The sequence below is a fragment of the Misgurnus anguillicaudatus genome, chromosome 21 (assembly GCF_027580225.2).
Source record: "Misgurnus anguillicaudatus chromosome 21, ASM2758022v2, whole genome shotgun sequence".
Classification (NCBI taxonomy): Eukaryota; Metazoa; Chordata; class Actinopteri; order Cypriniformes; family Cobitidae; genus Misgurnus; species Misgurnus anguillicaudatus.
This window is the reverse complement of record NC_073357.2, coordinates 42,586,215-42,658,303: the sequence shown is the minus strand read 5'-3', so window position 1 is coordinate 42,658,303 and position 72,089 is coordinate 42,586,215. Positions and strand designations below refer to the sequence as shown.

Below are 72,089 nucleotides of genomic sequence, written 5' to 3'. Positions count from 1 at the left end.
TGGAATAAATAACTCTTTGTAAACATAAATGGATCCAGCAGGTAAATCCAAGCATCTACCGAGCCACCACAACATTAGCATTTTTCTTTTTTAAATCAAATGAGCCAGGTGGCTTTTACAATGCTTGGTGAAGGCCTCTACTCCCCATCAAATTAATGAGTGCTTGACAAGACCATTTATATGTGTTGCACAGCATCCGACAAGGCCCCGAGTGCTCTCCACACCGCTGTAAATCATTTCCTATTCAGGTAAACCAACTCTCTTCATCTCCTGCCTCCTCCATTCTTAAGGAAACATGAGGTGTGGGCAGCAACATTGAACTGTGGATGGTGCATTAGATGCAGATGGATTCTCGTGCAACATGTACAGAGTGATAGTGATAGCTTTGTCTCTAAATAATTCTTCTGCTTTCAATATGGTCATTAAAGGTACAGAAAGAATGAGGGTGCCTGTGCCTAGTACATTTGTACTGTGGTTGTGCTTTAATAGCTCAGATGACTTTTAATCAACTTTGTTCATTTAGATTAATTCAAGCTAGAAAACTAAAAGATGTTTGTAAAATTACTGGTGTATAAAAATATGGGAAGCAAGAAATATAAGCCAAAGCAGCCTGATCTCACAAATTGCATGAAATAGTAATTTTTCCGTGTCATTGTCACGTATTTCAGCCATTTTACGTGTCCGTGCCACGACTTTAAGGCAGTTTCACGTATTGGGTACTTAACTGTTTTTCCTATTTTCTTACCATTATCACTTCGGTTTGGAGTTAGAACGACTTTTTGTTACATAAAATGACATCCTTTCCCAAACCTAACTCTAACCCCAACATCAGGCGACAATGGTTTAAAAAGCATACGAAAAAATGGTATAAACCAACCAATACTTAAAGTGACATCCTAATGACAATGGTTTAAAAATAGGAAAAACAGTAACCAATACGTGAAACTGACACGGAAAAGAAAGTTGTGGCACGGACGCGTAAAATGGCGGAAATATGTGACAATGACATGGAAAAAATAGCTAAATATTTTGTGACTATTTCACGCAAATTTGTGAGATCAGATTGGCCAAAGAGTCCATGTGCACATTCTTCTTGGGAATTTGAAGACTAATGGTTTTATTGATATTTATCAATAAATACGAGCTAGTGAATACGTAATACGAACTTTATGATAACTTAAAGGAATATTCCATTTTCTTAAAAGAAAAATCCAGATAATTTACTCACCACCATGTCATCCAAAATGTTGATGTCTTTCTTTGTTCAGTCGAGAAGAAATTATGTTTTTGAGGAAAACATTGCAGGATTTTTCTCATTTTAATTGACTTTAATAGACACCAATAATTAACACTTAACTCAACAATCCCAAACGATGCATAAGGGTATTATCTAGCGAAACGATTGTCATTTTTGACAAGAAAAATAAAAAATATGCCCTTTTAAACCACAACTTTTCGTCTAGGTCCGGTCCAGTGCGACCTAACGTAAATATGTAGTGACGTAGAGAGGTCACGTGTTACATATATAAAACGCACATTTGCGGACCATTTTAAACAATAAACTGACACAAAGACATTAATTAGTATCATTCCACATACAACAACGCAGGAACGGTCCTCTTTCTCAACACTTGTAAACACTGGGGCAGAGTTTCGCGTTCGTCTTCTGTGACCTCTTGACGTCATGACGTATTGCATGGGGTCACGCTGGCGCATCACGACCGGATCTAGACGAGAAGTTGTGCTTTAAAAGTGTATATTTGTTATTTTTCTTGTCAAAAATGACAATCGTTTTGCTAGATAAGACAGTTATGCCTCGTTTGGGATTGTTTATAGTCCTTTGAAACTCCGTTGAAAAAAACTGTTACGTGTTGAGTTAAGTGTTAATTGTTGGTGTCTATTAAAGTCCATTAAAATGAGAAAAATCCTGCAATGTTTTCCTCAAAAAACATAATTTCTTCTCAACTGAACAAAGAAAGACATCAACATTTTGGATGACATGGTGGTGAGTAAATTATCTGGATTTTTCTTTTTAGAAAATGGAATATTCCTTTAATATGTGAAATAAGAGTTGATCTTTACAGTAAGACTACAGTAGGTCAAGGTCTGCTGTAGATTTGGGACATTTTTTATTCTTCAGCACATTTAGACAGGACAGTGTTTAGTTTGTTTTTGGTTTGTTTTATTTGTTTGTTTTAAGTGATGAATTGTGTGAGTGTCTCTTGCCCTCCTTGATAAAGCAAACCACAGAGATAAGTGAATCAAAATGAGCACCACCATGGCAACAGCAAAGAAGAGAAAGTGCCAATTTGATCAGGTTGCTAAAACTGGCATCTGTCTGTAGGAAATGATCTCCGACTGATGCACAGAATGCGGGCTGCATTTGATCGCGAGACAATTTCCACAGGAACAAGCAGAAATTATCCATGCGTTTATCTGTATCCTTGCAGGACATCAGTCGAGCTTGTCGACAGGGTGAGTACACATACAGTATGCATCATCAATCCACTTGTTAAGTCTGACAACATTGTGACAAAACCGCAACATTTTCACATCTAAATGCAAATGCAAACAGTCATTACAGTGGAACCTTTGAATCTTATGATCATTTACCTGACCTCATTGGAGAAGTGCATTATATACTTCATCAGATCGAATTAATTATCAAAAAAGCATAAATGAACCACAACCCTAATCCCAATGTCACCTGAGTGAAATCACATCGTAGTTAAACATATGAATGAGATTGCGCAAATGCATTTGAATGAGCCAATGTCACTTGTGTCTAGGGTTGCCAACTGTCCCGGATTAGCCGATATGTCCCGTATTTTAAGCCTTATTCATTTGTTTATTCGTCACACGTCCCGTTTTTTGACTGCTACGCTTGATCTAACCAGTGACTGATACAACAGGCTTCGACTTCATGTGGCGCCACAACGACAGGCAGATAACATCAAAATCCCAGGAGAGGGATTCGAGAAATCCTACAGAAGCCCCTATTGAAATGCTCTCGCGGTACTATGATGTCTGTCAGTCCTTGCGGTGCCACAAGCAGCAGCAGTGCTGATCACGACACCTTTTATCCAATCACAGATCCCCAGCATATTCAGTACACGTTAAAGAGGGTCAAATAATACGGTTTTATGTTAGCTTTTTTATTAGTCGGTTGCTTAGCTGTTTGTATAAGATCGGCATAGTTACAAAGTTTGCTCTCAATTCTGAAGAGATTGCTGATCCAGACCTGCCTAAAACGCATCAATCTGAAGGATTTAATCATTTTCAACTTTACTAGGACATTTTGGCGCTTCTGATTCACATACTGTAAGTGTGTTTTAATTTATGTTTTTGTTGTTGACCCTGTAAGACGACCACATTTTATAGAATCTATGTTAGTCTAGTTTGTCACAAGATTAAAATGATGGGGATAACGTTTTATTTACCTTTAGTGCGGGAGTCACAAGCAAGGCTTGACATTAACTTTTTTGCTCACCAGCCAAAGTGGCTAGTTGTTTTCCAAAGTCACTAGTCACAATTTCGTTGCTGGTAAAATAAATTTTATATGATTAAACTTGACTTTGGCATCCTAAAATGACTTTAATTCGAGCAAATTAGCTTGGTTTAGCTAAATTAGATGCAGATTGAATTTCAAATGCAGTCTGACCACCCAAATTAAGACAACATTTATTAGCTGGTATAAAAATTTCCCAGTGTCGAATTGTGCATTGTTTATCATTTCACATAACTTTTAAGAAAACTACAATAAAAAATGATATTCAACCTGCCAAAGTGGCTAGTGGGATTGGCTGTCTTACCCGCCACAGCCGAAATTTACCCGCATTTGGTGTTAATGTCAAGCCCTGGTCACAAGTGTTTTGTTTTAGACAGGTGTACAATTTGTAAGATATTTGCAATAAAATATCCAAAAACCACTAGTCCGGTGTTATATATTTTGTCCAGCTGATTACTAACAATATCTATAATGTTTTCAACTGCTTGTAAATTATGAGAAAATTGCTGCCCTAAACAGTGACACGGGGCAGTGCAGTCGCTTGTAAATGACGTTAATATCTACGTTACCCTTTGTTACCGCCTTTAACTGACGTAAAAACCACATGACAACAGTGTCGTGGACAAATGCGGAAGTAATAGCGTCTGTTGGGCCACTTGCTTTTTTATGGTAAGTTTGTTCATCTGAACACTTAATTCTGTGCTGTGTTAACAAACCATCGTATTAATAGCGTCTGTCGGGCCACTAGCTTTTTTAGGGTAAGTTTGTTCATCTGAACAATTAATTCTGTGCTTAATACTGTTACATCTATGACAATTGCATTACCTGAAACCTTACATAATGAAAAAAAACTATGTCATCAAACACAACATTTATAAAACTTGATTACTTTACCTCATGTGTAACATGATTTCTCGTCCCGTCTGATTGATGGGCATCAGCGTTTGAGTTAAAGACAACAAATCCCATCAATCCACGCTGCTTTAGAGCATCATTAATCTACGTCATTGTTATTGATTTGATCTGGCGCCATCTAGCGGCGCGGATTATACAAATTGCATCTTTAACTTAATGGTTCAAAAGTAGCCTTACTGTGTTAAAAGTAGGCTACCTGCTGTAAATTAACAAATTATAAATAAACCTACCATGTATGTTTCCAGGGCATAAGAGTTATTAATATTTAATTAGGAGATTAGCTACCATTTTGACAAATGGCTTAAATAGACAATATACAAAACCATATACACACTGCTGCGACATGCCACATTTTGTCTCGTATTTCAGAGTGAGAAAGTTGGCAACCCTACTTTTGTCTAATATAGCATCCATTGGTGCCAAACTTTTATTTTCTTGGATGTTATGAATGGCAAATCACCTGATTAGTTGCAGCACATTCTCTTTGCCATCACAGGGAAAAGCTGAATAGCAGTTCACTTCCCCAATTTAAGATGATTATCAGCAGCAAACCATACTCTAGTCCAAGTGGTTTAGTCCATACAGTTTGAATAACATCGATCACATCATCAAGACGAACCCCTTCAAATGAATTGTAAGAGATGCAGCTAACCTGTTCATGAAACTTTATTATAATTTATATCTAACCTGATAGTCTTGTTTGTGCTTTGAGCTGAGTGCATCATCTCAAACTATTATAAATTACATTGACCTTGTGTCTAAAACTCGCTGCTATGCATACCTGTACTGCTGGCAACAGCAAAGGAGACTGAACTGCTACCCATGAATGAACACAGAGTTTGATGTATGATGTAGAGGGGATTTTTAGAAAAGCTTTAAATACATTCTGGTTATTTAAAATTTCCCCTTCAGCAACTAAAGAAGGAAGTTCATAAAAAATACATTTTGTAAAGCCAAAACAAAAGTGCCTTCCAATGAAGGGCAAATATAAACACTTGTATGTACTTGAAACTGAACTCATTGCCAACTTAAAATCGCCAAGTTGGATATGACACAATGTCCTAAGTTCACCATCTTTGCTTATTCCTACTCTGCTATTTATATAAAAAGATTATTTTTAATCTAGTGTTTTTATTTTGATATTTTGACAGACAGTGATTGAAAATGAAGATGTTTACCCCAAAACACAGTCTTTGAGCGTCATTGACGTTGGCACCAAGTATTCAAGCAGGCGTGCTTAAAGGACTTTAAGCCCTCAGGATAATTTCTTAAATGCCTCACAATCTATGGCCATATGCTTCGCTTGCATTTATCATCTTGAGGAATCTTGATTAAAAGCCATATGCTTCACACATCCGTGTTAAGTGGCTATCAGCAAACAAAAGCAAAGGGCTTTGTGACCTGACTCATTACTCCTGGTTGTATGCAATCAACAAGAATAAATTTCTGCTGCAGCTGAAACAGGTGTCGAATAAAGAGCGTTTCGGTTCTTCTCCTTGACACGGGTATCATCCCGACCGCTCTTAAGAATGCACAAAGGAGAAACAGCCCCTCTAAAGCTTATTTATAGTCCAGCGCTTTAGTAAGAACATTGATCTTCTTTAAGACATTTCCTCTGTGGCCAAACGCAGACTGTGTTCTTTGAATATTAAACTGTAAATAGATGTGAAGGGTCTGGTGCACCAGTCTCTGTAAACATGATTCCTAAATCATTATTCCTAGGAGAAAATCAAGAGGATCAATGTGTGCTACAGGTGATGAAATGGGTCAGTGACAGTTCACATGGTGACAGGTTTGGTGATAGAAGTTGCGTAAGCAGTGCAAGAGTTTAATGGTTCGAACCCATTTTGTCTGTCCAAATAAGTAAATAAGTAAACTATAATTCAGTAAAGTCTGCAAGACTAGTGTTTTATGATCCATTTGTTTATTAAGTTCCCCTTGTGGACTTGTATGGGTGAACATCAGCACCCTTCAAATGTCATCACTAATACGTGAAACCTTTACCTAAAGAAAGTAAGGATGCTGCAGGCAAGACGTGTGATGTTTGATAGCTAGATTAAACATTAAAAATGTGATACCGAGACTATAGAGCCTCATAGTAATCCAGTTAAACAAATCCTGTGAGAGATTCAGGGTAAGATTCGAAACAATTACCCCTGCCAACAGCCTGTGTCAACTCTGATTACATTGTTATTGTCTGAGCGGGTCGCTCTGAGCAGAGCTCAGCTACACAAAAATATATTCTCTGACAAGCCATGCAGACAAATGTAAACTCATTTATGAACTCTCTTGCCGGCTGTACACTCCAGCACAATAAAACTTCAAAGTGATCCCTGCCAAAATGAAAAGAACTTGTGCTTGTAGATAAGTTATATTTAGGGGGTAAATCAATATTAGATTCATAACAAATAATATTTGTTCAAGCAAACTTTTTGTTTGTTTGCTTGACATTGTTGTATTTTTTTGCACTGAACACTTTTACTTTATGCCAACCTAATAGAAATAGATATGACTGATTTGCTTTTGTTTATGAAATGTAAGGCTATAGTATAAAGACTAATCTGGTTATTTGAAGATCATGCAGTCAGCAGAATTTATCTCTGTTAAGATATTTTTCCTTACATTTTGCCTTATGAAGATAGATAGGATATCGGCTGGATTTCATGTCAGTCCGCAAAAACCTGTTTCAAAAGCTCTGTGTATTTATTAATGCAATAAAGCTCAGTAAATCAATAAATCTCTACCACTTTAGAACTGTGGGTGAAGCTTTGCTTTAAAATTTTTATATTTTGCTTGATATTGTTATTTACAGATATTTGCTACAGCAAATCATTGCATCACAGCCAATACGAAGGATAAAAACAGATTTATAAGCGAAAGTACATTAATGATTTATAGCCCTGGCTTCTGCAAAGGCTGAGGAAAAAACTAATGGAAGTCAGTGGAAACTTTCTCAGTGTTTACACTTACAAATAACTGATGTCAAATTAAAGAGAAATTATGATAGCAGCATACTGATTTCTTAACAAACTGGATTGAAAGATACATCAATATTGTGCTTTTCTTTTCTTGTCTTGCTGTCTTTCCACATATTTTACCACTGTAAGAAAAATTTGTCAAAAAGTGATCCCTAGCTGTCACTGGGGCGGCACCCTTTTAAAAAGTGCGCCTTTGCACCTAAGAGCTCAATTTAGTACCTGAGAGGTAAGTATTGGTACAAAAGAGTGACAATTAATACCTCAAAGGTAAACATTATGCATAGATATATGTACCTAAGTGGTACCCTTTTAAAGGTTTTTCTGAACCTTTTTTCTGACAGCATCTTGCAGTTGATGGAGATTTGTGGGATGCACATCCAGGGCACGAAGCTCCCGTTCCACCAAATCCCAAAGGTGCTCTATTGGGTTGAGATCTGGTGACTGTGGGGGCCATTTTAGTACAGTGAACTCATTGTCATGTTCAAGAAACCAATTTGAAATGATTCGAACTTTGTGACATGGTGCATTATACTGCTGGAAGGAGCCATCAGAGGATGGGTGCATGGTGGTCAAAAAGGGATGGACATGGTCAGAAACAATCCTCAGGTAGGTCGTGGCATTTAAATGATGCCCAATTGGCACATAGGGGCATAAAGTGTGCCAAGAAAACATCCCCCACACCATTACACCACCACCACAAGCCTGCACAGTGGTAACAAGGCATGATGGATCCATGTTCTCATTCGGTTTACGCCAAATTCTGATTCTACCATCTGAATGTCTCAACAGAAATCGAGACTCATCAGACCAGACAACATTTTTCCAGTCTTCAACTGTCCAATTTTGGTGAGCTTGTGCAAATTGTAGCCTCTTTTTCCTATTTGTAGTGGAGATGAGTGGTACCCGGTGGGGTCTTCTGCTGTTGTAGCCCATCTGCCTCAAGGTTGTGCGTGTTGTGGCTTCACAAATGCTTTGCTGCATACCTCGGTTGTAACGAGTGGTTATTTCAGTCAAAGTTGCTCTTCTATCAGCTTGAATCAGTCGGCCCATTCTCCTCTGACCTCTAGCATCAACAAGGAATTTTTGCCTACATGACTGCCGCATACTGGATGTTTTCCCTTCTTACACCATTCTTTGTAAACCCTAGAAAGGTTGTGGGTGAAAATCCCAGTAACTGAGCAGATTGTGAAATATTCAGACCGGCCTGTCACCAACAACCATGCCACGCTTAAATTACCTTTCGTTCCATTCTGACAATCAGTTTGGAGTTCAGGAGATTGTCTTGACCAGGACCACACCCCTAAATGCATTGAAGCAACTGCCATCTGATTGGTTGATACGAAATTGCATTCATGAGAAATTGAACAGGTGTTCCTATTAATCCTTTAGTGTAGTTTCTTTGTGTTAGATCCTGTAGGTTAAGAAATGTGTCAATTTTATGGAGCGAAACCTTTTTAACCTAAGAAAAAGTAAATCTGTTGGCTTGCCAAAAGAGTAGTACAGCCTTCACCTTCCCGCTGTGTTCCCACAATGCTATTCACTGTTAAGCACAGGCTGTTTCCTACCGTACATAAAAGCTATGAAGCTTCTCTGTGAGTTTTACAAGAAATTTTTAAGCACTGAAACTGCTTGGTTATGTTTGTATCCAATGGGGCTTATTCAGCAATCCAGCTGGCATACAAGCAGCGAAACTACATAAACTGAGATAGAGACTATGGAAGTTTTATCCTCATGTCTCTTGAGTATCAACATGGTGATTGCGTTGACCATCTGTATGAGTGTCAGCAGTCATTTCACCAGCTCAAGGGGACTTTCAAGAGACAGCAGTAAGAAGTGTTTGTGCTAGTATGGCATATTCTTTTGCATATCACCACAATAAAAGAAATTCAATTCCCACTACAGACTCTCAAAGCCTCTCAAATGCTATTTTTCTACCAGTGAGGGACATCACACAAGATGGCCCTGCTTATCCAAACCCTGTAGCATGCTTTCAATTTTTTACTTTAGCTTTGTCTGTTTCAGCACTTTGTTTGCAGCGATCACTCACGAGAGATGACAACTGCACATCTGTTTCCACCCACTTTACTTAGAAAACAACTGAGCAGTCAATAGTCAATAGGCACGTGCAGGGGAGGGCAAGGGGGCCCGAGCACCTGCCCCTTTGCCTCTGGATGACCAAAGTGCCCTTTTTGTCAAGGCATTTTTTGAAATTAAATGCCATTTTGTGAAGGTCTGCCCAATCTAACTAATAGTAAACAGAAACTCTTCTAAATCTCGAAGATAAATGAACATGAAACACTATACAGACTTTCTTTTTAGTTAAAAACATAAAATAGCGTTTCAATTCAAATTTTACTCACCAAATGCAGTCCCATGCAAAGCATGCTGAGAACTACGAGTCTACTGCCTAGTTAGTTATGTTTACTTAAATCATTCATGTAGTTTTCAACACAAAATTATTAAGTTAATTTTCTTCTTATAAATTTAAGTGGATTATACCAACCTGAATTTCTGTGGTGTTTTGTCCTTTTTTCTTACCATTGTTGCTTCAGTTTAGGGTTAGATTTACATAAAATGACATCCTTACCCAAACCCAACTCTTACCTTAATGCCAGGCAACAATGGTTATAAAATAAAAAAAGTAAAGAATAAATCAGAAAAAAAAGTATAAACCAATACTTAAAGTGACATCCTAACACGAACACCAAATCTAACCCTTAACCGGAGAGACAATGGTTTGAAACAGTTGAGTAACCAATGCGTGACAATGACACGGAAAAGAAAGTCCATGGTACGGCCACGGAAAAATGCGGAGATCCGTGACAATGCCACGAAAAAATAAGTATATTTGTGAGATCATGTTGATTATACATGAGAAATAAAGCTGAATTTACTCAATAATGTGTTCATTTAGAATTACTCAAATTATTCAATTTATATGTTTTTTAAATCATATTTTGATAAAAAACAAGAATATTTTTAATACAGTTTAGTCATTTTATCTTTGTTAAATCTACTAAGGCACAGAAACACTTTAACAGTTTAGAAGTATATTTTAAATATGACAAAAAATAGACTGTAAAAAAAAGATGGACGTAGTGTCCATGACATCACCCATAGGTTTCTGAAGATCGTTTAAGGCTTAATATAATTTAAAGGAATAAGTTACAAAATAATCACCCCCTCACAGTTGTCATGAAGGGCAAAATTAGATATACAGACTAAAAACACCTTTTGTACCAGGCTTTAAACATATTATTTTCTACTGTAAAGTTGGCCATTTTAACATGGAGGTCTATGGGAATTGACTCCCTTTTGGAGCCTGCCTCTAGCGGCCAGTTGATGAATTACAGTTTAAATCACTTTCGTATTGGCTTCATCAGAGAGAGCGGAAGGTTGCCCCTCGAAAAAAACACAAGCCTGTAAACGCAAGCATACTGTTGACACACACACACACACACACACACACAACACACACACACACACACAACACAATGTATACATTCTAATGCACTGTAAGTCGCTTTGGATAATCGCTTCTGCCAAATGCATAAATATATAGATGTAAAACTCTGTCTACAATATATAGATTTTTCTGTCTCACTCTATTTGCAAGGAAAATATGACTTACAGTAAAATGATCTTTTCTATTCTGTTTTGCTTTATTATTTGTTTTACAGTTTTTTACAATCACTTTGCTACTATTTTCAGAACATAAATGTCATTTTTTACAACTCTAGATACAAAACTCAAATGGTTATCACTTGTAACACAGGCTGTCTAGTGTTCAAAACATTGCATTGTGCATTCACATCTTTAAAGACATCTTGCACTTGCACAATTAGTTCAAAACATACATATACTGTGAAATACCATTGAAACATAACTATACATCACCCACACACAAGCAACTGATAGTTTCACTATGTCATTGTTTGTACAATCATTAAATATTGTAGAACAAAATAGATGATACAGGTTTCATTATGGTATTACATGTACAGCAAACACATATCTGTAAAAGTACTGCAGTAGTAGAGAGAATACTACAGACACATTGGAATCATTGAACAAAGTTTGTAATGTATTGATGAAAACACTACAGTACAATCACAACAACATAGGTCACATCATTCCACATTGTGCACTCAATCTTCAGTAACCAATTGAACAAGCAATTACAAGGGCCTGCATCTATATAGTTCAGTGATAATTGGTTCATGCTCCATGCTTATTGGTGACAATGAATCTTGTTATCTTGAAACTTTCATGATTTTTAGTCAACATGGAAGATTGTTTGTCTGTTTCCATCCAACTATGCATTAAGTGTAATGCAACCATTACTTATCATTCTGAGCAGTTGTATCAATTGATAGTTAGATCATTGTAAGGAAATGAATAGACACTCATTTGAAATGTGATGTGTGAATTGCCTTTTGAAATAGTAGTACTTTGATGTTAAGTTGTGTCATATTGAGCAGGTAATTTTTTTGAATTAACAACTTATCTAAGTTTTACATGTATTGAATCTAAGCAATTGAGAAAAGAGTTAGAGTTTTGAAAAATGTGCATTTTAATCATTGGTTGTGAGTTTTGTGAAAAATTACGTCAAGGTTCTGAAAATAGTAGCAAAGTGATTCTTTGCTGGATTTTTGTCTTACATTTATTTTAGTCTAGGACTAGTTTAATCCCTGTCCGGGAAACCGCCACTATATGTCGTGTCGCTGGTTTTTTTTCTTGACAACAGGAAAAATCACAGACACACAATATCTGTGATGATTATGGCACGCAACGCAGAGTTTTTAAGAAACCTTAAGATCGACAGCCCGAATTCCAGGCAAGTTCACCCTACTGTAAAATCCAACTTAAGATGGTGAGTTGGTTTTAGCTGGTCTTCCAGCTTGGTTTTAGCTTGCTGGTGTAGCAAGCTGTTAGCTGTGTTTTGGTCACTTTTTAAGTTGTTCTAGCTGGACTTAGCTGGTCATGCTGGAAGACCAGCTGACCCATCACCTTGACCAGCTTTGCTAGGCCGGTTGGACCAGCTTAGACCAGCTTCTGCCACCTTAAACCAGCTACCAGCTTATGCTGGTCTTTGCTGGATTTTTCAGTAGGGGCAGTCTTTTTTTTGTTTTAGGTAGACTAGGTTGGCCATTCGTGCCAGTTCCGCCGGACACATCACGAACATGTTTTCTGGTTTGTTCTCCAGAAGTTGCGTTGGTCGACCCCATACGTCATCAAGGTTTAATATTTCGGGTTTCATTTCAGAAAAGCAGCCGTTACATTTCAAGGTAAGAATGAAACTACAATGATTGTATGTCTTAAAAGAAATAAATCTTAATTTTCTGATGTATTTTAACTGAAATCTGAGAACCTCGATGACGTCAAGCAACACGACTTCCGGAGAAAGCACCCGAAAACATGTTCGGGACGTGTCCGGCGGAACTGGCACGAATGGCCACCCTAAGTTAGACACCACACTAGCAGTGCTAGCTTCATAGTTCCTGATATTAAGAAACAAGCACTATAAGATAAAAAATACAGAAAAAACGAACTAACCTATCCTACCCAAAATAGTGCTGTTACAGTAAGTTATGATAAACATGTGAAAGATCATTAAAGCAGTTACCTCAGTATTAAAATTATTTTATAATGATTGTAGCCTGTAGCTGCTCAATGGTATAACATGCCACAAATATTTTTCTATTTTTGTAATGAACCCGACATATCCAGCAAAAGAAAAAGTAATGCTAGAAACAACAGCAGAAGAACGAGAAAGAGAGCACCCCGGCAAAGAAAATATAAAAAACATCAGAGAAAGGGAGAGTAACTGAGACAGATGAGGGAAGTAGCAATGTTGTAAATGAGCAATGTAAAATCAGACTTTTAGAGATAAAAGTGCTAAAAATATCAAATAAATGTCATAGAAAGGATTAAAATGTTACTTTCTGATGTTGAAAAATTATTACCACATTAAGTTTATATTTAATGTTTAAATAATGTTTTGGCAGATAGAACCTTATAATTCTAAGCGAAAAGTGTTTTTTTTAGAATTAGAAGGTTCTATCTGCATTTGACCCCTTCTAAAAATCCACAATTAGAAATTTGAGAGGATTTTGATATTGTATATTTAGAATACATTTAGGGTCCCTGTTATTTTCATGTTTGAAAGAAACTTCTTCCCCATATAAGTTTTCCAACCCAAGTTTTCTTATATGTAATGCAAAAATTTTGAAGCTCATTATCTCAAAACTGTTCAGAACACAGATAGAACCTTATAATTCCAAGGGGACGGATTGTAAAAAACTGTAATTGTGTGTGTGTGAGTCAGCGTGGAATGTGTCCTTTTTATACCTGCCCCTTCAAAGTCTCTGCACGGCCCTGCCCCAATCTACTCTTTGTAAAACACACACTCTTAAAAATAAAGGTGCTTCACGATGTCATAGAAGAACCTTTTCTGTCTTAATGTTCTTCACACGAAAGGTTCTTCAGATTATAAAAATGTTTCCAAGAAATGTTATTTTAAAGAACTAAATGGTTCTTTGAAGAACCAAAAAAAGGTTCTTCTATGGCATCACTGTGAAGAACCTTTCAAGCACATTTATTTGTAAGAGTGCAAACTGAAAGAGAACTGGTTCCTCACTTAGACTCATAATTGAATTAGTCAACTTTATCATGCCATGCTATCATTCCATCGTCAACAGATGTTTTAAACAGACGTTGCAAAGAGCCATATTGATGTGATCTGCAAGCAGTTAGAAAGCATGTGGAGCCATCTGTTTCTGACTTAAACTGGTTGATCTGCATGCTAACCCAACTCAGATCAGTTTTTGACAAATTAAGTAACTAAAACCTTGACAGGAACCTGCTACTGTAATCATTATACAGATTACATAAAACGTCAGTGTATTACTTTGGAGAATGCTTCGCATAGTATTTATTCTCTTTTTTTCCAGAAGGAGATTGTGCTGAATCTATACATTATAGTCATTACATAACATCATAAAAGCTTCAAGCCATCTGACTTTATGAGCATAGGCAACCTGTTGAAAATATTTTGAAAATACCATTCATGGTCAGTATGACTTTTCTGCAGGTGGAAAATGCTGATTTGATTTTAGTACCAATGTACCAATTTAGTATCTTTGTCTCAATCCATCATTCCCTTTATCTTTGTCTGGTCTCTCAGCAACTGTCTCTTAGTCGCAAATTGTCAGGGGAGCCGTACACCACCCACCTAAGCATTTAATGAGATATTATATTAAGAGGATATTAATTTGTTTCCATTTTCAAACGCTTATTAAAATTCCAGACTGGCCGCAGGCTTTTAAGAACAGTCATTTTCATTTCATTTAGACACAGTATAGCGCTTCATAAAGTAGAATTAAGGCTTAAAATGTATTCCCTAAATTATAAATTCATGCAGTGTTTGTGTGTGTGGGGGGGGGGGGTTAGTATGTTGTTTACGGGGACATGAATAGTGTATAATGACATGTTTACTATGCTATAAACATGCTATAAACAGCTAAAAAACATACTAAATGGTACTTTGTCATAGATTAAAGACAGTTAGGGTTAGGGACTGGGGTAGGTTAGGGGAATAGAGTATACAGTTTGTACAGTATAATGCATTGCATATGGAAATGTCCCCACAAAACATGGAAACCAGAATGCATGTGTATGCGCATGCGTGTGTGTGTGTGTGTGTGTGTGTGTGTGTGTGTGTGTGTGTGTGTGTGTGTGTGTGTGTGTGTGTGTGTGTGTGTGTGTGTGTGTGTGTGTGTGCATGTCCTGATGATTCGAGATGATAGAAATTCAGGCTTTGGGAAAGCGTGCTTGTTAAAATACAATTATTTATTACATGGCAAGTTTCTTCCAGTGTCATTATAGTCAAAATCTCAACACAAAGGGGGAACCAAGTTATGATTCATGGATGATAAACCAAAATGCATTAGTGTAAACAAAGGCACAGCTTCCAAGCTTATTCATCTCAAATGTGAGCTATAGCACAATAACCCTTATTGGCATTATCGTGGCAATCTAATGTGGCAAACTAATGTGCCATTTTGTAGTCATGGCGATTGTCTCTTCCATCTGGTCATTGTAAACATCACAAACACCACTTTCAACACCCTACCCCTTTATCTCCACCAAAACGGGCTTATGCCACTCTGTCTATTTAATTAGGCAAATTACCCCAGAGCTGGCTTTTTACTCTGCACTAAAAAAATCTGACAGCCAATCACAGCCTTTCGTTTCATAAAACACTAATTTGTCAACTTCATACATAGTCCTCGAATGATAAATGTATTCGAATTCATCACGCAAATCTCAGGATCATCTACAGTATGATATTTTATAGGTTATTGTCCTTCATTGGCGCATTTCGTGCACAGCTGCTCAGGCATGGACAGCATACAGAGTTAGAAAGCTTTTGATTACATCTTATCTGGTCTCTGTGTTGTGACAGGGATTGAGGCTACAGAGTTAACACAGTCTCACCCCATGTCGTCAATATTTGACGACACTTGACCATTCGTCAATATGTGACGCGGAGGGTATACCTTTCGCGTCATTTTTTGACGAACTGGGGACTTCAATACTATTACGTCCGTTGCATTCTCTTATCCTATTTTCTTACCATTTTCGCGTCGGTTTAGGGTTAGATTACGCAAAATTAAACAGTGTATGCGAAATTAAACAGTGTACGCGAAATTAAACAGTTGTCACCTGGCGTTGGGGTTAGAAACAGTTGTCACCTGGCCTTGGGGTTAGAGTTAGGTTTGGGTAGGGATGTCATTATGTAAATCTAACCCTAAACCGACGCGAAAATGGTAAGAAAATAGGATAAGAGAATGCAACGGACGTAATAGTATTGAAGTCCCCAGTTCGTCAAAAAATGACGCGAAAGGTATACCCTCCGCGTCACATATTGACGAATGGTCAATTGTCGTCAAATATTGACGACATGGGGTGAGACTGGGTTGACAGAGTCTGGCATTAGTCTGACTGTAGCTATCATGGTATTGCACATTCTAAAGCTAATAATTGGTCTGTCAGTCTTGCAAGACAAAGCTCTCCAAAAACTTCATAGCACTCATTGATTTTATGATGGTAGAAATTTCCAGTCGTTAAATGTCTTTTCTTTCCTGAGTCTTGCATCAGGCACAAGGGCTTTACACTTTAGCTGGTTATACTTGAGCTGTCTGACCGCTAATAGGAACCATATTGTTTTGGCTGAAGGTGTTTTTATGGTTTTCTACATAAAATCATCCTGCATTTACAAAAGAGATTCTGTGAAAATATAACTTTGATATACTTAATATTGATTGATTGATTGATTAAGAATAAGCCTAGATATAGCCTAGAAAGATATATAAAATTATATATATGTATACATAATTCCCATTTTTCAACATTTTGAAGTAAACCACCCAGCTGATGTTGCCTGCAAGGTGCAGAGAGCGCAGTGAAAAGAACAGTAATCCCATTTCCTATCATTAAAGTGGAGTATTTTCTTTTCTCTGCAGTCCTTGGCTCTCTGAAGCACTAATCCTTTTACATCCTTTTATCAACCTGATCTGTTCTCTACGGCTACACGGCATCCCGATGAGCAGCCATCAACAGGCTAGATTCACTTAGAGCTACAGGTCTCTGCCAGAACAACTGTCTCTCATGATTTAAGTTAACCTTAAATGTAGACACATTAAATATTACAGTGATATCAAAAGTTTATGACCAGCCTTTAAGGGGGTCCTATAATGCTTTTATCACTTTTTCAACTTTGGTTAGTGTGCAATGTTGCTGTTTGAGCATTAAAAAACTGCCAGGTACAGCAAGAACTAGAACAAAAGGCTCATTGGGACTATGAGCATCACAATTTCACTCTCCTTAAGTAGTGTGTTGTCACCATTTTGAAAAGATGCTGTTTTTCCAGACCGATTCTCAACCCACTTTGTTAGACCTTCCTAAACAGACAAATGTTGATGTAGTGTTTGGCTACAGGCTCACTGTTTTCACTTTTGTAGTTTGGGTGATAAAGATAGCCTAAGTAACAGTCCATTTCATTATTTAGTGATCACCTCTATAATAGTCCCTTCAGGACTATTCTGTGTATAACCAGCCCAGTCACACGAAATTACGTACCTATACAGAATCACATAATTTTTTGATTCTTTTTCGTGATAATGTCACGAATTTCCACGTTTTTTCGTGATCGTATCACAAATTTCTGTTTATGTGTCATTGTCACGTATTGGTTACTCAACTGTTTTGTCCTAATTTTTTACCATTTTCGCTTCGGTTTAGGGTTAGATTTACATAAAATGACATCCTTACCAAAACCCAACCCTAACCCTAACGCCAGGCGACAATGGTTTAAAAATCAGAAAATATAAAAAATAAATCTGAAACAAACATTATAAACCAATACTTAAAGTGACATCCTAATGCAAACACCAAATCTAACCCTAAACCGAAGCGAAAATGGTTTGAAAATAGGAAAAAGCAGTTGAGTAACCAATACGTGACAATGACACATAAACAGAAATTCGTGATACGTTCACGAAAAAACGTGGAAATTCGTGACAGTATCACAAAAAAGAATCAAAAAATTATGTGACTATAGGTACGTAATTTCGTGAGACTGGGTAGGTATAACACAAATGAGTGTGTACATGTTTTTAAGTTTATAATATCTAAAATGTAAAAGATAATTAAAAAATTTAAACAAAGCTCTGTGAAGTGTCTTGCATGCTTGTGTAACCGCTTTTAATGCCACTCTGGACAATCATTCCAGCAGGTTTGGAAGTAACAGTGCATTACAGACAGACATGGAAAGATGGGTAATGCAATAATGTAAAATATGTGATTTTTAAAGAGACATTCCACTTTTTTAAAGTATGAAAATTTTCCAGCTCCCCTAGAGTTAAACATTTGATTCTTACCGTTTTGGAATCCATTCAGCGGATCTCCGGGTCTGGCGCTAGCACTTGTAGCATAGCTTAGCACAATCCATTGAATCTGATTAGACCATTAGCATCAATAACCAAAGAGTTTTGATATTTTTCCTATTTAAAACTTGACTGTTCTGTAGTTACATTGTGTACTAAGACCGATGGAAAATTAAAAGTTGCCATTTTCTAGTCAGATATGGCTAGGAACTATACTCTTATTCTGGCATAATAATCAAGGACTTTGCTGATGTAACATGGCTGCAGCAGACATAGTGATATTACACACTGCCCGAAAATAGTCCCCTGCCATTGAAAGTAACCAAGGGGACAATTTTCGGTAATATCACTTCGCCTGCTGCAGACATGTTACATCAGCATAGTCACTGATTATTACGCCAGAATGAGAGTATAGTTCCTAGCCATATCTGCCTAGAAAATTGCTGCTTTTTATTTTCTGTCAGTCTTAATACACGATGTAACTACAGAAGAGTCAAGTTTTAAATAGGAAAAACTCTTTGGTTATTTTTTAGCGCAATGCTAATGGTCTAATCAGATTCTAGGGGAGCTGGAAAATGAGCCTATTTTCAAAAAAAGTAAAATGTCCCTTTAAACATAAAGTTCACAACAATAACAAAATCAAGAATTTTTAAAAGTCCTTTAAAACACGAAATAATGTAAGAAGTACCAAAGTGCCAAAGTACCTAAAGTGATGTTGTTAATTTGAAGAATGATCTGCTTTGCTTTGTTTTGTTCTGGTGGCTTTTATTTTGGGGTGCCTTTCATTTATATTCTTATCTTGTTTCTGAGACCAAACTTTTGTTGCTTGTCATGCTGCAGTAAATCTCAGAGTAACTTTTATATTATATAATTTATTGCAATTTAAATTCCACAAGTACTGTGATGGGTTTCCATCCCATTACTAAAATATTCCTTATTATAAAACCAACACCATTCCAAGAACACGTGATCACATGCACAGTAATTATTGTGTAAGTCAATGGGGGAAATTATACTGTAGGAAAAGCATTATGCATTTTTTATTCTATCAAGCAGTGAAAACTTACAGGACATTGCATCAAAAAGATCAAGAGTAACAGCAGGGCTGGAAAATGCTTTTAATCTCATCACAGTAAAAAACATGCCTTCATTTTTGTTTTTATCTGACTTCAGAGTCTTTCCATCACCTCCGCAATGTGACCGTTTAAAAATTAATTTATCTTTAACTATTAGATTGATCTAATCAGTTTGTTCTATTTTTCATGCTTGTGACAATGGCTGAGGGAAATTAGTCCTGTAGTCTAGAGGCTTTTGAAAGCTGTATGACATGGAAATCTATAAAAAAAAAACAAGTGCCTGACCTAGCTAAAGAAACATTGAGTGATGTCCTGTGCTGTAAGAACTCCCGCCCATATTTTTTATTTGATTTGATTTATTGGACAAAAAGTGAAATAAACACATTTGTCAAGGATAACACAATAAAGTTAAAAAATAACTTATTTCCACTGTGGTCCTTGAAGCAAAACACAACTTTACTTCTAGTGCAAAGGGAGCAGGAGCACAAGCATTACAAATAAATACAACTACATCATCTAAAAACTTTTCCAGAATACAAAAAAAACAAATACCATCACAATAAAATTCCCACAGTATACAACTAACAGACCATCTCTGATCTAAAACAACCTATTTAATATCCAGCTTTTAACTTTTATGATAAAACCACTCATATTTATTTTAAAATTAAGAGGAAATTTATTCCACTCTACAGCCCTCGAGTATTAGAGACACCTATGCCCATACATATTTAGAAAATTGTATAATGTAACATTCATTAGACTTTGTCTGGTATTATAAGTATGTTTCTCATTAACCCTTGAGAAATAGTTATTAAGATATAAACAAGCTCTTTTATTAAGTAGCTTATAAATCATTTTAGCTAAGATAAGATGTTTGACTCTACTGTACTCTCTATTGGTAACCAGTTAAGCTGTCTAAAATGAGATACATTAACATGTGTAAAACTACTAAGACCTATAACTACTCTTATTAATGATTATTAATATTATACCTTTCATCTCAATGATGGTCCGCCCACCATACTTTCTTGCATTAAAGTAACAGGAAGTTGCTGATTTTTCTCATGAGCTTTAGAGACAAAGTCAGACTTTTTTTCTGAAATATGAAACCCAATGAATTATCATGATTAGATCAGATGTGCAGGAGCTCAGCTGGAGTATTTGGATGTCAGCATTGGGTTAAGGATATGTAACAGGTACTCAATATTTTATGTAATTTAATTAACAAGCTTTGCACAACGTTTTTTAGAAATGGAAAATATAGATGATCTACACATGGATGAGTAATATAGAAATAGAGGATGCTTGTTCATGTTGGCCATCTCAGCTGCACACACACACACACACAAAAACACATTGGCATATGTGGTTTACGGGGACCATTCCATAGACGCAATGCATTCCCATACAAACTGTATATTCTATTCCCCTAACCTAGTCTATAACCCCATCCGTCACAAAAACATGGCAGTCTTTAAACTATGAAAAAGTACAATTTAGGTTGTTTTTAAGATCTTCAGTCATGGGGACATAGCCTGGCTCCGCCCTGTGCTTCCGCTTAATTTTCATTTCGCTTCAGTACAATGTCTGAGACTGCTGTGTAGAGTTTCGTTTTCTCCTGCAAAAATCTGCAGGTTCAATCAGCAAACAGAGGGGGGTGGCTAAGAACAATGATGTTGAGAAGTTGTAGTTCAGTAATGGCAGCGAAAAAAGACGTGAGAAAAGCTATTCGGTCCGTTGTTGCAAAACTGCCGAATATACAGAAGTTAAAGCCGGAGCAAGAACAATGTTTGCTAAGTTTTGTTGGTCTGATCATTCGGAGTTGTTGTTTCCGGCCGGTTTCGGTGCATTATATACGTCACGACCACACGTTAGCGATCGCCTATGGTAGATCCTGAGTGACTCTGGGCAGATCCAATAGTTGTAAACTTCAACAGAGGACCCTCCTTAATGGAAGTAACGCTTTGCAATGGAGCGTGGCCAGACTCTCTGTACAAATGAAATGAATGTACGAGAGTCTGGTTGGACCAGGCTAACGGGGACACTTTCTGTGCATTTATTATAGCATAATAAACATGTCATTATACACTATTCATGTCTCCGTAAACCACATATACCAACCCACACACATCTCTGCCATCTGCACCAAGATATTTGCACATACAGGTCTGCTGCTTTGATCTATTTTCCCAATCTTTTATTTGATTGCTAGTAGCTTTTACAATGCAATCCAGTGCAGAACTGAAGAGCACCTGTTCCTGGTGTTTAATTAGGGTTGGAACTAAATTCTGCAGGACAGTGGTTTCATTCAGGCCGTAACTTTACTGCTAATGAGGTCAGTCATCGTATTTCCATTGAAAAGTGCGAGGCAGTTTGATGTTATTTACCTAATTTCCAGAGTTTGTATAAAGCTGGATATTTCAAGTTGTTAGTGCATTATAAGTACATTTAAGGGTGCTTTACGATGCCGTAGAATAACTTTTAACATCTGAAGCATGTTTCTGTTTCACAAAAGGTTCTTTAAGGGGAAAAGGGTTCGGTAACACTTTACTTAAAGGGGTGTTCATAAGACTGACACGACACCTTCATAATCATGGCATGACACGTGTCATGAACATGAAGGAGATTTTATGCACATATATGACAACTGTCATTAAGTGTTATTCGTTCAATTTTGTCATTTTTAATGCAAAAATTACCTTGTAACCATTAATCAATAGCTTGTCATGACAACTTGACATTAACAAGACAACATTACTGACCACTTTTTTTTAAATGTGTCATTAAAATGTCATTAATTTATAATATTTTTATATCAACATCATGAATATTCTTCAGTTCATAATGTTTTTTGTTTGTTTGTTTCCTAGGTGTTTAAGAAATAAAATCCAATAATAATATTTAAAATTGATAAAAATAATATTTTATTGAATTATAGCATAAAGTTAATCCTTTGACTTTTCTGTTGCATTTTGTTACGGTATTTAAATTTATTTGACATAGTATTAACACTTATTGACATTTTAATGGCAAGTTTCATTTGTAGCACTGCAGTTGAGGTCAAGAAAAATATTTATGATGCTGTTATAAAACTAAAGTATTAACACTTAATGACATTTAAATGACAGTTTAATGTCATTTTAACCCATAAAGCTAGGTAGTTTCTTAAGTTTGATAATTATTCTGCTATGTCATGTTTATGACAAGTTTATTACAAGTTATGATGTATTGGTGATATCAAGTTGTCATGACAAAGACATCTCAAACAATGTCAACTATATGACATAATAAAAAATCTAATTATGGGGGTTATGCAATTTTCACATTACATTTTACAAATGCATAAATAATATTTAAGATGCAAGCATTTATAACAACACTACTAGTATAAAGTGGGGAAAAACAGAATTTGTTTTTATCATCTTAAAACTTTTTCATTTAGAGACTTATGTGTTTGAAAAAGGTGTTGTAGACAAATATGAATTACCAGTGTTTGAATTTCTGTATTGATTGAATGATTTGGCCAACATAGTGCAGATGAATCAGCCAACCGAAGACATCATACATTCAATCCTCCTTCAAATAAAGTACCCTAGTCTAGTGCGTTTACACTTTTGACTGTATAGAGTTAATTTTGAAACTGGCACATATTTACAAATATTTCCACACAACCAGAACTGTCCCAATTTGTGCAAAGCTGTGGGAATCATTTTATTTGTGGAACAGCATAAACTTTCCATTTAGAAAAGTAATTAACATTGTTTATTTATTTTACCAAGTAAATTCTAAAGACTTTATCAAAAATGCATGTGTCTATTCAGGTTATGCAGGTCTATGCTGTATTTTTGATTTTCACACATAAATCCTGAAGCACATAAATCCTATGGGGTATAGTTAAATATGTATATGTTACAGACGATATATTGTCATGTTGGTGTGTGTGTGTGTGCATATGAGAGAGAGATAGAGAGAGAGACACAAAGAAAGCTTGGCACAAACCAACTGTCATCTCTGTGTGTCCATGTGACCATATGTCTCAAGAACAGAATCTGGGGAGGAGCAAAGGAACTCCTGAATCTTGCAGAGATCAAAGCAGTCAATGACAGAGCAGTGAAAGATTTACACAAGATGTTTGGACCTATGTAAATAGATCTGGGAGTTTGTGGAGAGTTCTGGTTTCATAAAATGAAAGGAGTATACACTGTCAAAAATAAAGATACAAAAGCTGTCACTGAGGCACTCTTATATGTACCAGGTACAAATATGTATCTTTGAACAACCAATATGTACCTTTAAAGTACTAATAAGCACTCTCTGGGTACAAAAGTGTACCTTTTAAAAGAGTAGCTACTGTCCCAGTGACAACTTGTGTACCTTTATTTCTGAGAGTGTAGGGACACCTAAAGATGCAATAATTCAAAAGCTTTCAATAAACAGATGAGTTTATGCTGTGATTTCTGTAAATAATTTTTGGCCAGGGTCAAAAGAGTGGTCCTTGTTCAATATGCTAAACCAGCAGTTTTTATTTAATCCTTCTAATTAAACTCATGCATAATGGTTCACACATCTCTATGCAAACACAAGCATCATTTTTAGACTTTGGGGAAATAAATGTTTGTTTGTGTTTATCCTGCACGATTCCCTAAGGTATCATGCCCTTCATCTTTAATCTTGCAGAACATTTCTTAAAAATGCTCTAAACATACTTTCAGTGCTGTGTGTCATTTATCTCAATGGTTTTAACTGTTGATATATAGCTGAATTTACAGTCTACTGCAATGTATAACTTTGGCATTGCCTACATATACAGTACACAAGATCATCTATAAAATGCACCTCACATCATTTATGATTTATGCGCATTAAAAGTAGAATCTGTGATACACATTAATTACATTCAACATAAATGTATGCATATTATCATCAGTATTATAATAAATAATGAACAACTATAATAAATAGAATGAGACAAATATTACAGTTTGGTCTGACTCTAAACATTGGAAAACATGCCAAAATTAAAGCTATATTCTAGCTGATCTGCTGAATAAACTGGCTGCAGTTGTAAATACCTGCCCAGTGCCAAACAATTAAGTGATTTAGTCTGTCAAGCCCACTAGAGGAAAAGCATAGAAATATAGTGACATCGCCAATGTCACCACCCTCAGCACTTTCCCCGAGAACCCTCACATAAAACACAGAACAAACTCTGGGTGGCAGTCAGCATGTTTGGCACACGACTGTCTGAAGGAACATCATTTAAGATTGAATGTCAAATGATATTAATATATAACACTTCATGTGTCTTAGCAGAGAATGGCTTTGCCTTGAAGTGAGAGCATGAGATGAAATAGCATGACAGATAGACACATTCATACATAACAGTGAGTACATAGGCTTAGAAAAAAAATGTAATTGGATACTGCTCTAGGAGTTATCTTCTTATCAGCCCCATTACCTCTTCAAACACATTAGTTAATAGAAAGTTGTAAGAATCAAATACAAATAGGGCACTACAAAGTGTGTAAGAGTTGGCTATCCACCAGCTAAATGACTCTTTAATCAGCAGTGTGGCTGAAATCCAGAATCAACAAAATGAATCTACTTCAAGTTTGAATATCTACAATGCCCTCAGCAAAACACAAAGTTACTCTTCGGCACTCTAAGAGAGCACTACCTCGCAAAAACAGTATTGTTAAAAATCTATGGCAGATATTTGCAAAAACAGAAACAACACACAAACGGTGATTTAGTGTATTTTCCAGTTTGTGTGGTGCATGCATTTCTACACTCATTTCTGACATCTGACAATGCTATACGGTATGACTTACAGTATTATAAAACTATATGCATGTTTGTGTGTCTCTCACGCATTCTGTTGTACCCCATACCTGTTATATAACAATGTTCATTTTTTATTCATCACAACCAGCCCTTGCAAGCTTCATTTTGGTTGCTTAACCTTTTGCAGGATTTTCAAAAGCGTCTCTTTGTGAGAACTCCTGAACTTCTGTTATTATTACACACGGACATATACTTCCACTGAAAATGTCAGAGGCACTCACCAGAACCAGGACAGCAAGTGTGTGTGTGTGTGTGTGTGTGTGTGTGTGTGTGTGTGTGTGTGTGTGTGTGTGTGCATTACATGTAAACGTTGCATAACCAATGAGATGGTAGTGGAATTCAGAGGATGATGTACTTGTGTGAGGTAGCACAAGCTTATTTTATATCAAGCTTTAGCTTCTGTCTAAAACTAAAACAAAGAATCAACTGTTTCTCTTTTTTTAACAAGAAATATCTTAATCCTAAAAGAATATCACAGGATTTGTATATTGTGTTGTGCAGATTTTTAACAGCACCTAAATAATCCTCTTATTTGTAGTCAGCGAATGAGGAAAGAAAAAAAGATGATGTCAGAGATTATCTGCTTTCTCTATCGACTGGCATAACTCAGTTCAGATTATAACAAAATGGAAAGTATGGCATGGTGTAAGACTGCCCCCTTTTGGATATATTGCATGCCATTTAAAATTCTTTATAGCTATCTCAGAGATTTGAAAAATCAACTCATTTGCAAAAAATATATATACTGGTTTATATTATTATTATTATTATTATTATTATTATTATTAAGAAAATACAGTCAAGTCATTTGCTTTTAATAAAGTATTTCAAATTATATTTCACATAATCTCAGGGAATATTTGTTAATAAAAAATAATATACAAATCTAAAATGAACATATCTACAGATGAGAATACAGATAATTTCAAGGTAGGGAGCATGTAGAAATTTGCTAAATTGTAAAGCCTACTCAAGCCTAGTATGCATATCAGAGTTAACTACATTTTGACCTTCACAGATTGAAGATAATAGGAATGCTAATTTTGTAGCAGACCAATGCAGGACAGCGTTGCCAGATTTAAAGCCTTATTGGCTGGAACAGGGCCTGCAATAAAAGCGTGTGTCCATTAAATAAAGCATGTGATTTTTTTATAATCTTTTTGTCTATAAATCCTTTTTGTGGGTGATTTTGTCTCTAAGAATGAGGCTCATTATAAAGTGTAGTAGGATCCAACATTGCTGTTTATGTGCTACATCTCTAATAAATTAAAATGGCAAAAAATTAAAAATGTATACATTACATTGAACTATATTGTTTTGCACACTGGTAATGTGCATGTCAATTGTTTTGTAACTAGAACCATATTTATGTTACTGTAATCATGTTTTTATCAGTCTGTATTGTTTCAGTACATATATGTGTTCTATTATATTCAAAATCTCAAAGCTTCTATAAAAGGTTATATAAGCAAACAAAGAAATGAATTTTCAATGGCTATCCAAAGATAAACTAGCTACTATAGATCCCATCTATAAATAAGCATTCAGCTTTACTTAGTATTCTGTGTGTTTACTAAGATGTCAAACTACTGCTAGAGAAAACCCCCTTTTTTGTGCCAGCATCAGGCACAAAATAAGGCCAAATAAGCCACTTTTTGACCTTGAAAATGCCATTTCACAGAATTGGTGTGGTAGGCCTAATATTTATTACTAATTTAAAAATTTGTTGTTTAAAGGTTTCATAGGTCTCTGTTCTTTTTTTGAAGTTTGTATTTAAACGTTTAATTACTTTGTTAAACAACAGCATGAAATAAGACAGAATGACATTTTAACTAGTGATTTTCTCAGAAATTCAAAATTTGTGAAAAATAATATCTATAAGTAGAGTCATTAAATTGGATTAGGCACTAGAATTTATCACTCAAATATTTCCAGATATATCATTTTGAAAATGATTACAATGACAACAACTATTATTATTATTATTATTATTATTATTATAAATATGAATATGAATATTATTATTATTTAGTAGTAGTAGTAGTAGTAGTAGTAGTAGTAGCAGCAGTAGCAGTAGTAGTAATTTGTCTGTGATCGTTATTTGAAGCTTTTATTTTGAAAATGTGACGCGCTCCTTCCGGTTGTTCGATAGTTGCTTGCTGGTGGCATCCTGTTGTTGATATGATCATTTAGGTATATTGTGGTTTATTTGGAGTTTTATTGTTATTTTGCGGCTACGTCAGCGCAATAGGGAAAGTCGTCTTTTAGTGGATTGTTTGTGAGTGTTTATAATGTCAGGAGGAACGCGACTTGAAAACGCCAATCCTCTGATATTTCAGCGATCAGGTGAAAGACTCACCACTGCCAGTGACGAAAACGAGGATGTTGCTGATCCCATCGATGACAGAGAGATCTTCGATATCCTTTCAAACATTTCACTTGAATTTTGTTATTAAGCTGTTCTGACAAGACGTCCTTCTTGATGATTTATTTGTTATGTTTACACAAACTTATTAACTAAATACGTAAAAATACGTTGATTTAAGTAAGCTAAAAAGTTAATAGTTAAATGTATTTTAAGTAAATTAGCAATACTTAAGCAAGTTAAAATTAAAAACCTTAACCAAGGGGTACATCTCATCAGATCGATAAATGATCCTGAGCACCCACTGTCCCTCGAAGAACTAAATGTCGTGGAACAGATCCGCGTTCAAGTGAGTCTAATCAGTCAGCTTTTTAAATCAAAGTGTGAAAAGTATAATTTTCTTATTTCTGTCTATCAATTATCATCTATAATATTTTGATCTGTGAGTAGGTGAATGACCAAGAGAGCGCAGTATCTGTAGAGTTCACCCCTACCATCCCACACTGCAGTATGGCCACCCTCATTGGCCTGTCTATCAAAGTCAAGCTTCTGCGCTCCCTGCCTGACAGATTTAAGGTAAGTTCAGTGAGAGAGGCTTTAAAAATGAAACGCAATTATTGGCTTTGCATTTTTATCTTAGTCATTTTTATTTTTGTTGTTAGATTGATGTTCACATCACACCTGGCACACATGCGTCTGAGGATGCAGGTAAACTTTTATGATAAAATGTTGAATAAAAATTGTTCATTTTGTCATTATAGTTTTGTCATTATTTATATACCAAATTACATCATTAGTTTTTTTTTTCAGCTGACCAATATAACTTTTTAAGTGAATGATATCAATGTCTAAAGAGAACTGTGATAATATCCCAGTACATACATTTAATTTTATTTTTTTTGACCGAGTGTTATGTGTGCATATTGCTGTAATCAAATAAACACTTTTTTTGCTCAAAATCCATGAAACAAAAAAATTGTATATCCGCTACCCATTCTAAACCTGCTGTTTTTTCCAGTAATGACAGAGTTGTTCTTTTAAGGGTATTATCTCTTATAAATTGACCAGTAAAGTTTATTTATTAAAATGTTGTTCTGTTTTGTTCCAGTTAATAAGCAGCTTGCAGACAAAGAGAGAGTGGCAGCAGCTCTGGAGAACTCTCAGCTGCTAGAGGTGGTCAACCAATGTCTGTCCACTAGAGCCATGTGATTGGAGAAATCCATACATGCAAGCCAGAGCTGTGTAATAGTAATTTGATATTACCTGATAAGAAAAGGAAGCCTTACTGTTAAAAAATTATACTTATGAAAAATGTTTTTGGATATGCTGTTTACGTATTGCTCCAATGGAGTATTTAAAATCCAACATGTATCAGGAATAGAATATTGGAACTGGATCCCGTTTTATGTTTGAGTGTAAGTGGATAAACTCATTGATATATATTTGTATAATTTAGAATAGAATTGCTCATTGTCTTATATTCATCATCTTAAAAAATAAACAGTTCTGCTTTTGTCATTCTAAGTTTTTGAACAAAACTTCTTTAGATTTACAAAGGTGGGGATTGACTGTAAATAACACCTGTTAATTAATTTCATGACTAGTAAATAATGCCTGTTTTATCAAGTTGATGGAGCCTTAGTATAGTTAATTTCAGTAAAAACAAACAAAACAAAGTGCAAGTTTTGGAGCGGAGAGCTAGAAGTTGCTATGGTTGTAACTGCATTACGATTTTTTATATTTAATGATCTTGAAGTATAACATTACAGTTGCAGGTCTGCCAGTTCAATTGAAAAAAGTGTAATAATCTGTGAACTCATTACCTGTGAGTCAGTTTCTTTGGTGCACTGCCTCCCATGGATTTTTGTTTTAGTAATTCACATGTCTGTTCACCGGGTTTAATTAAATGCAGCCTGAGGGAGCAGACTTTTAATATTATTAATACACATCCACATAATATTATAACAAAAAGGTTTTATCCACTTTAACTATAGGCCTAGATGTATGAGCAGCTCAGATCCAAAGTCTGCTAAAAGCCACCTCCGTCAAAAATTTGAATTCTCCTGGCAAGTATTATATATGTTCATCAAATACTTTCAAAACCGCACAATCTCGGCCTCCGGACATTCAGAAATACCACTTTGTTGGCAGAATACATTAAGAGTCTGATAAAAAAAATGCTAATTTACAAGAAAACATGTCAGACACACTCAAAAGGTTTTGCATATGAGCTTTTCATATAAAGTAGTTAAGATTAATAATAATTACAAGTCTTGTATCTGATATCCACATCTCTGAACAGCTCAGTGAGATGTAGACCTTTTTTTTATATAATTACCAGAGAAAGGGACAAAACATTCTGTTGCAAGTGCTGGATTAGACATTGCACAAGCAGTATAGCCTTTATTAACCTACCTTTGTTTTTGCCTCTGGTGCTATCTGGAAGGACAAACAGTATGTGATTTCTGTACGAAACTCTAGTCATTATTATGTATTAAGTAGGAGTCATGTTGTCACCTGTTAAACCATTTTTGTTTCAAAAAGGTCTAAGGGATAATATAAGATGGAAGGCAATGAAATACTGCTACTATACAATAAGCTGACAAATCTATTTAGATTAAACTTGCTTGGCTTTCAAGACTCAAAAGTGCTTTCGCTGGCAAGCATTAAAAATGCATGATAGATACGATTTCAGGTAATAGAACACATCTTCAATATTTTTTTAACAGACTGGCCAATGCTGCATTTTTCTTGGGTCTTGTCATGAAAAATGCCAACATCAACTAAATGAAATGGCATGAATTTAATGAATATAGTTGGTATAGTAATTAAACATAAATTATATAGCTTTATCATTTTTATGTCTATATAATTATGAATAAAATATGATTTATGCAAATTTTCAATGCAGCCTCATTTGGATTACCATTATGTCTCCATGACTGTAAAGGTTGTAATGGAGTTGTTTGGTAGCTAGCAGAGAATATAAAGTTCTCAGCCTTTACAATACAGTACAAAGTCATTACAATACACCAACCTCTTTACATAAATCTCAAATCTGCTTACTGTGGGTAAGTTTCCTGCCTGTAAAAATCTGAGTTATTCTTCACAGAAAAATATGGTCAATTGATAAAATAAACATAAAAAGGGGAGATTCACAATTACTTATGTAATGTTTTATTTCTCGGTCTGACGCAGGTTTGCTAATGCACGCTACCCAAAACAATACTTGCATTTACCACCAGATGGCAACGTTGTACACATCATTTATGTATCAACGTTTCTAGATTTTGCCCTTGAGAAGTGTCCAGAGCAGATACAAAACACTGACATTCTGATAACCCACATGAAACGATAGTTTGGTGTACTTTGGTATTTACTATTGTAAGCGGTAAAAAAAATCCTGGGTATGCTGCTATATAGTAGAAATAGTACGTGCTTTTTAACCTTAGTAAATTATAAAAAACATTAACAGAGTGTGGTAAATACAATAATATACTACAATTTACTACTATTTACTATAGTAAATCCTTTTAATTGTAGGCCTAGAGTAATTCTTATAGTAGTCGGATTCTACTTAAAATCAGAGCCACCTTATAGTTACAAGTGATCCCGGAATGCCAGAAAAAAGATATATAATATTTATATAATATACTGTTATTTGTACAATATAGCTACATGTCCACATCCTTCATATGTGTAATTAAGGCTAAACAAAAATGCGTACCTTCTTGATTTTACCTAGTACACGTGTAGGGGGAGGAAAGACCCTCTCTGCCGGACGCCCTCGCAATTTGTGAATCACACGCAGTGTGGCGGATTCCGCCCCCTTTCTCCCTCCCTCCTCTTGTTCATCTCTCACCATCATGATGTTACTATAAAGAGAGACGTGATTCTCCGAGGCAAGCCCCCCTCCACTCATTCTGACGTCACTGACTCCGGAGCGCAATAAATAAGGGGATCCGTCTCGTCACAGATCATAACCAAAAAACCCTCAGCGGACAAAATAACGGAGTAAAACGACAGGCTTTTTCAACACAAGGATTTTGACATTGAAGCGAGGACACCGAAAAGCCGAAATCATATGTAAGTTTTATTTCTGATTGACTTTCTCATAGTTAGGATAGCCTATTATAATGCCATGTAGGGTATTCGGTGTGTTTTTCGCCTTATTTCTGTACTGTTTTCTTATGTCTCTAATGATCTAATGGGAATAAAATTGAATAGAATAAACCCCGGAAAATAAACCTTCTAACCAAAAAACGAAGTAGACAATCCATATTTTTGGTGGTTAATATTATCTTTGTTTACACAGTTTCTTTATTACAATATCATGGCTAAAATGTGAATCGTTGGATTAATACATTTGTCGTTATTAAGGTTTTACAAAAATTAAACTAACTGGTTACTAAAGTTAAACGATTGTTGATTGTCGTTAAAGAATATAAGATGCTGACAGTTCCTATACAATAGCCTACTATCATAAGAAAGTCGCATTATACACACACAAAGAAATATTTTATAACTGTTACGTTTTACACAGACAGGTTTGGAGTCATGACTTTAAACAAAGGAGACAAGCTGAGAAACATGGACAAGAGAAGAGGCAGCATGCCGTTTCCCGTCCACCTGCAGAACCTGCACAGGAGAAGCATGCCGGTGGATGACCGGGAACTGCAAGCGACGATGCCCGCTGCTCAAACGGGCGAGCTCTCCCGCCTCATGTGCTTCAATCCTGGTGAGGAGAACATGAACAGCTGCGTGTCCGATTCCTCCGATTCCGTCATCTCCTCCGGCAGTGATTCAGAGGGACAGGTCTACAAGGTGGTGCTCTTAGGTGAACAAGGCGTGGGGAAGTCCAGTTTGGCGAGAATATTTGGCGGAGTTGAAGATAGTAACGATTGTGAGGAAACAGGTAATTGTTATGTCTTGATATAAAAGGGTTTATTAAAATAAAAAATATAAATACAAAAAGCGTTTTGAGGAAGAATGTAACTCAAAATGTACGAGGTTGTGCATCGACTAGAATTAGCATATGACTTAGTCACGACCATTTTTGCATGCAAAATTATTGGAGATCTATCAGGCAGTCTCTGTTTAAGTGATCAAATCATTACTTTGGAAAATAATTACATGCTTTAAGACATTAAAGATGAGCACTTATATATAGCATATTTATTTCAGGAAACACCTATGACAGATCACTTATTGTTGATGACGAGGAGACATCAATTCTTCTGTATGACATATGGGAACAGGTAAGAACAAATAAAATTGTTTATATGTGAAACACCAAAATACATTTTTCTATTTTCTCATGATCGACATTCACCTTTGTTAAATATGTAATGATAACAGTCCATTTAAATCCTGCAGGATAACAGCCAGTGGCTTAAAGACCAATGTATGCGAATGGGTGATGCCTACATCATAGTGTACTCCGTGACAGACAAGTCCAGCTTTGAGAAGGCATCAGAGCTGCGAATCCAGCTGCGCAGAGCTCGGCAGTCTGAGAACATCCCCATCATCCTGGTGGGAAACAAGAGTGACCTGGTGCGCTCAAGAGAAGTGTCCAAAGATGGTAAGATTTACCTTAATTTATATATTTAATGGCAGTTTGAAGAAAATTCAAACCTCTGATCAGAGAAGAATGTTTTTGATAAACAAGCAGTATCCCTCTTGTAATGTAGCCGTTACTTATCTGCATCTCTGTTGTTGTCTCCTCTCTCTCTAGAGGGCAGTGCATGCGCCGTAGTGTTTGACTGCAAGTTCATTGAGACCTCAGCCTCCTTGCATCACAATGTCAGCGACCTCTTTGAGGGCATTGTGCGGCAAATACGACTACGCAAAGACAGCAAGGAAGAAAATGCCAGACGCATGGCCAACTGCAAGCGCCGTGAGAGCATGAGCAAGAAAGCCAAACGTTTCTTGGGTCGCATGGTGGCCCGGAAAAACAAGAAGATGGCTTTTAGACAGAAGTCCAAATCCTGTCATGACCTGTCTGTGCTCTGAAAAACTGGAGTGATATGCTCTCTCAAACCTATAAGACCAGAAGCTGTGTGATTTTAATACTATTATAAGGACTGCATATACAGAAAAATATGAACATGTTTTTTTTAAACTGAATGAGAGATTATAAAAAAGCTGACAAATTCATGTTGATTTACCGGCATGAAGCTTTTAAAGGTTATGTTTTATTTTATTTTATTTTTGTTTAGTGTGTTTTGCTGCCTTAACATGTATATTTGTCCATTTTAATGAATGTAAATATGAGGTAAATCCACAAAACACAATGTTCCTTTTTGAGGTGATGTTTGCTCCGAGGCAAATGAAATCTTTTCCTATTTTGTGTGCTATCGCTGTACTGATTATCAGATGTGGAATGCACCTCTCATGCGTGCATGTCCAGGAGATGAGCACAAATAATTTTCTTGCTTATGTGACATGATATCAAACGTTACTTGAAACTGAGTACGCAGGTTCGTAACTCAGCCAAGACATTAAACTAGAAGGCTTGGGGTTGTCGTGGGTGGGGCAAGAGGCAATAAAATAAGAAGTTTCAATATAAGAAATCTGACATGCTCAGCTACTCTGACAAATGCTCCTTGTGAAGATGACAGAAGCAATAAATAATGTGTTGTGAGCTGTTTTGAAAAATGTTTGATTTGCACTTAATGCCATTTAATATTATTGAGTTGTTCATTTTGTTACATGTTTACATTGGTTTTATAATAAAATTATGATTAAAAAAATGATGTTGAGATTCGGACAGTTTTATTCACTACCAACAAAATATGCACTTATTTTGATATAACACTATTTTGATGTTCTAATATCACACAGTTTGTTCACTCATGCATATGCAAGGCAGAAACTTGCTAGTTAGTTGTAAAATTGGAGGAAACAAGGTAGTTAAAGGTTTTCTGAGGCAAATTAAGAAAGCTAATCATTAATCAGACAGAAAGGAGATGCTGTGTTCATCTAAGACCTCAAGCCATTCTCAACCTACTCACTGGAAGTGTGGACAGGAGGTAAGAGCTACATTCATTAAACAATGTTTTAAAATAATAATAGGTCAAAGATAACAAAAACTTTTCATGTAGAGTTTACTAGATATTCTTCACAATGTTGCTCAAATTTAGATATGATGTAGTTTTTTTACCTTTTTGTATTGTTGTTCTTACCACAAAAAATGCTCACTGGGACGGTACCTTTTAAAAAGGTCCTAATATGTACCGTTTATGTACAGATATGTACTAATATATGATACCAATGTGTTTCTTTGAGATACCTTTTTGAAAAAGTACCGCCCCAGTGCCAACTTTGTACCTTCTTGTACCTTTTTTCTGGGAGTGAGGTGTATGTATAGATTGCATATAAACCTTATGAAACCAAAAAACAAGCAGTCATAATCCTCCAAAATGTTTTTTTTTTTTTCGATTTAGACATTTTGGTTATAATTTTACATATTGTGTAGTGTTCTGCATGTAGACATAACAAATTAAACCATCTCATTTGGCATAACTGTGTTTTCTTCATTTAAAATGAGGAAAGGAATAGATTTTTATTTATTTATTATTTAATATTTTAGTACTTATGTTTTTTTTTTACATAAATACTTCTTCTGTACACTGTAGAGTGTAAATGTTTAATTTTCTTTTTTTTACCAATGTAAATACTGGGTACCAACACAAATATTGTTCCTGCTGAATACTTTTGTTTGATTTTTTTATTGATAGCTGCTAAATCTTGCAACAATCCCTGTAAATGCTTAAAGAAAATGCATTTTCCTAATAGCACCTGTGTAATTGGACTCCTGACGTGAGGTTACATTAATGAGCTGTGTTCATTCTTAACACACTGAGTTAATCATTCTGTGGTCTGATGGCATTTTTTATTCTGTTTTCCTTTTGTTATGTAAATTGAATGAGTAAAAGCATCTGCACACTGGGGGAAAAACAATTACGGATCTTTTGTTCAAACCTTACCGTCAAAGGGTGAATACTAAAATTTGATATTTTTGTGTCTGAAGGCCACTCTTTGGACGATGGAATCTCTGGGTATCTGGTTTATTGTACTGCATGTAAGTTCTTTTCATTGCTTTTCTTCTTTCTGGAATCTCTAGAGGTTTATCACTCACCATGTTTTAATATAGGTATTGAACTGCTTTCTGTTTTAGGTGATATCTCTAAATATCTTGCTTTCTGAGACTGCTCATCTTAAGATTGGTGTTCCAGAAAACTATGATGGTATTTTCCCCTGGTACCTCACCAAGGTGAGTTATATTTCTGAGGACAAAATGACACTGGAAAGTTTACATAGTTGGAGGTTTAGGTTAACTTAAATGGTAAGCAAAATTTAGTAAGTTAACACTGAATAAAATTTACTAAATGTTTCTTATCTATAATATAATAATATATAAGCAAAGGGACTTTAAAATTATTATTTTATCCCAATAATAATAAATACCCTAATTGTTAAATATTTAAACAACAGGTAATTGTTGTTTTAAATAAACTTAGATTAAAGATGTAGAAGGTTGCATATAGGTTTAATAGAACCGAGCTCTGGAGAATAGGTGCCATTATGAAATGATCTACCACCTATATAAAGATAGCCAGGGCCATGAAGAGCCGTAAAGGTTAAGTGGAGTGTTTTACACTAAATACAGGGTGATACGGGTTGTCATTTTGTCTGGCAATGCTTTGTTGGCTAAGCTGGTGAAAAGGACATAACAGTAATGAAGACAAAAGACAATCAGACAGTTTTTCAAATGTCAGCCTCTTTTATATGAAATAATGTAGAGCTCTGCTGATGTACTGTAGTAGACCAAATAAATAATGTAAGCTTTAAAAGTGAGAGATGCTTCAAATGATGCCCAAATGGGTGATTCTCACGAAACCATTGAAACACCACGGCACTAATGATTTTAGCTTTAAAATGTGTAATATAGTAACATTAAAAAGCCTCAGAATTAACACAATACTGTGTTCTACCTTGCACAATGTGTGATTTCAACATAAGAATTTATAATTGTAAATTTTATCTCATTTTCTGCTGAAAATTCTCATTACCGCAATGTGTCCGGCTGTGTTTGAACATGCGTTATGTTGTAATTTAATCAAATTAACACAAAAATATTAAGAAAAAAAATAAATGAATGTTTTGCTAGACTACTTTAGATGACAGAAAAAAATATTTACTGAATATTCATGTATAATAATAATGAAGAAAAATTAGGAAAATGATGTGTCCATGCCTGATGTTCTCATCCTCCGCAACACTTTTTGAGAACAGTTTAAGCACACATACAGAGTTTTAATAAAGTTTGATTTTGAGTGACCAAGCACATGGACCAGTTACTTCAAGATGGCTACCAGGTAAGATCATTTTTTACAGTTAATTTGAAATATTGTCTTGTCAGAATGCTTACACGACATTTTGATTATCATTACCGCAACAGATGCTTATTAAATGTTAATTTAATTAATAGAAGCATAATACTTTGATTTTAAATGCATGTGCAGAATCTCCAAATTATGTTATTTCAGGTTTGTCATGTCATTTTGAAAATATGTCAGTGTTGATGTTTTCTGACTGTTGCGGTAATGAGATTTTTTAGGACAAATTTTTTAAATTATGTTACAAAAAGTGTTAAATGATAAGTAAAAGTTTTTAAATTAATGTTCCCATTTACTCCAGACTTTGTTTTTCAATGTCTGATGGGAAAAAAAGTAAATTTAAGCAATTTTTACATTTTCATGCTTGACATTTTTAAAACCAAGTTTTCGTGAGAATCACCCAAATACTGATCAGATTGTTAGGCTAAATACAGTATTACTCAGTTCTATTATACTGAAGGACAGATTGCCAACTCTGTGGATAACTGAATGAAAGACATTTTTGTAAAGGTTATTTATAGTCTGCATTTAAAATGGTAAAATGGACCATCCTTGCAGCTATGTGGTGAATCACCACTAGGCTCAGAGCAATTCATTAATTCTCAATTCAGAAAAAGATGTTAGAGATTTCTCAATAAAATCGATGAAGAGAAAAGATTGAAAAGGATGAAAGCAATTGTCTGTACTGTTCAATAAACCCCACTTTCCATTTTTCAGAGCTCTCAGAACTCAAGGTATAATCATAAGCAGACATTTACGCACCAACCACTCGTCACCAAACTAAATATGGAGCTTCCATACAATGCTTTACTACACCCCAATGTCAGACATTTTTACCAGACGGCATTTAGTAATAGCCCCGTTGCGCTACAAAAAGCTTTCCACTTTGACATTATAATTGGCGGCATTTGTGAAAGACTGCTTGGGTCCCAGTGTTTCTCACTCAACGTTTTTTTTTTTTTTTTTTTTTTTGCATTTGACGCCATGCTATCAAAACAGTTCCTGCATTCCTTAATTAATGTATAATGGTCTACATGTATGTGGGTGGATAATTGCCCACACCCTGTGTTATCACTCGGAAAAAAACAACAAAAACAAAGACAACAAAATGAAAGCTCCATCATTTTTGTTTAAGCTTACAAAATGACAAATAATGTCTGAGTCATCCATGAATTTCTACCTGTCTGGTGTATTCTCCAATGGACATCTCTAATCAAATTTGATAGCTTTCCCCCACAGAAACCTACAACTACAAGTTTGGTTTTAAAGTGTATGTTCCCTAGATATTCTGAAGGCATGTAGGCCGTATTTGTCAGATTGAACAGGCAGAGTAAAGGTAAACTTCAAAGTGCCATGAAAGTCATGCTGTGAGCAATTAGCCCTTCAATCAATCTTTAGCTGTTCAAATAAACAATTACTAACATGCTATTCTAAACGTGCACGGCAAGCACAGAAACATACCAAGAGCTTCATTCCTATACGCAGACAATAGAATTCAAATGTACTAGTTAGACAGATGAAAACTGTTGACATGTCACTGGATGTTTAAGGGTGACCACATACACTGTGTACCAAATACTGTACACTGTGTAGCCTCATGCCCAGCCAACTTCAGCATCTGTCAACCACAAAGCTACATAACTTCTGTCAACAGCAACAGTCTCTAAAGCCACAGTAACAAGGGCCAACCAGTCATAAAACATCATTACTGTCTCACTGTTGGCTTCTTCTAAACAAATAGTGCCCACTACTACCTAGTCATACAATCAAACCAAAATTTATTCAGACACCTTCAACATTTTTCATATTATCACAGGTTATTCGCTATTGTTTAGATGGTAAACTAACTTACAGTTAAACTATATGATATTTCACTGGTGAAAGGAATTACAGTAGGTTGAATAGTTGTCAGCTGTCAAAGACCGGGTAAAGTCATTTCCGACAATTGTTTCTAAACACACAAATGTTGTAGGCCTTTGTATTGCTAAAACACGTACGTTACAAAATATGTGAACTAGTACTGAATTGTGAACTTACAAGTTAAACAGTTTGTCCTCGTTTCTAAATTCAGCATTATTTGGGCATGGTGTAGAAGTTGAAGGAGTTGCTCGATGATGCACAGCATGAGGCACCGCGCATGGCCCCGCCCCTAAAAACATCACGTGCATCCATTCAGGTTGTAGCAGTAGACTTGTTCGATTTCATGCGGCGCCGCAAGAACCGACAGCCGGATGACGTCAAAGTACCGCGAGAGCGAGACGAAATTAGACTTCTCTTATCGGTCTCACGGTACTTTGACGTCATCCGGCTGTCGGTTCTTGCGGCGCCGCATAAAGTCGAACAAGCCTAGTGTTTGAAAGTTAAGAGAGAGACGGCAGCTTCCCGCGAGTGGGGGTGGTTTCAGCGCCGACAGCGACCCACAGTCAGTCACGCACCCATCATTTGAGAGCAGAGATTTAAAAAAAAAAAATCGGTAACTTATTTTATTAAGTTTGGCTGGGTGGTTAATACAATTTTTCTGTGGTGTGACAAAGTGATAACGCCCTTCGGTCTTTTCACGGATTAATGTAAGTAGGCTACACAAGTCAACCAATTACCAAGCAGTGCTTCATTTTGTTTAACGTTAGTCTAGTGTAAAAAGGTTGCATGAGCAATTTCAAGAAAAACACTTGTTATTTTGGTCACACGTTTTTATCAATTTTACTGGTAGTCAATTGTATGAAGAACCTTTGAGTATAATGTGTCACTGCTTACTTTATTTTGCTATTGTGTCCTGCACCCACTAAAAATATCAAAAGTATATCTGGTCTGAATAATTTGGGGGTTGACTGTACATAATGTCATGTCTCAAAACGATATGGTAAAACTGATCAGTAAATAGAGCAAAACATACTTTTTAAAATTAAACATTTGTGGCTTTCTTAAGTAGCCTACTCAGCAGTTATCAACCAGGTCGACTTTCACTACCTAATACGTATTGTTTATACATCAATTCCTCCATCTGTCCATTCATTCATCCATCTATCCATTTTACAGTTGCCTGATCTCCCCCTTACTTACTCTGATCTGACTGTGAGTGGTGATGATGAGGGGATATTTGGAGTGGAGTCCGGCTTCCTGTATGCCCTCAAACCTCTGGACAGAGAGAAGCAACCATCTTACTCTTTACAGGTAAATAATCATAAAATGTAATGTATCTATATCACAGAAAGTCCAATATTCACAGCATTTTATCAAAGACAAAAAGACAGAAGAAATCAGAATGAGTCTTGATGTTTATTGATGCCATTTTACAATACTTGTGTAACATAAATTCTTGCAGTTGTATATAACCTTTAAATCGTTAGTCTTTTTTAAAGTTTACGTTATTCTTTTCTATAGTGAAAAAGTATACAGAAACAGCTATGCCCAAAAAGTCAGGCAACATCCAAATATAACCAAACAAACACTGCGGAAAATTGCGGACTTTGAACAAAATTGAAGCGAAATGTCTTGAGTGCTTTGACCCGAGTGCTTTTTCCCAGGTGTCCTTCACAAAGTCCATGCACACTCAGAGCTTTACTGTGGAGGTGTGCGTCATCGATAAGAATGACAACGTGCCAGTGTTCTTGCAGGAGAGCATGAGAGGCAGCGTGCAGCTGGGTCTTCTCAAAGGTGGGTGTGGAGAACTCAGCAGGGCTACACGAGACAGCTTCCTTTGCTCCACGTTCAGCCTAATTGCCTTGACTTTTCCTTACATTTCACAGCCGTTAGAGGCTAAATGAGAAGATAAACTGTTTGAATGTGGCACACATTTCCTACACCAGACCATGAATTAGATAAAAGTAGATAATAGCAGCGGAGCTAGAAGTATCTTCAGTGCAGAGTGGAGATTGAATGTTAGCTGTGAGGAGACACATGACAAGCTTTTATGTCTGTTATACATGAAGACATTGAGATGCGTACATCCTCACTGTGATAAAAAATGCCCTTGAAGTACTGGCTCCTGAATGCTGAAAGGTCTTGAATGTCGCTAATAAACTAAGGCTAAATAAATGTTTTTAGAAGAGTGATGATGTTTGCTAGCAAAAATTGGAATGAATAAGACACACTTTTCTTTATGAATGTTCAGAGATTACTCATTTCACTTTATTAAATTTTTTTTATTAGACTGGCTTTTAAGAAAGACCCCTAACATGATTTACACGGAGTCAACTTTGATTATCAATGTATCATATGTGAATTCATCATCCTGCTGAGTAAACATTTTTGTATAGGAGATCATCATTGTAATTACCTGTGTGAGATTGTGAATTGTTTCGCAATCAGTTGATTGCAATCAGATATTAAAAATGAAGCAAATTAAGTAACATTTTGGGTTAATCATCTCTTGCACATTGGCAATCACGGCACAGACCGAAAAAAATGATCAAAATATAGGACCAAGCTCAAGCTGTCACTGGAGCAGTACCCTTTAAGGTCCTGTACCATGTGTATTTCCGACAGTGTATAGACAATAACTTTGACTTGCTCAGTTTGTAAAAAGCCCTCCTCGCAGCTCATCTCATCAATTTTTTCATGATTTAAATCAAATTTTGGGTCACAGGCTTAAGACAGAGGACCACAGATGAGCAAAAATCTAAGAAAGTTTTGTCATGTAAATGTTTCAGTTAAAAAGAAAATGCTGTTTTTATTGCTCTCTTTGCAAAGCATCAATTAGGAGTATTGAGATAAATGCACAGTATAGTATATACTACATACTAGTGCTCCACACATCAGCCTCTTTTAAGGACATGGGTCAGGTTCTTAAGTTACTGTTATTACCTTGTGTGCGTGCTTTTAATATTGATAATTTTTTTAAAGGTGCAGTGTGTAAATTTTAGCGGCATCTAGTGGTGAGGTTGCGAATTGCAACCAACAGCTTAGTCCACGGCTCACCCCTCGCTTTTGAAACACATAGAGAAGCTACGGTAGCCGCCACCGGACAAACATGTCATCTTCCGAGAAAACTTAGTAAAAAAAATTGTCCATAAAGGGCTTCTGTAGAAAAATGGCGGCACAAAATGGCGACTTCCATGTAAGGGGACCCTCGCTGTATGTAGATAAAAATGTCTCATTCTAAGGTCATAAACACATAACGATTCTTTATGAAAGGTCTTTCCTACACCCTTGAAAATATAGTATTGTATATTATTTTGGATTTCTGTCAAGAGATCCTTCTAAAAATTACACACTGCACCTTTAAATGTACAAGAGAGGTATTTACGGAGTGCACTTTATTGTGTAACCAACATGTAAAGCAAGATTGCAAAATAAACTTGATTGCTGCTGATATAATACTCACATCAGAGACTTCAGCTAGTAGTACAAATATAGTTTGTTGTTAATATGTGGGCGATTCGTTTCCTTATTACATTTGCTGTTATCTTACTGCTTCCTGTCTCCTCTCACTGTACATAAATACATTCAGTTCTAATTATATGATAACAATGTGTACTTGTTAATCCAAATGTATCTGATTTTGGCGATTTTAAGCACATGTGTGAAATAAATGTGATATGTTTGCGTCATTCTCAAAGGAATCCCGTTCATGCAGGTGGAGGCACTGGATCGAGATGACCGTAACACTGCCCACGCAGACCTGCGCTTCAGTCTTCTGGACCAGATCCCTCGCATCCCTGCCAGCCACATGTTCTCCATAGATGCCATTACTGGAGAAGTGTCTCTTACAGAAGATGGTAATAATATGAGTACTTTATTGATATAAAGAGTCAAGAAAATAATTGATATAAAGTAGGACCCAAAAGGCCACTAGAGAAAATATTAGTAATTTGTAGCCTAGTGGTTAGAGAGTCTTGCTAATAACCTGAGAGTTGGTGGTTTGAGTCTAACAGCTGGCGAGTTGTAACTGTGGTGCCCTTGAGCAAGGCACCTTACTCTAATTGCTCCCTGGGCGCTGGGATAGCTGCCCACTGCTGTGTGTGTGTGTGTGTGTTCATAACTTGATGGGTTAAATGCAGAGGTCACATTTCGAGTATTTGTTGCATACTTGAGAAGCTTGTCACTAACAATGAACAATACTTCTACAGCATTTATTAATCTTAGTTCAGGTTAATTTGAACATTTACTAATACATTTTTTTTTAAATCAAGTTAACAAGTTAATGCACCGTGAACCAATAACTGTATTGGCATTAACAAACATTGACAAAGATTAATGAATGCGGAAAAACTTTAATGCTTATTGTTACGTATACGTTAGCTAATGCATAATGTTAACAAATACAACCTTATTATAAAGTGTTACCAAAAAATTATAATTCTGCAATCAAAAAAATCTGCATTGGATAAATACACCGATCAGCCATAACATTATGAATACCTGCCTAATAATGTGTAGGTCCCCCTTTTGCCCCCAAAACAGCCCTGACCAGTCGAAGCATGCACTCCACTAAACCTTTCTATCAGAACCAGCATTCACTTTTTCAGCAAATTTCAGCTAGCTTGTCTGTTGAATTGGACCACACGGGCCAGCCTTCGCTCCCCTTGGCCATTTGTCATGCTTCTAACACATCAACTTTGAGGACAAACAAGTTAATGTCTTACAAGCAGGAAAAATGGGCAAGCATAAGGATCTGAGCGACTTAGGTGATCTGGGCCAAAATGTGATGGTTAGACAAGTGGGTCAGCATCTCCAAAACTGCAGCTCTTGTTCGTGGTCTGCATTGGTCAGTACCTATGAAAAATCCAAGGAAGGAAAAGCGGTGAACTGGCGACAGGGTCATGGGCGGCCAAGACTCATTGATGCACATGCACGTGTGGTCCGATCGAACAGATAATACTGTGGCTGAAATTGCTGAAAAAGTGAAAAGTGAATGCTGGTTCTGATAGAAAGGTCTAGTGGTATCCATGCCTAAACGGGTCAGGGCTGTTTTTGTGGCAAAAGGGGGAACTACACAATATTAATATTAGGCAGGTGGTCATAATGTTATGGCTGATCGGTGTCCCCTAAACGCCATGGCACTTAATTCTCCACCCTATGAGCATCCCTCTTTATCTTTCTCTCACATACACAGACACGTATTAGCACATACTATAGTCCAATATTAAAACCTAATGTACCCTTTCTGTGTCTTGGTATAAACCGGATAAAGTATTCCTTGTCTATATTCCTCACTTGTCATTTCTTTCATCCCTACCACATCATGAAATAAGCTAATAACTTTCTCTGTTTACTCAAACAGTCCAACACGCTTTGATTATTGCATAGTTAACATGGCTGTTAACAGAACTGGCCCTTTAATGTTCTAAAAATGCTAACCAAAATGAAAATGATTTTGAACGGTATCATTGCTCACAAAGCCAGACAAGCAAGCCGTTTAATTTGAATGAGAGCTCACCCATCAGGCCAGATCAGGTGATTTCAGGTCCAGATGCAATCGGAGCAGCCTGGCATTTGTTCAGAGAGAGAGAGAGAGAGAGGCTTAATGTGCCCACACAGTGTTTGTGCATTGTGTTTGTATGAGTTTTCCTGTTGCGGTGCAGACAATGGAAGGTTTTATAATTCCGGTCTTTAAGTCCAGGGTGGTTTATCTTCTGGTAAACACAACCTGACACAAATAAAATTGAACGGTTCGGTGATAAACAAATCATGCCTTTTACAGTTTACTAACAGAAAGGAAAATCAGAGGTCCGTTGTTTAACACACAGTTTGTAGGTCAAGCAACACATAGCCTTACACATACATCCAATGCTCTTGTATGAGGAATTATTTGGACGTTGATGATCTGTGTTTTCTATTTGTTTCTGAGTTTGTTGTATTTTATTGGTGTGAAGGTGCTTCAACGCTAGATCCAGAGATGTGTGGCCGCTACAAGCTCTCTGTGATGGTGCAGGACATGGCTGGCAAGGCCAATGCTTTCTTCTCTACCGGAACAGTATTAGTGGAGGTGACTGGGAATACATGGGCCTCACCTGACCTAGTGAGACTGCAGGAGAATCTGCCTGGACCCTACCCCATCCAAATTTCACAGGTATGGATATCTGACAAACTCTAGGTACATCTATGGCATAATATATAACACATAGCAGCACCCTGGCCCATGGCAACAGTGATCACTCTTTTAGACACCTTATTTATCAAAATATTCATTTAATTTTTACAGGATTGGGGCAATGCATCTGTTATAGATAATGAACTTATGAACTGCTGTGAATGGCATGATAAAAAACAACAGTGCAAAATAAAACTATTACATTTTGTAATTGATGAAGGATAAAATAGCATATTTTGCAAGTTTATTGCACAATGTTTGAATAAATGGAGGATAACTTGATTACTTCATTTGCATTGCTTCATAGGAGAATGAGGTTGGTGCTGAGCTTAGCTTTCGTTTCCATGGCAATAGTGGCATATCTGATTGGTAGATCAAGAAAGATTGCTCTTTTATATTATGGGCAGTGTAGATCTTCCCTAGGATTTTGGCAATAAAACGCAATTTTTATAAAGGACGAATAAATCACATTGCTTTGTGGTTTGGATTAAATTAGTTATTATTAATTTGCGCTCTGTTGCCGTGCTTTTCATAATAAAATGACCTTTTGCTTGTGTTCAGATGTTATGATAATAGTCACGACTCACTGTCTATTTCAACATTCAGTTGCTGTTTCTGGAAAACCTGATACGCTCATGATAATAGATATGAGGCATCTGCTTTCAACTGCTCAGCACAATAAAAATTTATTTTACATTTAATCTGATGACAAAGTTAAACACTGTTATGGAAACCTAACACTTAACATCAGGGTAATGCTTAAATACACTGCAGTGTACAGTGGACAGAGATGTGTGTTTGTGCCTGTTTAACAACGTCACAAGTTTTTCATGATTTATGGTTAAAGGTAATTTTTTTGTAAGAATCTTTATCCTTCTTTTGCTCGTCTCTTATTCATGGATGCCTCCTACACACACCAACACATTTTCAGCCCACTTAAACTGCCTGGATCATTACCAGTCATTTTCTTTGTCGCCTTCTGTATCTAAACCAGGGGTATGTAAACCGAGGAGCATTTAAGCAGTTTCCGGAAGTACTTGGACTTTGCTTTGTTAAACCTATAAAATAGATATTAGAACCATCTATAGATTGACATAATAGATTAAAATTGTGAAATATACCAAAGTATATGTTATATATTATGGAAGGAAATCAAACCGGTATACAAATTTTATGAATTTGCATGAAAAATATTTGTAGCAGAATGTTTTTCCAACCACCAACAAAATCCAATATAATATGAGGTGAAATTAATAAAGATGTAGTTAGTTTAATAATATAAAAGATGCAAATATAAAGAAATTAAAATAAATGTTAAAAATAAATATAAGATGCACTAACACCCATACTTTAGTAGCCTGTTTGTTATTATTTAGTTGTTTTTTATTAATGTTCGTTCAAGAGTATGACCTTGAATCAGCCCTGCTGATTTAGATGAAGTATATTTGATTAAAATCTGATTTTTATATAAAAAATAAAAGAATAGATCCTGATGGAAGTGACATAAATGAGCATTTGCTGTATGTGTGGTGTACTTCTGTATATTTGGGGAAAGCCTTTTTCCACCCACTCCTGTGTGTTCTGTGATAGGCATGTGGGTGGTTGGAGTCACACTGGTTATGAAACAGATTAGTGGTTATGAAGGACTCAGACTGTGATTCGTACATTTTCTGTCTTTCATAGCAACACTGCAGGACAGTGCCTGCTGCATTTCACCCTTGCTTTTTTTAGGCATAAAAAAGTTAGAACCTACAAAAGTTTTCTCAGTCTGCATTCCATGTATTCTTACAAAACACTTTTGATATTTCATATGAAGAGCTTAATTTGTTGGTAATGCTTAGCAGGTGACCTCAACATGTGACCATCAAAAGAAAGGTGACATGACTCAAGAGAATACAGCAGAAGTCAGCCACATTTATCCGCATTGTTTATCTAAGTGCCTTTTTCCACTTGATATTTGCATTCACTAACAATGTTTAATTAATGTCTGATATTATATTATATTATATTATATTATATTATATTATATTATATTATATTATATTATATTATATTATATTATATTATATTATATTATATTATATTACACAAAGATGCAGTTGTGGTTAAAAATGTCATGCACAAACAGAAACCTTTTCTTAAACATTCTTGTACATTTAAACATGTCAGTCATGGTAACAAAATAGATGACATCATATTCTTCTTGAGTTTAATGCTTACCGTTTTTAAAACAGCGGGACACACAATTATTTCTTCAAAGCTTTGCTCCCTTAACTGTTAATAATGATGTAGGCAGGTCATCTTTACAGAGTCTTTCTGATGTATACAAAGTGCTTGAGTGGTATCTCAATAACAAACAGCCACAAGATGAGTTATTGAAAAGATACAAGTGCTGCCCTCACTGTCCTCCTTCCAAGGTTCTCTCCTTCTTCGGTGCTATTCCACACCCTTTCCAGGACCGTTTGCATCATTTGTTGTAGCAGAATGGAAAATCCCTCTGTTGCGAGGAAGGCTGGTTTGTTTTGGCAGGTCCCCTTACTTATCAGCCAACTGTTAACAATAATCAAACATCCAGGGTTTCCCTCGAACATCATATGTCATGATTGTTTAAATCTGATGTCTAAGCCAGATGTATGGTGTTCTCAGAGGTGACTTGTAAACATTGTGTAAGGAAAGAGTTTTTGTATTTGAGATACTTTGGTGGACACACTTTTATTCAAGTTACATTTACCAGTGCATTTATCCATTTGTCAGACTCTTTTATTCAAGCTGCTTCAACCAAGCAAATTCATCTGCTTAAGTGTCTGTGTCCTCACTGAAACTGACAGCTGTGGGTGTATGTTTTTACAGGTGAGGTGGAGTGGCAGTCCAGTTGAGTACAGTCTTGAAGGAGAGTTTCCAGAAATGCTCTTTACAATTAACAGAGAAGGAAACATTTACCTGAATGCTCCTCTGGACAGAGAAACACAAGACCAGGTTCGACTTGCACAGGCTGTGCCCTTTCCTAACACACATCAATAGATACTAAATTTACTGCTATTCAAAGTGAAAAAGCATGTCTGAATTTGAAGATAACAAAATGAACAGTTTCAACAGGATTTTATGTAGGCCTTTTTGGTATTTCCATTTTTGAAAGTTCACGACATGAAAATGTAGGCTACACTGTAAAAAAGCAGCATGCAGTTAAACTTGGTTTTGCAAGTCAATTCAATGTACTATTTTAAGTTTTGACCTGTAAATAGTTGACATAAATCATAAAAAACTAGTTGAAGCTGTTTAACTTAATGTTTTAAGTTAAAGGACAAGTTCGATATTTTACACTTAAAGCCCTATTTTCAGATTGTTTATGATGAAATAGAACGGATTTGACTGAAATGATGTTGGCCCGAGAATTTTCGGGTGTTTGTTGTTTCACCCCCACCTCTACAATGGCTGCATAGGTGCACTGGAACAATCCTTCATAAAATGCATTTAACTTTCGTTTACAAAGACGTGAAACTCACCGAGTGGTCAGGGGTGTTCACTGATATGCTCACACAAAAATCGCTGCAAAAGATGCTTTCCAACAGGTGTTTTACCGTTCGTTGTAAACTTGTGGACCTTTTTTTCCAAACGCCTCACACCCGTACATTCTTCCGTTGAGAGCTTGAATAAAAGACACTCCAGCCCAGTTGGTGGCGATAATCCACCTTTGCCAATTGCAAGAATACAAACAACGTTCGCGGCACGGAGTAATACAGTACCTCACACCCCTGACCACTCGATGAGTTTCACGTCTTTGTAAACGAAAGTTTAATGCTTTTTAGGAAGGATTGTTCCAGTGCACCTATGCAGCCATTGTAGAGGTGGGGGTGATACAACAAACACCCGAAAATTCTCGGGCCAACATCATTTCAGTCAAAACCGTTCTATTTCATCATAAACAATCTGAAAATAGGGCTTTAAGTGTAAAATATTGAACTTGTCCTTTAAAGTAGCATAAAAATGTTGATTTTGTACAGAGTCTATACAAAGCAATTATATAATCAGCCTGTTCCCTTCACGAACACTATTCCAATAAAATGAATTGCTGGGTGAAATCAGCTAAAGCTAAAAAATCCTAAATCCTAAGTAACAGTGTATCATTTAAAATACATGACTTTCAATTACCAAACAAGACCCAGGCATCAATAAGCCAACCATTAATTGTATTATATTTTTACTCTGCTGAGGAATAGTGTCGTGTGTAATAGTGATCAGAAAAGTTATGTTAAATGTTTCACTAGTGCTAAGTGCTGTAATAGGCAGGTGTTTATATCTCAGCTGGTGCTTTGTATAAATGTCTGTACTTGATTGGTATAATGATCATAACACTACATTTAATAGAATGAGGCAACTAAGCCAACTGAGGCAGCGTTATATTATTTGATCGCCATTCATCACTGCAATAAATTGAGAGAATTTATAGTCATGAGATTAGCCTGGCATTGCTGTGGTAACATTTGATTTCACAGTACAGTTTTCCTAATATGTCTGTGAAGGTTTGCAGTCATCCATGTCATTGCACACTGCCAAATGAAATTTAGTCAAAGTTATATACATTTGCCAGAGGGAATATCAAAAGTAGTGCATGCAGGGTAATCTCAGACATTTCATATTCATGTTTATGTGTATTGTGTGTGTATTTCCTTTCATGTGCTCTGATGGCGAAGAATGATGGGTCACCAGCCCATAAACAGAGATACAAAAACATATATTAATTTGCTACTTAGTTATACATGTTTTTGTTTCATGTCCTGTGCTAGCCCGAGGGGTAAAAGGTGGAAGTGATTTTACTGGGTCGCAGGTGCAGTTTTTATATGGGCATGTGCTCAGGCCATAGATGATTCATGAACATGCAGAGACAAACAGATTTCTGAAACTGAAATCATTTGAATTCCACTCTATCACCATTTTTGTTTCTTTTCTCTTAGTTTCATATTAATATAGTGGTGGAGAGGCCTGATGGTAGAGAAATCGCTAAGCCTGTTGAGCTGAGGGTAATGGTAGGTGATGCCAACGACAACAGACCAACTTTCCCACAGATGCAGTACCACACCGTGGTCAAGGAGCTTGCAACTAAAGGTTACACTCACAATAAAGTGCTATATAAATACTGACTTATTTTACTATGAATACTACATTATTCATTTTATTATTATGTATTGTATTATATGCTCACAGGGACGGAAATTCTAACAGTCCAAGCAGCAGACAACGATGATCCCAAAACTGATAACGTGCGGATCTTTTATCGCCTGGTGGGCCAGATGCCCGAGACTCCACGGAATTTGTTTCGTGTCGACAGAGACTCGGGAGTTATAACGGTGCAGGCGGACAGCATGGAGGGAACTGCCCCACAGTACACGCTCACCATCACGGCCGAGGATGCTAAAGGTTGACAGCTCCCAAATATCTCTGAGCAAAATTAGTGGAATGAAACCGCAAGACATTTTATATAGTTTACTCCGATTGGTTAGTTTGACTAGTGTGCCACCAAGTTACATCTATAATATATTTAATAACATGATCATGACTATGTAGAACCAGAAAAGTAGTCAGTCAGTGCCATGAGATCTTGCAACAGCAACTTCTCATGTTGCTTTATTATGAAATAAATCTATATACTCTTTGAAATGTTCTTTAGGGTTGAACAGCTCCTGCACTGTCATAGTCAAAGTTTTGGATGAAAACAACAACCCTCCAATCTTCTCCCATCATGAGGTAGTGTGTGTTTAAGTGAAATACAATTTTGTATGTAAAGGAAATGTTGGATACATTCTTTAAATGTGCTGTTTTTCTCTCTGCTTTTCTCTTTGAGTGGGAGTGTGTATTTTTTAAGTTTTGGCTATTTCAACAAACAGCATTCCCAGTGATTTGAATACATTTATTTGTTTATTTGTATACACTCTGTGTACTGCACTTTATTTGAATGACATCTGATAGTTTCTTATTCTGAGGTAGTTTTCTAAATACAACCACTCAGTTATTTGTAGGCCTGTCTATTTATGGTACATGAGCACATTCACTTATGCAAAGGAGCCCTGATCATATTTCTTAGGTCATCATTTTTGTTTATTGATGTGGCCAAAGAGAATAATAAACAGAGAGCAGACCTCTCACTAAATTAATGGTGGTTTTAGAGAAGAGATGAGGGATGGATTGATAGCAAATGCAGGATGGAGGTTTCTGGAAAATACCCTATGTGTTTACTCCCACGTGTTGTGAATAATACAGGAGATGCAGGGTGACTGCTGATGTTAAGAGGAGGAGGGGGGTGGGAACAGTGGAAGGGCACAAAAAGCAATTCTGGCATGAACTCAGTAGGTATATTTAGATTTGCTTTGAAAGTCGGGGAAGACGCAGGTAGAGGAGACGTGCTCTGTTTTGCATTCTGGTAGCATCATAAAATTCATCCCTCTGGCTGTGTGACTTTCATTTTATTATGCGTTTTCTATTTTAGTTGACAATGAAGTTTAGTCTGTAAGATGCAGCCAAAACTTTCTAAGATGGATGATGTGCTGCTATGATGGCTGGTTTGCATTCATAACTAAACAACAGTGTTTGCAGTAATACAAACGCAGCTTTTCTACTTTTAGGCACTCTTGCCTAATAGTCAGGTATCAGAAATCATTGTTTCGTTTCCACTGCTTCAGTGTTTGTCTTCCTGGAAGTAAAAATGGTTTGGAGAGGGTCCGAAGTTTTGTTATGAGGTGTGCAGACACTGCTGTTGGCTGATGGAGAAAAAGTGCATATCTGAATAAAGCACTGCCAAAGACAGCACTAAAGCTTAGGGTTCAATAAACCATCTATCTGAGAAAGCTCTCCTCTGTGGAAATATTCTGAAGTACACTCATATCCCATTTACACATGATGTACCCATTTGCTCTGATTAAAGAAATGAATAATGGTTTGAGGTTATTTCCTGACACATTTTCTGACTCAAATACTCCCCAGTTTACTGCCTTTCTATGATTCATCTTTATTCTTTTCTTACCTCCACTTTTCCTTATGTCACCACATTTATCAGCCTTTACCATCTTTTAAATCATATCTCTTTATTTATTATGCGCTTTTTTCTCCTAATTGCATACACCTCTATATGAGCTTATTATATATTTTAATAATCTCTCTCTTTCTCTCTCTCTCTCTCTTTGTCAGTATGGGCCCCTTCACCTGGCTGAGGATTCTGCCGTGGGCACCACAGTGGCAGTTGTGTCAGCATGGGATGCAGATGAGTGGGGTGGAGACAGCTGGCAGGTGGACTACCGGCTTGAGTCTGGAAATGAGGAGGAGGTTTTTACTCTAGTTACAGACAGACAAACTAATGAAGCTGCTCTCATCCTTGATAAGGTATTATCTCTATTATACTGACAGCCTTCATTATGAGCTACATGTCAACTATAGATCATAATAAACAAGGGAATCAAGATAGCTATTATACAGATTACAAACGTATCCAGTGGCATGAAAGTTGAGTTTTTTTCAATAATGTCTTAATATGCTCAGAAATGCCAAGACATCAATCTCCTTTCAATACACTCAAAAGCTCGTAATCATAAGCGAACCATTTTTAGTGCTAGTGTTTGGTTCTAAAAACGTTCCCCTAACGTTATTTTATTTTTCAAAAAAAAAAAAATAACCTAAAAATATCCATTAAAGAACGTTCTGTATAAGTTATTTTTAGGTTATTTTAAAAATAACCACCCTGCTACTTTATTGGAACGTTATTTTATGGTTCCAAAAAATTACCAAAAAATAACTATTACAGAATGTTATGTATAAGTTATTTTCGGTTATTTAAAAACAACCACCCTGCAACGTTATGGGAACGTTATTTTATGGTTGCAAAAAAAAATAAAACCTAAAAAGAACGTTCCCAGAACGTTATTTTTTGGTTCCCCAAAAAATAACCAAAAGATAAACTAAAACTAATGAAAGGGTAACGTTCTGTGTTTGCTGGGATAAAGCACCTATAAAGAACCGGGGGAGACATAGCACCACTATAGCACCATATATGGTTCTATATAGCACAATGTGGTTCTACATAGGTGCTATATGGCACTTAAAATGGTTCCCCTATGATTATGAATCACTTTTAGTGCTATTTAGCACCATTTATTTTAAGTGTAGCAATAAAAGTCAACATACATTTCTCATTACACTGTCTTAAAAGCTAATGTTTAATTTTTATTTTTATACAAAGGTGTTTTTGAAAAACAGTAAAGATAAATTTGTACTAAAATTAAACATCTGACAAATCCTGGAAATCTCTTGAGCAGTCAGAAAGTAACTTCTTACAATTTTCCTATATGTAATTTAATCTGGATATTTAATAATATGTAAAATAAATACAAACACTGGTTTTGTCTTGTCTTGTTTTCCACACAGCACTCCTAGGGTTTTCATCTGTTGTTGCTACTGTGGCTCTGTAATTGTGTAATTGTATCTTTCTCTTTATTAGCAGGTGCTAATTACATGTTTGCACCATGTGCAATCCAGGCTGGAGACCACATGCATTCTGTATATTTCAGTAAACTTTTTTGTAAACATCTGTAAGAATCGAAGCATGTTAGAGTGATGAGCTGTGTTGTTTCAGTTGTCAGAAACTATAAACAGTGTTTTTGTTTTAGATTTGTTTATGTAGGCATTGCCTGAGGATTTAAGGATCTCTTTTTTTGCAGTTTGACAGGTGTGCCGAACACATTCAACTCTGGTTGAAGAAATAGGATTAATATTACAGACACGTGTACATAGGGCCGGTTCTTGCCAGTAATAAAAGGGTGGGCTGGCAGATATCCTCCTGGGTGGGCAATTATATAGCCTATATATAATTATGTAGATTATTATATGTACAAAATTATTAGATTATGTAATTGCACAAATTTAAGATTAGAATACATTTGAAAACAATGTCCGGCATATTAACAAGCTGAGCAAGTTATTAGGTTGCTGTTTCATGCAAACAACACTGAAACAGTTAATGACTCACTAATAAGTCTGACTTCACAATACAATGAATCTCTAATTTGCATCTGCACACTGTTGTTTATGATAAACTCATTAAAGGCATTGCACACTTTAACCAAATTCTTTCATTTGAACCAAAAACTAAAACACGATTGGCCATTACATTCATCTGCTCAACAGGCATGACTGTAATTGGTTGTAATTCTCAATGCTGCAAAAATAATGTGTATAAGGGTTTGTGACGCAATGTGAACAGATCTAAGTCTAGTGCTGTCATATATTTTTTGTTTAATTGTAAAGGGTCACGTTTGCCCTTGTCTTGAATTTATTTTGGGCATTTTAAATCATCGTGGATGCATTTATGCCTAAGGCCCTCAGTAATTTTCAATCCAATTATGAGATGCGAACAGACCATCCATCATTAAATGACTGCTAAATGGACTCAAATGACTGAAACAAGTCAAGTCCTTTAACGGATTTATTTTTAAAGCGGAAGCCGTGGAAAATTGATTTTTTTCCGGATCATCAGAAACAACAGGCTAAAACATTGCACACAAGTAATTCTTGTGTTGCGTCAGTCAAGTTTTCCCTACAGACAGAGGCCGCCTCGTGAATGTAGAGTAACGTTTCTTTCAGCCAATAAAAACAGAAAAATACTGACATTTTCTATTGTTGATTGGTTAGGACGGTCTATAGCCCTTTTTAAAAGCTTTAACATAGCCTGCCTCAGATTGCTTTTAACAATGTATAAATTGTAGTAACATAAAATATGAATGATGAATTCTGATTGGGTGAGCAAGAAAGATGTTTGGGTGGTCTTAGCTTACCCCTGCCCATGCATAGAGCCGGGCCAGTGTGTACAAGAAGTCACAGCACTTATTAAAACATGGAAAAGGCACCTTTGTGCTATATTTTTAGAAATGCAATATTAAGAATCATGTAAGTAATGTTGTCTATCACCAACTGAATCAGTGTTCAGATGAAACAGAGAAACAGAGAAGAAGGTATTAGGGGTGGCACGGTTCATGAAAAAAATCCGAACCGTTCGGTTTGCATGTCTCGGTTCGGAACGCGTGTGCGTCGCACGGTTCAACGATTCATGGCATGCGCAATGTAACCTCATGCCCTGTAAGTTACCTCAGATATTGTGTTTCCCTTTCGCGCGAAAGAAGAGGTGACTGGTGTGGAGTATAAGTACTGCAGGTTATGATACGTGTAGAAATGGCAATGGGGAGAGAAAAGGAAGTCTGCCCGGAGTTGGAGGATGCGCCAGCGTCGTATGATGACAGCGGAAATAAAACAATAGTACTGCAGTCTAGGGGTTGAATGTGTTCGAACAGCCACAGGAGACCGCCTTCTCTCTGACCATTTATCTAATCTGAGGTACGTAACACACCGTTTCACGTCTTTTCTGCGAACACACGAACAGCGCTATTTTTAGCCTTTCATTGATAAAACGAAAGCAGCTGATTTCCGCATAGTTTCATTTTGCTAGCGTGTGAAAGTTGCTCGATCTTATTTCATAAATTGCCCCTCAAAGTTATCAGGACAGAAGTGGTCAAAAGTGAACAAAAGAGACGAATTAAATATTACAGGTGTAAACGTTATGTTTCTGTCTCGTCTACATACTCTCTGCAGTATTTAAGCAGCCCCTCAGTGATAAATCTAAGAGCTACACTGAAGTTGGCATTTTGATAAATGCAAGTTATCTTTGTGTGCTAAAAAATCACATAAGTTCATGTAGATGGCAATACACATTCTCTTTTTTTGCCAAATAAATGAAAAGCATGTTGAAATCGTCTATGTCTTCCCTCTTGCTGTATCAAAACCGAGGGTTTTGTGAACCGTGCCACCCCTAGAAGGTATAATATAAAGTTTAAAGACAACAACTGGAATAGCAATTGAGATAAAATGGGAGGTCTGACCCAAATGCTGTGTGCTTTTAAAGATAAAAGCAAGTTGAATGATTTGAGTGAAGTTTGGATGAAATATACTGTGTAATTTCAACAGCACTAGCATCACCAAATGGATTAAAAATAGATGCCTACCTGAACTCAGCCTTGGTTTCCTGGAAGGCAGTCCAGCGTATGACATACATGCTGTGTGATAAATGTGTTGTGTGCATCCAGCAAAATATAACCTTGAATCTGACATCAGAGCAATCAGTGGGTCACTCAGCACCTCAAACATCCAGATTTAAACACCTGTTACCTTCAACAATGCAGTTTGATGCATTGTCACAACTCTCTCAGATTGTGTGATTTTGTACAGGAGTCTGGGGAGCTGAAATGTGACTTGAAAAGCTTCTGAAAATCAGATTTTTTCTGTTTAGTTTTGTTTTTCGCCCTTTATTTCTCTATAAGACATCCGTGCAAAATATTTTTCCAAAAGTCAATGTTAATACTATTTCTAATGCACTAACAGCATGTTCATCTGTAACCTATGTTTAGGTGCTGGACTTTGAACGAGAGAATGAGTACATACTGGTTCTAAGCGCGCAGAACCCAGTTGCTCTGGTGAGAGGGAGATACGGACCTGCATCCACAGCTACTGTCACCATTTTCATTGACGACATCAACGAAGGGCCTGTTTTATCTCAAAGCCACTATGAAGTCACAGTTAGAGAAGGAGAGGAGCCAGGACGGGTCATTGCCACAATCAGGGGCTACGACCCAGATTCTCATCCAATCAGGCAAGCCGATATTTAGGTCTTATAAAAACATTGTTGACAATCATACTGCAAATCTAATCAGCGCTTCCCTTCGCAAAATCTTCAGAATTTTCCTATTTTCTCCCAATTATGCTTAGGAGAGGTGGACTTGTAGTAGAGTGTGTGAATGAATTCAGTATTGTGTTTAATCCATTCTATCATGAACAACATATCAGACCCTACCACGCCTTTTATAAATCCTCCTCTGCATATTGAAAACATACTATATTATAGTGGCTTACGTTTCCTCCCCGCCACAGAAAACCACAGTCAGGTTTATCAATGCCATCAAAAGTATTATTTTGTTTTTGTTTGTTTGTTGATCACGAAAGCAGATAAGGAAAACTACTGTAGGATTCCGTGTGTAGGTATTCAACAAGCCGTCATTGTTGATTACAATGCGTTTAATGGTGCGCTGTGATTTATTGAGCGGATTTATTGCATTCTGCAGAGAAGGAGGAGTGTCGTTTATTGCGTTTTGGGAAAAAGGGAGAAAAGGTGACAGAATAACATGACGGATATTGGATTTTGCGTAAAATTTACTTTTTAATACTGACCTGATACAATACTGATTTTGGTCATAACGAATTTTCTTTAAAAATTTTCTTTATGCGTTTTGGAACCAAACTCTTCAAATACACCCAATTTGTTGTAAGTGCTCTTCGTTAATGATTTATATTAAACATTATTTTAACTTTGACTGTTGCTTTCTTTAGGTATTCACTGAGAGGTGACACTAAGAAATATTTCTCCATTGGAAAGTACTCAGGAGAGCTGAAAACAGTCCAGGCATTGGACAGAGAGGAGAACAGCACCTACACTATGGAGGTGGTGGCTGAAGATGGGCGTAAGTGATATTTCACCCACCCAATACCATGCATTCAATTTGCTGTATACACTGTTTGTTTGAATAAACTTGTCCATCAAACTGAAACTATTATATGGAGAAAAACAAACCGACAGGGGGTGAGGCTATCAATGCGAGACATCTGGGAAAATCAACATCTCTCTGCTTTTTCAAAATCAAAAAGTGTTACCAAGACACTTGACATTTCAAAATGCTGTGACAGGCTGCGTTCGGTTTAAAATCTCATTGAGAATTCTGGGCCACATCCACACGCAGTGAGAAAATTCTCAGACATTGTAACAAGCAGTGAATGAGTCACCAGCTGATGTATTGTGGGTAGAGATGGAAGGAGATGTGAGTGTGTGTGTGGGGCGGGGGGATTTAACATACTTCTAGCATGCTAGTTAGGGTGTGGATCAATTACATGAGGGTTGACTGTCACAAGGTTCAACCAAGAATTTAATTCTGTCTTTATCAGAGGAGATATCAGTCCATGACAAATGCTCAGTCACAAATGTTTACGTAGAAGAGAGAGGTACAGGAAATAAGAACAAGGGAGTTATGACTCACAATTCCCTGCCATGCGTTGCCGAAAGATGGGTCGAAAATGAGACGGACAGGGAGAAATGAAGAAACTATAGATGAAAGAACAGATAATACCCATGCCTATATCTGAGAGCCTCTGACCTTGAAATTGTGCTTTACCGTGGGCTACAGTGAGAGATATAAAATGAGACTGGAAATTAAACTGCATGTAAAGAGGCATATTTTTCATATTTGTATTACTAAATGTTTAAAGTGAAGTGCATTTGACATGTTTTCTTGTTAAATTAACATTTTTTATTAGACTCTTAATGGATTCTGCCAACAAACCAGTATTTCTGAATGGCCTGAGGCTGGGATTTGAAGTATTTGATGAACATATGAAGAGTTTGGTTCCAAAACGCAATAAATCCATTTTGACAAATTTGGGTAAAAACATGTTGCCTATACGGCTCTCCTGATTTTGCCAAGTGGTTGATGTCCTCAGGGCAACATTATGTTGACCCTGGAACAACATTTCAATCAGCCAATCAGATTTCAGAAATAAGATTATAGTTTGTTTTAAGTTTAAGCTTACATCCAAGATTAGCTGTTTCCAGACTATTGTTTTTTACTTATCATGTCCCTCTGATTTTAGGGTTTGGTTATGGTTAGGGTTGGGGTTTGGGGTAGGTTTAGGTTTTATTTAGAAAAATGTTGTCCTTGGGTCAACACAATATGTTGCCCTGAGGACATCAACCACTTGGCAAAATCAGTTCGAGCTTTTCTATACCAAGAAAGTGACAAGATGAAAACACCTATTTTTTGTTACAAATGTTCACATAGCATATTTAGGTTATAAAAACATAAAAAAATTAAATCCATAACTTTTTTAGAATTATTATTTTTTTCAAAATGCTATAAATCTATTGAATCAATGTATAAATGTGCATTCATCTTTGCCATTTTATATTCATTTAGTTGAACAGTGGTATACACTGATTAAAAATAAACGTTAATGGCATTAACCAAAACACTTACTTTGTCAAGAACACTGTCATTGTTGCGGTTACACTTGACTTCGTCACTTAACATTTTTCACAGCGATCAGCTGTAAAATGTTTTGGTCCTGCTCGATTTTCGTTGACTTTGAGTAAAATAATGTAAAGTTTTTCATAAGATCCCCTGGGGTCAATGTGTTAGCACGAGAGAAGCTTGATGCTGTCGGGAGAACAAGCGACCGGCTCCCGAGTGCCTCTCGCGTAAATTATTAGATGTTGATGGCTTACTTTTCTTTCCCGTCACAGAAAACCACCACAAGTTTATCAATGCCATTAAAGTATTATTTTGTTTTTGTTTGTTTGTTGATCACGAAGTACAAAGTAGATGAGGAAAACTAGGATTCCGTGTACTCAACGCGCCGCCATTGTTTGTTTACATTTACAATGCGTGGAATGGTGCGCTGTAATTTGTGAAGCGGATTTATTGCATTCTGTAGAAAAAGAGGAGTGGCGTTTATTGCGTTTTGGGAAAAAGGGAGAAAATATGACAGAATAACACGGCGGATATTGTATTTTGCATAAAATTAAAAATTTACTTTTAAATACTGACCTGATATAATACTGATTTTGGCAGTAACTTTTTTTTTTATGGTGTTTATCGCATTTTGGAACCAAACTCTTCATATAATAATACATGCCGAGAGCATTTGGTTAAAGGCGGGGTGCGTGATGTTTGAAAAACACACGAAAAGGAAGTCGTGCCAACTACCAAAAAACACTTGTAGCCAATCAGCAGTAAGGGGTGTGTCTACTAACCGACATCCTTGCCTGGGTTGTGTATGCGTGGGGCGGGTCTATCAAAGAAGGTCCAGATTCTATTCGAGTAGGGGCGTGTTTGTTTAGGTGATTTCAAATATCATCATTGGCTTTCAGAGATTATAGACCCAGCCTTTAATATCATTATCTCATTTTTGACGTTTAGAGGCTTTTGCATTCCTTATAATATATATTAAGAAAAAATTCCATTATTTTGGCTACACTTGCTTACAAAATACATAAATCGTTATAATTTAGGGTTTTTATTTAGGTCCTATATTTTCCTGGAGCACCATATACTACACAAGAAACTTAATTTTTTTAGTTTTTGTAAAAAAAAAATCATTTTACCATAGCAATAATGTTTGTTATCTATTTCCAAATGAGGTTTATGTCCTTTATTTGTCATTGATCATCATTTTCTCTTAAAAGAGTAACAAAGATAAATCTGGTGTGCTATTTCATCTCATGATCTAATCTGACTGGCACTAAGAGGTTTTCATTGCAAAATGACATTTAAATGATATAGTCTGAGATGTTTATCAGTTTTTAGTGTTCCATTACAATAGCGCTGAATTGGTTAAACATGACCAATGGCATTGATGCCAGCAGAGCTAAACTTGATATTCATAGCTTTAAATGCCTGCTCTGCTTAATATTTAGCATCAGGTTAATGCCATCTTTAAACGTGATATGTACTGCAATAAAAAAAGAGCAGATATGGAAATAGAAACATTGATTTTCATCCAGCTTTATTTTGGCAACAGTCAGTACAGAACATTAAATCCACTAAGCACAGGCTGGAGTTTCAAATATCTTTTATATGTCAGTAATGCATGGCATGATCCGCAGCATTACAAAGCTTTTGTAGAGTGGCATATGTGCGGCTTATCGGCATTGTAGACTTTCCACATAACAGCATACTACAACGCACAGAGAATGCAGCTTATACAAATGTGACAGTGCAATAGATGTAATACGTAAATGTTGCATCTCTGTATTTTGTATCACCAGGCAACTCCTCCTTGTCAGCCTCCACACTGGTGACGGTTCATATTCTGGATGTGAATGATAACAGCCCAGTACTGGTGGGCGATTACTCCTGGAAGTACCTGTGCACCCCTCGCTCTGAGGACCAGGCACTGGTTCTGGCATCTCGGGACAGCGATGGACCCCAGCACGGAGGGCGACTCAACTTCTCCCTCCGCAGTGATGTAATAGTCCGTCGTAACTGGAAGCTCACGCCTATCAACGGTTAGTCTATTCCTGACTTTGTTTTGAGGGACTACTTTGTTTGTGTCTCATGTAGGGTGACGCAAATTTCTTCTCATGTCAAGAGCTAAGAGACCGTAACTTTTCAAACATTTTATGTCGAAGGTGCGTCAGTCACTTCATAATTCCCTTAATGTACTCAAACCCACTGTGATCTCAAAAGCACCAACATGTCCGGTTGTTATGACCTTTTCTGGCAGTGACGTCAAGATGGATAAAATTGGGGATTTGAAAAAATGGACTGTAACTACAGCACCTAACTAGTCAATCCACAACATCATCTGAATTTAGTGTAACGCTTACCACCTGCTGAATCACACAGTGAACATCCAAAGAAAGGAGTATTGCTCACAAAGAAGGAAATTGCCCTTCATGTCTAGTGCCTAGTTTAGACGGATCTGTGTTAAATGTAATATGTGTAATGGTCCTCTTCCCGCGGCATTAGGCGTTATAATGTGCCAAACTGATGTCGTGAACAGGTTGACCTAGCCGCATCATCTGAGTCATTGTATGGATCAGTTGAGATGTAATTATACTGCCTAATTTATATGATGTCACAGCTGGGGCCGCTTGGTTGAAAGGATAAAATTGACTTATCTTCTAATTGATCCTACGACATCCTACAGTGAATTTCCTTTTTTCTCACCTCTCTTCCCCTTTCCCTCTTTCTCATAAGCTTTAACCTGCTTAATCTTGAATGAAGTATGACAGGAAGGGATGACGTTGTATGGCGTCTGCAGGTCCCAATTTATATGTCATCGTGAACATGTGACTCTGTTGGTTAGCTGAGGAGCTGTGTGTCTCTTGACATAAGAGCACATCCTGCTGTTCGTATGTCAGATAGAGTGGTACAACGTCTGCCGTCTGGCAAACTGAATCGACAGAAATAGTCATTTTCAGAAACATGAGTCCTTATATCATGTGATTTCTTTTTGCTGTGCATTTTGCTGTGTTTGATCAGCATGCTTCTAGTTCAGTACAATCCAGTCACTGTGATTAAAAATAGATGCATTTGTGTCATTGCAGTCAACGTATGAATGAAAACTAATTATGTTAAACAAAGCATCATTTTATCTGATGGTTCAATAACAAATCTAACATTTCCAACCAAGTCTAATAACAAAATGAGATATAATTTGTGTGTTTTTTGCTTGTGACACATACAATCCAGTTCAACTCACATTTACACATATTAATTCAAAGCTACTTTACAGAAAACACATTTTGTCAGAAATGTAAGTTGTTATATAGCAAAATGAGTGTGTATTTTTATAGCAATGATAGGTGATCATATAATATTTGATTGTTTTCTATGATGATCCAGAGCTGATGTCATTTGATGTCATGGGGCAGGGAAAGACATCATCTCTTCATAGGTGTCATTTCCATCTATCTTTCTTTATAAGTGGTCCGATGCAAACTGGAGCATGGTGTAGTCTCTAGTTACCTGGGAATCCTGTTTAATCTGATGTTGCTGGAGTAGAACAACTGAAATGTTGACTATAGAGATGTGTCGTTTAATTTAGATGTATACTGGGAGAGAGAGTCTGAGTTTTGTTGCAGGGCTTTGAACCAGATTCTTTTCCCAATTGGTTTGTTCTGAACAGAAACAGTAATTTAACATTTCCGGTTTTTGGTTCAACCCTAAAATGGATGTTCCTGAACTGGTTAGAACAAAAAACGTTCCATGTCAGCTGTGGGACATACAAATAAGTAGGCCGATCATTCGGACATAGGTTTCTCCGTTTGTGCACTTTTGAGGGCACTTAAACACATGCACACACACAGATGGAGGACGAATTCCAAACAGCGCTTCGGGAAGAAGATGCTGCATAAACAGTCGCTCCACATAAAGTGAAAGTGCTTTATCCGCCAAATGTATTTTAATGGACTACAGTATGAGACACAGTAGCCCAACTCTCTCTCAAGTTTTTACATCAAGAGTTCTAATCTTTTAAGGACATAGTGATAATCACGTTTGATTGGAGTTGGACCAACACATTCAACCGCATGTGCATCTGTGCATACAAGAAATTGCTTACTTTAGCGCCCATTGCGGTTAAATTGTTTAAAATCACTTTAGTGTTAGCCTTTGCAAGCCTTTGAAACACGTGCAAATGATCAATTTTCACCCTATTTAAATTTGCATATTAAATATGCATATTAATCCGCAAACCGCATGCGAGCCGAACTGTGGGTCGTGATCTGTACGGTATTAAAAAAAAAACATCTTGAAATTTTTGGAAGCCTACAATATTTACCTCTTATGATTGAGCATTAGAGACTTGGGCTTGAGTCATGAGTCAGCAACGACCAAAAGTGAACTTTACCGAGTCATATTGCACAGAACTGGATTAACTGGTTACCATTATTTTAAATAAACGATTCTGTTCCAGAACATAATTTTTTTGAAAGTTTCTGTTTTTGTTTCTGTTGCTTGCAAATATAAAAAGTTTCTGGTTTTCGTTCCATGAACCTTGTTGTCCTATGGACTATTAAAAATAGTCCATAAAAAAGTTTTTTTTTCAAGAAAGAGTTTTGTGATCTTGGAGCAAGATGGATTGTAGAATGTGAGAAGTATAGAAAAGTCAGCCCAGTCTTACAAAATTACGTACAGTCACGTAATTTTTTTATAATTTTTTGTGATACTGTCACAAATTTCTGCATTTTTTTGTGATCGTATCACAAATTTCTGTTTATGTGTCATTGTCACGTATTGGTTACTCAACTGTTTTGTCATTTTTTTTACCATTGTCGCTTCGGTTTAGGGTTAGATTTACATAAAAATTACATCCCTGCCCCATCCCAACTCTAACCCTAACGCCAGGCGACAATGCTTTAAAAATCAGAAAATATAAAACATAAATCAGAAAAAATAGTATAAAACAATACTTAAAGTGACATCCTAAAGCAAACACCAAATCTAACCCTAAACCAAAGCGACAATGGTTTGAAAATAGGAAAAAGCAGTTGAGTTACCAATACGTGACAATGACACATAAACCGAAATTCGTGATACGATCACGAAAAAAATGCGGAAATTTGTGATAGTATCACAAAAAAGAATAAAAAAATTATGTGACAATATGTAGGTACATTATTTTGTGAGACTGGGTAGCGACAAGTAGAGGCTACAGTGGGGTTAGTTGTAAAAATTATTTTATTTTGCCTATGTACTTCACATTATATTAACTATATCTATATTATATTAGCACATCTCAAATAAAAGGTGTAATTGAAAAATGTACATATGTTTAACTTTAAAATTAAATAAAGTTTAGTTACGCGTGCGCACGTGAAGCTATTGCGTGTTCACGTGAAACTATCTCATACGCACGTGAAACTACCACGTTTAGGTTTGCATGCGCAAGTGAAACTTTCGTGTGCGAACATTAAACTATCGCGTGCGCACGTGAAACTAAACTTTAAAAAATTCTGCATATGAAGGTTTCGCATGAGCACATGAAAGTTTCATGTGAGCACATGAAACTAAACTTTTTTAACTAAACTAAACTTTAGATTTTTTTTACTCCAATGTCACCTTAGGGGCTCGGTACCAAACAAAGTCTAAACAAAAAATCTTTAAAATTAAAAGACTCAGAAATTAGCTGGCCTTGCTATTATGTATTACATGTATATTATGTAAGACAGAATTAGCGATACATTTCTGAGATTGTTATATCAGACTTCTTTAGATGTGGAGGCCATGGTGAACGTATTCGTCACCTTTGACAAGAGAGATATCTACAGGAGACAAGCCTGTTCTAGTTTAGCATTGGTGTCATCAAGACCCCTTTGGTCTTCTGTTGACTAGCACATTAAAGGACTTTGGTGTCAAAGGACAGTAGTGCGGCTTCTTGGATCATAGATAACAGTAAGCAGAGACTGATAACAACCAATTGGTTACTGGACTAACCTCTTGGTTCTGCATCAGACAGCCAAGCCGTGATTAGGGTTTTTCCATAAGAATAACTCAACAACATAACACTAACCCGTTACAAAAATCTTTGCAATCTGATTCACTTGAAGAACGAATTATATTTAAAAGTTAATGTCAGTGATGTTGTGCAGGGTACATGCATTGTCTTCTTTATTAGATGGCATGGGGTATACCTACTTCTAAATTCTGAATATTGAATATAACGTTCATAATTATCCTTATGCTAAGAAGTCAAGCAGAAGTAGTTAAGTGACAGTTACTAGCCCATTTTGGAGTAAACTATTTATGCATAAAGCTATAGTCTTACATGTCACTGTTTATATGCCAGGGTGTTTAAGAGTAGGGGAGAACCGGGGCAAAAGTAACGCGGGACGAAAGTAACAAAGCGATTTTCTCAGAGCCCTGATAACATTTGCATCCCAAACTATGACAGCATCTTAGGCACACAACCCCTGACAGAGCTGACAAATATCATCTTATTTACTCACCGTTTTCTGCGTGTAGATCCAGAAAGGTGTTTTTTAACCATGATAAGTAAATTTGTAAAGCGGTCATTTTGTTCTTATAAATCGTTATATTTCTGGTTTCATGTGTTAAAGTACTGATCAATCTACAGGTTATTTGGGTGATTCTCACAAAAACTTGGTTTTAAAAATGTCAAGCATGAAAATGTAAAAATTGCTTAAATTTACTTTTTGTCCCACCAGACATTGAAAAACAAAGTCTGGAGTAAATGGGAACATTAATTTAAAAACTTTTACTTATCATTTAACACTTTTTGTAACATAATTTAAAAAAATTAGTCCTAAAAAATCTCATTACCGCAACAGTCAGAAAGCATCAACACTGACATATTTTCAAAATGACATGACAAACCTGAAAGAACATAATTTGGAGATTCTGCACATGCATTTAAAATCAAAGTATTATGCTTCTATTAATTAAATTAACATTTAATAAGCATCTGTTGCGGTAATGATAATCAAAATGTTGTGTAAGCATTCTGACAAGACAATATTTCAAATTAACTGTAAAAAAATTATCTTACCTGGTAGCCATCTTGAAGTAACTGGTCCATGTGCTTGGTCACTCAAAATCAAACTTTAATAAAATTCTGTATGTGTGCTTAAACTGTTCTCAAAAATTGTTGCGGAGGATGAGAACATCAGGCATGGACACATAATTTTCCTAATTTTTCTTCATTATTATTATACATGAATATTCAGTAAATATTTTTTCTGTCATCTAAAGTAGTCTAGCAAAACATCCATTTATTTATTTTTTCTTAATATTTTTGTGTTAATTTGATTAAATTACAACATAACGCATGTTCAAACACAGCCGGACACATTGCGGTAATGAGAATTTCAGCAGAAAATGAGATAAAATTTACAATTATAAATTCTTATGTTGAAATCACACATTGTGCAAGGTAGAACACAGTATTGTGTTAATTCTGATGCTTTTTAATGTTACTATATTACACATTTTAAAGCTAAAATCATTAGTGCTGTGGTGTTTCAATGGTTTCGTGAGAATCACCCATTTAGTGCTCTAACACATTGTGAAGTTTAATCTCTCTGAGTTTTTCAAAATAAAAGTAAATCGGGTTTAAATGTGAGGAGATCCTGTTTATACTGTTGTAAATTTATATTATTCTAATTTGATTTAATTTCATTTTCATAGTGTTCAAACTGTTAAAAAAATGTTTTATTCTCAACAATTTAAGTTTGTACTGTCAGTTGCTTTTGAAACATTTGATAAAACTGAAATTTAAAATGAAAATGTAATTTCATTATTTTTTACAAAGATAAATTACAAAATATGTTTGCAGTTACATATTATCAAGGTTAAAACAAGTGTAACACAAAAAATCTATCTTGTTTTGTTGTGTTACTTTCGTCCCTGCAGGTGGGATCGAAAGTTACATTTCGCTGCTTATGTTTAAACGTGCAGTGTGTAAATTTTAGCGGCATCCAGTGGTGAGGTTGCGAATTGCAACCAACGGCTCAGTCCACTGCTCACCCATCGTTTTGAAACGCATAGAGAAGCTATGGTACCCACCACTGGAAAAAAACTGTAATTAACAGAGACAACTTAGTAAAAAAAGTTTGTCCGTTAAGGGCTTCTGTAGAAACATGGCGACACAAAATGGCGACTTCTAAGGGAGATAAAAACGTCTCATTCTAAGATAATAAAAACATAAGAGTTCATTATAAAAAGGTCTTTATACACCCCTGATAATATAGTTTTGTATATTATTTTGCATTTCTGTCAAGAGATCCTTCTAAAAAATTACACACTTTAAAGTGAAATTATACTGAAGTAATTTTACATTTTTACAAAATTCCACTATGTATTGATAGATGACACTTGTGAGTTATTGACCACTGCAATAATATATCTCTGTCTATAACATAATCTTTTAAAATTACAGTTTTTTTGAAAAAATTTATTTTCGCCCCCGCTCTCTCCTATACACACTTATCCAGGCAGCACTACACTACTGGTTTATGGTATAGGATAGTAATTGGTATAAATAAACAACCAAATATGAATGTATACATTTTTGTAAGTATAGATTTAGGAATATACAATATGTAAGAAATATCCTTATGTGCATAAATAAAAACAATTGAACAATTTAAAATCCCAGGAACATGGGACTACAAATGGCAAAATTACTTTGTTGATTCATTCAATATTAATAATTAAGGAGCAAAACCATTGATTAAAAATGTTTTATGTTGTTTATAGACGTTTAATTTCAGCTTGTAAATCATTGTTTTACAGATACCCACACCAACCTATCTTTAAATGTCCCGTACCTGCCTCCAGAAGTTTACATCGTACCCTTCACTATCTCAGACAGCAGCTCTCCACCCAGAAGTACATTCATCAATTTACCAGGTAACATGCTGCATTCAGAGCTAAGTGAATGAATGGAGAGCACGCTTGTATAATGAAGGAGACGTAATGCACTGACGTCATTTGAGTACCTTAGTACATTGTATTGCTCATGCAGCTGATAAACGCAAGCACTGTCTCTCCGAAAGCTTTAATATTTATTGGAGATCACAAATGACATTTACAAATTTAGATATTTTTCAGTGTTCAACAGCTAAATTTACAATACCAATTTGGTCACATTTCAGCATCGTTAGCATTAATAAAAAGCACTCAAATGAAAATGACTCAGTCAAATTTCTGTAAACAGTTTCACAGTAATGTAGTCCGTCTCTGTAATCATAGCTTTTTTTACTTATTACTCACAGCTGTTGTGAGAATAGGTGAGCTTTTTTCTTGTTAAATGGTAATATTTCATGTCGGGTATAAAGTGGTAACATCATAAACCAAAAACAATTCTGGTCTAATGTTGTCAGGTTCATTCAGTTCTGTTAGTCAGTTCAAATTAAATTCTGTGTGTTTGTTCCTTTTTTGCACCAAGACATGCATTCACCTTTTATTGGTTTAATTCTTTCTAATATCCTATTTATTAATGCATGACTGGACCACGATTGCATGCATGACTCTCTTCCTCCCCCCTCTTTCCCTGTCCCTATCTCTCACCTCACTGTCATCTTGTTTGAGACTGATGCTAGTTTTTATGAGACCTCTCCAGAGCAATCACCTTCAACTCGCCCCCATATGTCCTCTTTATCTGCCTGCAACCATTGCCCCTCTAATGCATTTAAAAATAAGCTAAATGGTTATTGCCTTTGCCACAGTGACGGTTTGCCCATGCAACGTGAGGGGCAACTGTAGGACGGCGGCAAAACAGCTTGAGGGCATGCCCACTATTCAGTCAACAATAGGCATCCTGCTTGGAACTCTGGGAGCGATAGGTGAGCTCTGTTTATTCAAAACATCCTGAAATTATTACAAAGGTGAGACGAAAATGAGGTTTGCAAACATTTTATGTTCTTGTTTACAGGCATTATATTGATTGTTATATTTGTGAGACTATCCTACCAGAATCCCACACCACCAAACAAAGCCTGTCAGGAACGAGTGCCACTTAAAGTCTCTCTATAACATCTGAGGTGCTGTCTAGACCACTTGATCACTTCTTTTTTCATTGACCACATTGAAGAACCAATTTGTTAAATCCTAAATATATTATAGGTTTTTGCTGCTTTTTGATACAGTATGTTTTTGGTTTGACTTTAGTTAAATATTATAATGCAATTATATAATAGTTTATCACTGAGAGGCATTTAAAACTTCTGTCTGCACGGGGTATTTCAGCCCGGTCTCCTGAAAATGCTTATAAATAGCACGAAGTGTAAAACTCGTGCAATACATACGCCAAATTCCACTTTAGCGTGCATATACGCAAGTCCTTCCCATTCACTTAAACGGTGCATCTTTTTTTGTCGTTTTATCTATTGGTTTCTCAGTTTGTTTGCTGTTTTTTGCCATTTTCGCTTGGGTTTAGGGTTAGAACAACTTTTTGATATATAAAATGACATCCTAACCCAAACCCCAACTCTGACCCCAACTCCAAGCGACCATGGCTTAAATATGGACAAAAACATTGAGAAACCTGTATATTAAAAAACCTCATTAAGCAAATCTAAAATCTAACCCTAAACCCAAGCGAAAATGGTTTAAAAAATTGAGAAACCAATAAATAAAACGACAAAAAAAGATGCCCCGTTTAAGTGAATGGGAAGGACTTGCGTATCATATGCACGCCAAAATGGAATTTGGCGTGTGTATTGCACGAGTTTTGCACTTCGTGCTATTTATGCGCAACCTCAGGAGACTGGGTTAGATATTTTGATGTTATTTATTTGTTTTTTAGCTTTTAGTTATTATCTTTTTTGCAAATATACTCTTTTATTTAATGGTGATTAAAACATTTGGATACATTATTTTCCGCTCAACTGTATGCTTATTTTAATTGAACTGAAATAAAGACATTGAGACAAACAAGCTCTGCTTGGTCAAACACATGTATGTATATGTATATGGATTTACAGAGAGAGCAAGAGAGCTTAACCACATCCCAGATTTCATGCACTTATTTTTCAGGCTATCTTGGGTTCTAAATCGTTTAAGAGGTAGAGATTAATTACCCAACTCGAGGATAATAACCAGGCTACATTAAAACAATTTCACATCCACTGAGACAGGGAAGATTACCCACAATTGCTTTTAGCCAGCCATCTCCTGTTTATGGTTAGATGACAACAGTAAAACATGACCCAAATGACCTTACAGCAATCTATTTATAGCCATACGACGTGCCAAAAATAGTCGCATGCTGCGTGACGCCAAACAGCAGCCTTCCCACTATGACTGTAAATGAACCCTGTTTGGCATTGAGCAGGTATAGCTCATGCTATTAAATTCTCTTCATGTACCTTCCCTAAGGTGCTCTTGAATGTCAGCAACCTCGGCAAGGAAGCATCGCATTACGTCACACACTTCCTGTTATGTCGGTCCTCCTGATTCTCGCCATAAGGCAGTAATTCACAGACAAGCGTCCCTGAACAGAAGAGCGTAATCTCTTGATTTTGCTAGTCCTTGCCTATTTATTCAAATGTTTTATTCATGCATTTCAGAAACACAAATTCATGTTTGTCCAAAAACAACATGCTGCTTAATATTTACCTTCAAGCTGAGTTCCCGACGCAGATTTTTTTTTAATGTTCCCTAATGTCATGCTAAAATACGTCAAGTATACAAATACATGACTATATTGCTTTTGGAACTGTCAGTGCATACTTGGCAAAGAACAAGTCTGTGAAGGCTGTGAATGGTCATGATTGCGTACATCTTTTGAAGGATAAAAACCCGAAAGAATATTTACCCAGTCAATACTAATAATACTGTGAAAGGCAGGGGCTATATTTAGTTTCTCTGGCCTTGTTTTAGCTCTCTTAGGATCAAAACAGTACGGCTGACTAACAGACCGGCCACGGTCAGTTTTGCCTCCTAGTTAAACAAGCAGCCAGCTCTTAATGGGAGCTTTTTTTGTGTAACCTTTGTAAAGTTCAGTGCGCTTTGGTAAAAATCTGTGATAAAATATATAGAAATATCACTCTCTGTGTATGATTTCTAATTGTTAAAATCTCAGTCAGCTGTATGCTCTTATTCTATTCCTGGCTAAGAAGAGCTCTCTTTCTCAGACATGTAAACATGTTTCAGGGTGATGAAGCACCCATGATGCTTAGTTTGCCGAATATGACTTAAAATATTCGTCATTTTCACTGGTCGAGTTCCTGTGTACTGTCTCTTTTAAGAGCTGGATAGTGTTCCCTTCCAGTTAGACTGTCGCCCCATCCTTCAGTATTCAAGGGCTTTTCATATTACACTTAACCTTGTGTTAGTCTTTGAAGCTGAAATAACAGTATGTTTGAAAGGCGGTTCGCACCATTTTCAATGCTTGGTCCACTTTTGCGAGAGTGTTTTAAAAAGTTTATTTATTTCTTCTGTTTTTACCTCATCAAATAAATGCTAGTTTTGTACAGTCGCAGGAACGTTTACGTGCTGTGTCTGAGTGAAGAAGTTAAAATTGTTGAACAGTGACAACAAATGTTTATTTTGGCGTTAAGAATTGTGACCAGTCACGGAAGGTATGGACACAAGTCTGGGCCATTTTGAGTTATTCACAGATTCTGAGAGTGCAGTTTCTAAGCTTTCCAACGATGTGTAACACATGGAAATCTGATAAGATTTGGAGAAGTTGTGGCCATTTGAATTTAGGAACTTAGAAAAACTCAAACCGAGAAAATAGAGATGAAAGGGACTCTCTTTTCCAGCTGGGGGAGACAACAGGGCTCATTTACATCTCATTTAGCTAAGCCATACCCCCTGTAAAGCCGTTTTTGCAGATACAGATGTTCTAGCATTATGTAGTATTTTGTGACAGAAGTGCAAAAATAAACGTGACTTTTTACCTTTGGGCCCAATT

At 36.3% G+C, this 72,089-nt stretch overlaps 3 protein-coding genes across 4 annotated transcripts; all 3 read left to right on the top strand.

The window, feature by feature from the left end:
• Nucleotides 1–27,397: 27,397 nt before the first annotated feature.
• On the top strand, nt 27,398–29,156 carry ciao2b (cytosolic iron-sulfur assembly component 2B). The gene is made up of 5 exons (XM_055208073.2): nt 27,398–27,693; nt 27,910–27,987; nt 28,089–28,214; nt 28,301–28,346; nt 28,747–29,156. Exons 1-5 carry the CDS (start codon nt 27,565–27,567, stop codon nt 28,845–28,847), a joined length of 480 nt encoding a protein of 159 aa, XP_055064048.1. The 5' UTR covers nt 27,398–27,564; the 3' UTR covers nt 28,848–29,156.
• A 2,296-nt stretch (nt 29,157–31,452) lies between these two features.
• rrad (Ras-related associated with diabetes) lies at nt 31,453–34,385 on the top strand. Of its 2 annotated transcripts, none has more exons than XM_055208049.2 (5): nt 31,453–31,724; nt 32,186–32,553; nt 32,823–32,896; nt 33,015–33,219; nt 33,373–34,385. In XM_055208049.2, coding segments are annotated over exons 1-5 (927 nt in total). In that variant the 5' UTR covers nt 31,453–31,722; the 3' UTR covers nt 33,651–34,385. The 2 variants fall into 2 exon arrangements, with proteins under 2 accessions (XP_055064024.1, XP_055064033.1); XM_055208058.2 differs by having other exon boundaries at nt 31,473–31,724; nt 32,182–32,553.
• Nucleotides 34,386–35,594: 1,209 nt separating this feature from the next.
• Nucleotides 35,595–69,211, top strand: cdh16 (cadherin 16, KSP-cadherin). The gene is made up of 17 exons (XM_055208017.2): nt 35,595–35,721; nt 35,818–35,913; nt 40,076–40,210; nt 40,564–40,693; nt 42,598–42,756; nt 44,854–45,050; nt 47,922–48,047; nt 50,024–50,174; nt 50,274–50,486; nt 50,737–50,813; nt 52,251–52,442; nt 56,510–56,751; nt 57,486–57,616; nt 60,970–61,209; nt 67,961–68,077; nt 68,896–69,012; nt 69,102–69,211. Exons 1-17 carry the CDS (start codon nt 35,686–35,688, stop codon nt 69,200–69,202), a joined length of 2,460 nt encoding a protein of 819 aa, XP_055063992.2. The 5' UTR covers nt 35,595–35,685; the 3' UTR covers nt 69,203–69,211.
• The last annotated feature ends 2,878 nt before the right edge of the window (nt 69,212–72,089 follow it).

Coding starts and splice junctions, on each gene's coding strand:
- rrad (XM_055208049.2), top strand. Junction 32,554..32,822: donor TAACGATTGTGAGGAAACAG/GTAATTGTTATG, acceptor TATTTATTTCAG/GAAACACCTATGACAGATCA. Junction 33,220..33,372: donor AAGAGAAGTGTCCAAAGATG/GTAAGATTTACC, acceptor CTCTCTCTCTAG/AGGGCAGTGCATGCGCCGTA.
- cdh16 (XM_055208017.2), top strand. CDS start 35,686: ATGGAATCTCTGGGTATCTGGTTTATTGTACTGCAT. Junction 40,211..40,563: donor AACCATCTTACTCTTTACAG/GTAAATAATCAT, acceptor GCTTTTTCCCAG/GTGTCCTTCACAAAGTCCAT. Junction 45,051..47,921: donor ACCCCATCCAAATTTCACAG/GTATGGATATCT, acceptor ATGTTTTTACAG/GTGAGGTGGAGTGGCAGTCC.
- ciao2b (XM_055208073.2), top strand. CDS start 27,565: ATGTCAGGAGGAACGCGACTTGAAAACGCCAATCCTCTGATATTTCAG. Junction 27,694..27,909: donor ATGACAGAGAGATCTTCGAT/ATCCTTTCAAAC, acceptor CAAGGGGTACAT/CTCATCAGATCGATAAATGA. Junction 27,988..28,088: donor TGGAACAGATCCGCGTTCAA/GTGAGTCTAATC, acceptor ATCTGTGAGTAG/GTGAATGACCAAGAGAGCGC.